The sequence below is a fragment of the Anastrepha obliqua genome, unplaced genomic scaffold (genome assembly GCF_027943255.1).
Source record: "Anastrepha obliqua isolate idAnaObli1 unplaced genomic scaffold, idAnaObli1_1.0 ptg000009l, whole genome shotgun sequence".
Taxonomy (NCBI): Eukaryota; Metazoa; Arthropoda; class Insecta; order Diptera; family Tephritidae; genus Anastrepha; species Anastrepha obliqua.
In genome coordinates, this window is record NW_026562178.1 from 4460432 (window position 1) to 4523064 (window position 62633).

A 62633-nucleotide genomic window follows, 5' to 3' on the forward strand; every position below is an offset into this window, starting at 1 on the left:
CATGCACAACAACAAATTCAAGATAGTTATTTTGGTGCGGCGATTATGGAGCAGTATACTTGTATACCATCAACCGCTTATAACAGTCGACATTTAACTGGATTGCAACAGCAACAACACAATAGGGACAGTAACGAAAATCAGCTATATAATCAACAAACACACGATAATGCATTGCGTCTACTCTCACAACAATCTATTGACGATGATCAAAAAAACGCAAAACTTGTATATGCAAATCAGTCGGCTACAACAATCGCATCAAATTCAGCTGCCAGTGCAATCGCTAGTTTATATTCGGAAACGCGTAAACGGCAATTCGATGTAGCATCACTTTTGGCTCCTGATCGTAAAGATTTTGCGCGTAAGATATCAACTACGGGTCGGCATACACCACCTTCATTCGAAGAAAGCACAGCGTTGCAGCCCATGTTTATAAAAAAAAACAGTCACGAAAATGTAAAAGAGTGTCATCAGCAGCAGCAAGATGCTCCAACACACGTACAAGCCCTTCGCAGTTCGTACTCTTGTTCAAACAGGCAAGCATTTTCGACGAATTCTGTTTCTCATCCACAAAGATTATTGACGCTTGACGAACAGGATCAAGATGAAATCGACGTTGTAGCAAATGATATTGAAGAGCAGAGTAAGAAGCCATATTCGAAGCTGGCCGACAAGGATGATGAGGATCCTTATGATGCGGTAGAGGAAGAAGAACGAAGAGTTGTGACCGATACTAAAAGCGATAGCAGCTCTGGTAGTACACAAGTATATGTTGATGGCGAAAATGAATGCATAATTGACGCCACAGTGCATAAAATACCTATTTCCAGACAGCAGCCATCGTCGCTGCCAGGCGCTGTTATAGAGTGGCATATGCTGCGACCACAGATAACATCTGAAGAGAAGAATTCTCAACAATTTTCAGCTTCATTCAATAAATCAACAATCAGCCAAAAAGATTATAAGGAATGCTACGCTACAAAAATAATTTCATCAACCACAGTAACGCCTATAGCAGCACCCAAAGTAGTTACCTCATCGACATCGGTTAATTGCAACTGGGATCCCAATAGTAGCATAAATCAAACTGAACTGTACTCACATGCACAAAATTCAATATTGCCAAATACTGTTATTCATCGGAATCAGCATGTAAGGCGGTTAATGCATCATTTACACCAGCAACACACACATCATGATGCACTTGAAGAATTAGCCGACGAAACAGCCCAAGCGTTTGGACATTATTATGGTACTTATATGGCGGCAGCGGCGCGACGTATAGGTACCATGCAATTGACGCAGATACAACATCAATTTCCTGTTAAACATCCACAATTACAGCAACAAGAAGCTTCACATCAAGACCCAAAAATTTGGCATTAGCATAAACAAAATATATTCATGTAGTTGAGAGCGAGAGTATAAAAATAAAAGTAATTTAATGTAATATATAAAAAGACCACCTCATATTTCATATGGTGTGGAAAAAAATTCCTTCATTGTAAAATTCAAAGTCCACCTATTTCTATGGTAATTGAATAATAAACTATTTTTTGAAAGAGTAAGATAAGTTCATTTCCTATTCTAAATGATTTCTAACCTATTTAAGTGTGAGTAATTGGACACGATGCATATTGTAGATTAGCTAATAACGATCTAAGGTACATACTTACTCAAAAGAACGGAACGAAAATATACCTGATTTCAGGAAATATACCGAGAGGAAATTAAATCCAAAATGTTTTTAAAATGTGTGATATAATTTGACAGTGCTCTCATAAGAAAGATACTACAATTCAAATTGAAAAAAAATTTACTCATTTTAATTCGCTTGTGTATATTTTCTGATATTATAGTCCCCATGATACAATCATTTAAAGGTAGTTTCTTCTTCTAGCTCCCCACTACCAGATTTTTTGACAAAAGTAAAAAGTGACTGGTTATTTCAAATAAAAAATAATTTAAAAAAAATTATTTCAGTCTTTTCAGGCAAACTGAATTTATATTTACTTTTATGAATTATTTTGATCACTATTCAGATTCAAAAAGTAGCTGCGAAAGAATTGGCTTCTAGTTTTTTCGTCTCCGGGCGGTATAAAATCATCTCTATGTTCTAAACAAAAATTAATAATAAAACAAACAAAAGCACGGTTTTTAATGAAAAAGAAAATCAAATCTAAATGACAATGAAACGAATAAATACATTTACTCTTACGAAAATAAAAAAGATTGTAATTTAATTTCGACTCGTCGCTTTTGGGAATTTGAGTCTCTACAGTACATGTGTAAAGATTTTCTGGTCTATTCAACCGCTCTTGTAATGTCATACTTCTTAAATATACTTCATCTCACTTGATTAAGGCTAAATATTTTGTATTTGTGTTTGCATCAAATTTATTTTCAGAGTCGTTAGAAAATCTTTCAATAATTTTTTTATGTTACAATATAAGAATATTGCTTGCTAAATAAATCTACTCTCTCGCTTGGTTGTGAACTACTTTTTGTTTTATTTAATAATGCCTACCAACACCATTCCTTACTTACTTAAAAATACTTAAAAAATGCAATGTGATAAGGAGTTATTAGGAGATTTAAGATAGTTTAAAGAAATCGGATACCAGTCTTCTTTAATCACACGGGTTAATGAAATTTAATCTTAAATTGTTTTCCATTCTTGTACACTTTTTATTTAATTTTCGCAAGTTGTTGTGGACTGAGTTGCTAGAATCTTATAAATGAAATTCATTTAGCTCATGAATGTATGTAAAGATTATTATAAAAAAATCGTTCATATGGTCCGATTTGGTTTATACTCGAAACATATATGTAGGATTGACAGACGAACGAAGGACTACTAGAAGTGGACATAACTTTTAGGCAATAATTTAAATGCACCTCTGCATGTTTAACGAACTTCATTAAAATGGACAAACAAACGTTTGACAAGATTCTTAAAAAGTACACTCACTTTTATTTGCACGGAAATTTAATTCCACAAATTGGAAACTCAACCAGGATATCGCTTTTTAATCGCGAGATTTTGTTCAAAACAATCAAATCAAAAATCAACTAAAAAGTGACTAAAATATTGGTTCGGTTGTAGTGGCATCGCAGCAGTAAGCAGTGACATATAATTTTAGTGTGCGTGTCGACCAAGTAGCAGTGTCTTCATTTATGCAAAAGCGTCAACTTATACATAAAAATTATTTGCAGGAATAAGGGACTAACTAGACTGTGCGCAGTAGCAGAACGCAGAAAACAGCGGTTAGCAGGAGCTGAAATGGTAAGTATGTGCGCAAAAGAGGCATAACGCATCGAAGTCAACGTCATAGCAAGCAGTCAACCAAAATTCAACATTCACGTTAGTTCGACGGAAGACAGCGAAACTTATAATATTACTAGCAAGTGTTAAAGCAAAGAATGTTAATGCAATGAGAAGGAGCAAATGTTAAATGAGCTTTTTTCGAGTATTAATTTGTAGATTCAAACTAAGGTAATTTCAAATTCAACTTTGCTCACGAGTGGGGAATTGCAGATATTTACCACGCGAGTGACGCGAGTGGAGGGTTTCTATATTTACTTACCACGCTAGGACAGGAATTCAGATATTTTCTGCGTTTACCAAACTACTGAGGAAGTTCATAAGATTTTTCGGCACACTACTAAGGAAATCGAAGCGAATAAATTTGCGATTAAGAAGGCCGCGCGGCAATTAATTTGTGGTGCAGAAGCTAAAGTCGGCGGAATTATTCGTTTTGTTTTTTGGCACGTATATAATTCAGGTTCAAGTCCTGAAGTCATATTTTTTTTCTTGCACATTTTTTTTTACAATTCAAACCAGAAAGTTTGGTAAAATTTTTTAGTTTATTTTAATTAAAATTTCTTTAAAATACTGTTTTTATTGTATTTTATAAATGGAAATTTCTTTTCGGTATAAAATAGTTCACACTGGATATGACCTGATTTTTATATAAATCAATCAAAACAGAAAACATGTACATATGTCTATAATCTATTTCATCAAATCCAAATTATATTGATGAGAAAATATCATTCTAATATCCGTCCAGAAAGCCAAACGCGCATACACACATACATATGCATATAATTACGCATACAAACTTTCAACTAACGCAGAATATGTGCATATAAAACTGCGAATCGAATAAATGAGTGATTTCGAAAAGTTCATTAGAAATTATAGTTTAGCGCAATCGCGAAAGACGCGACGTATATGCAGTACACCGTCCCATGTTCGACTCCGGTTCAAGTCATGTACACGGTTTTTTGTTCGATATTTTTATTTAATTTTTTATATTTGGTTTAATTAGAATTGATTTAAAATAGTGTATTCAGATTTTTCTAATACCTGTTATTTAGAAATTTATTTTCTATATAAGATTATTCATACTTCTTTTGAATTAATTTATATGTAAAACAGCCATAAAGGCAATCATATGAATATGCATTCCTATATTTAATCTTTTCAGTCAAATCTGAACTACTTACATACACATATTGATGAGAAAATATTCTAATATCCATGGATGCATCCAGAAAGCCAAACGCGCATACACGCATATGTATACAAATATATACAAACCCTTAACGAACGCAAAATGTATGCATACAAAAAACAACAACTGCGACCGTCTTCTTGTCCGTCAGTGAAAAGATGGGATATGTATACCCTATGAGCAAAAATAACCGGGAAGGTGATGTTGACTGTTTCCTTCGATTGCCAAGGCATAGTCCACCATGAGTACCTTCCATCGGGCCAGACAGTCAATAGAGAATATTATTTATCCGTTTTGAAACCTTAGAGAGATGCTGTGTGTTGCAAACCGCCGGAAATGTGAGCAAACAATTCTCAGATTTTGCATGATGATAACGCGCCATCGCACTGATCAAAGAGAATACAAATCGGCCTGCCGGGGGTGTTTGGAGGACTGGGTTAAACGTTGGCACATGTGTGTTGCTTCAGACGGGTCATATTTTGAAGGAGATAATATAAATTTGCCTTAAATTTAACTCTGTTTTGTTTAATTTAAACATTCCCGGTACTTTCTGATCATAAGTACATATATGCGGCTTTGCGGACAGCAATGTGTGATTCGCTGGAAGTCGCATTAACTCGCGACTGTCGCACAGTTAGAAGACATATTTACATACATAGAAGCGTGCATACATATATACGGAGCCGCGGCCACTCGACATCACAAAAATTCAAGATTTATCAAATATTGGCAAATAATTCCACGCGAAATATTCCAATATTGACTATTTTCGAATGGTCGCGAAAATTGGCATATAGGCGGTTCGTTTTATGAATGAAATTGAAATATGAGCTCGAACTTATGAATGAACTTTTTGTTTTTGTTCTAAATTTTTCAGCGCCGTCGCTGATAGAATCATGGCCGCTGCGACTGCGTCTACGACTGTATTTTGTTTTTGTAGTCGTTAGGCTTAGATTTTGGCTACATGCGCATGTGAGGTATGTGTTTTTGTTGTGTTCTAGAACATTTTAGAATGTGTGGTGGCAAAGCGGCCATCGCGTTACGCTTGCTGTTGCTTTTGCGTCTATCAAAGTATTGTGTTTTTGTAAGTACAATATTAGGAATATCGACTGGTGAAAGACAAAAGTACACGGAAGCAAGAAGGGAGCGCTGTGCTCGCGCATATACATATGCATGAATGTATGAACGTGCATGGATGTAGTAACATATGAATTCAATTATTTTGTAGGAAGTTTAGAAGGCAAGTAGGTATATATGTATGTACAATATATATGCTAGGACATAAAGTGGGTATATATACATACGTAGAGCAGAATTGTTTTTGCACTTGTTAGGAAGAAACTCGTTCACTAGTGCGTATGTGTATTTGATTTCTTGTAAGAATGTGATGTGCTGTGACATGTGCACATACATAAGTCAAGGTTATTGGGCATACATGTACATATGTATGAAAGGAAGATGATGTTCTTGCTCTTGTGCATTATTGATTTTCATATACAAATGTACATACATACATATGTATGTAAACAATATTGAATACATAAACTATAAATTGACATACAATATAAAACAAGTGTTGATTTATCTTAAACCGTTCTTTTTTTCTGAATGCAAATACCTCCTATTGATATGTACATACATACATATTATGTACATATGTGTTTAATGAAAAACTTCGTGAATTACTTTCAGAACTTTATTAAAATTTATTCGCGTCGCGCGCATGCACAAAACCTTTTGTTCACAACGCAGGCGCAGAAATAAACGCTCTGCGTATTTATCCTCCCCACGTGACTCGCCATCAATTCTCGGTGCAATTTTTTTTTTTTCGTTTTTAAATTTTTTTTTTAATGTAATCGTAAAAAAATTTGCAATAAATTTTATGTATCCGCTTATCATTTCAAAGTAATAAAATGGTAAAAAAATAAGCAGTCGAAGAAATAAACGCACCGCCTATTTTTCCTCGCCACATGTTAGACTCGAGTTCAATTCCCGGCGCAAACTTTTTTTACAATTTTTTTTTTTAAATCGTTTTTTTTAATGTAATTGACAAAAAAAAATATGTAATAAATTTTACGTATTCGCTTCTTATTTCAAAAATAAAGTAAAAATTTAATTGGTTTAATGTCGAGGTGAGAAATGTGTTGTGTGTTGAGGTGAAAGATGTGTGGTGTTTCTAATTTTTGTGTGGGCAAAAGTCTGTGAGGTGTCTATAAACTCGGTGTGCTAAATTACCTTACTTCAAATCTTTCAAATCTCAATTGTACTAAAAAAAGCTCACAGTAACATTTGCACCTTCTCATTGCATTAACATTCTCTGGTTAAAGGGCTAGCCAGTGTCAACCGGTTGTACTGAATTAATCAAGCAAGGTTCGATGGAGATCGGATCGAACAGGTTCCAAGGGCGAGACCGTGTCAACAGATCGCAGCTAATACATAAAAATAGGTTCGGCGGAGGTCGCTTTAAAGGGTGATCCAGTGTGAAGAAATTGCGGTCTATGCATTAAGGTCAGGAAGAAAAATGTCAGGTCAGCCATCCAAATACTATTCATTGAGATACTACAATAAATACAGACAAGTAGGCCTGAGTTTTTTGCAAAAACACAACTTAATATATTTATGATTCAAAATTTCAGTAACGCAGATATTACGACGGTTAGCTTGGAAGTGAGCGGAAGCAACATCTGCTTAACCTCGTTTTACTTTGGCGGAAACGAGACAGGTCCACTACCGTCCCCGTCCCCCACACTTGTTCCCAACTTGTAGAAGACTTCAAAGCACACAATCGTGAATTAGTCTTAGGCGATGACGCAAATGCTCACCATACCATATGGGGGAGCTCGGATACAAACGAACGTGGTCAGTCTCTCTTTAATTACATACATTATATGTAGTAAGCTTTTAGAGTGTAACAAAGGCAACAAACTCACATTTATTATACGTAATATATAGGAAGTTCTTGATATTACGCTAGCAAGTCAGTCCCTCTACGGCAAGATGACGCAGTGGAGAGTTCTGATCGAACACTCTTATTCCAAGCATCGCGATATAGAAATAAAATTTGAGGGAAGCAGCTCACGGGCCCCTCCTGCCAGCAGGAACATGAAAAAGACCAGTTGGCACGTATATAAACGATAACTTAAGGAAAGACTTCTTAATCCCCAAAATATCACTATTGAAAATAAAGAATCACTGAATGAGTACCTACAAGCCCTTACGGAGATTTGCAGAACTGCGCTAAATAAGGCTTGCCCTATAATTAAGTATAAGGAGAAGAAAAAAATGTCCTGGTGAGACCTGGCAACATTATGAAATGGCAGCAGAAGACAGTTTAATATAGCGAAAACGACACGAGAGTGCAGAGACTGGGACTGCTATTCAGTAAGCTAAGAATGTACAAAAAAGAAGTTAGGAAGGCGAAGAAGTCTGGTAGGAGCAATCGAAGGAACCACAGAGACTTCTAGACTGCGTAAGATCCTTTCAAAAAATCACTACTCCTCCGGATACCTCCAAAAACCGGATAAGAGTTGGACTATATCGCGTGATAAAACTTTGAAGTTGCTAGTGGACACACACTTTCCCAGACACGAATCACCTAATATATTAATCAACAATCGAAAGATCTATTTCTGACATTGAAGACATAATCACTGAAACTAAGATAACCTGGACACTAAACACCTTTAAGCACATTTAAAACACCGGGCACAGATGCAACATTCACTAAACTATATTATGGAGTGGTTAATGGCTATATTCAAGGTTGCTCTGAAACTTAAAGGGTTCCATTAGTATGGAAAGAAGTAAAAGTTGTCTTTATTCCCAAGGCAGGAAAAAGTTTACACACAACACCCCACGATTTTAGGCCAATTAGCCTGTCCTCCTTCTTGCTAAAAACATTAGAAAGAATAATAGAAGAGTATATTAAAGCTAACATCAAGCCTATACAGCTAAGCCTAACAAGCTTAGTATCTCAATTTTTTTTTTTTTTATTGCTTCCAAAAAATATTACACTTGTCTATATTAACAATAGGTAATTTGTTTAAAAGATATTTGGATAGTTAAGTGATACTATAAGGCCATTGCACTCCAGGATCATTTAGAAATATATAATTAATTTGTAAAATATTTACTATAATAATTTAGGTAATTACATAAACATATTTCTTATTATTATATTACAAGAGGTCAGTTGGAGTTTTTCGTTTTAGTCTCTTCTTATTGAATTTTTCTTCAGCAGGAAGCTTCCTGATAGTCGGATTTGTGTGCGTCAGAAGTCTGCTTATGTGCCTTCTGCTCGGAATTTGTGTTGCTTCGTCAACTGTTTCGATCTTTAAGTCGCGGTGAATGTCAGCGTTTGGTATATACCATGGTGCATTCGTTATTGTCCTAAGTATCTGGACAGGTTGCAGTATTGTCAAATTGGATTTACTTCCAAATTGGTGCAATTGTCGTTTTGTAAATTAAGGTTTTGTTTTGCAGCGAGCTCTGACTGAGGTCCTAGCAGCCAGGACAGTTGTCGAAAACGATTTTTAATTTCGTTTCTTTTTTTATTATATGGTTCTTCCAGTTTAGTTAAGAGTCAATTGTAATGCCTAAGTATTCAGCTTTCGTATCAGTAATCTCGTCAGAGTTTCCAATCTTTAATTAGTCAATGGGTACCTTTCTGTTCGTGTAATTGACTTGAATTGTTTTGTCGCCATTAATTTCTATGTTCCATTTCTTGAACCAGTCCAGTGTTTTGTTGAGGTCGTTTTGTAAATTTCTTTGTGCTATTTTCGGGTCTCTATAAGATGCCTTTAGTACAGTGTCATCTGCAAAAGTCGCAATCATGCTATTTCCTGAAGACGGTTCCGGTAAATCTGCGGTGTAGATAAGACACAGAGTGGGTCCTAATACACTGCCTTGGGGAATTTATGGGTTCATATGCTCTATGTAGAAACATTTGTCGTTATCTATATATATAAAACAAAGTCGGGTTTGTTACAACACTTATAACTCGAGATCTGCTGAACCAATTTTCATGGTTATTGATTCGTTGGATTTGTCTCCGCCCTGAATAGCAGATTACATCTTAAAAACAATGAAAAATCGATATGTGTAACGAATACTTAATCATAAAAATAATGAAAACTCGATATGTGTAATGAATACTTAATCATTTCAATAAATGCTCATTTGTTTATTACATGTCAAACATTTGTTGTCAAATCCTGTCAATAGTGTAAATGTCTTTTTGTAAATTGTCTTTATTGTCTATAATTTTTCTTGATAAGCTATTGTCTATGTCTCGAAAGTTCAGACGCTGTTATTATATTTGGTTGTTTTATGTGGTTTTGTGCGAGTGCATATTCAGTAATACCATTAATAACAATGCCACGTCGTAGAAGATCTAATCTTTCCCAACGGAGACCGTAATGCAATTAGGCAACGGAATATCACGAGTCAATTATCTGATGAAGAACGAGAAATTGCACGAGAAGAGCGCCGCGTTAGTATGGAGCAAAGAAGGGCCTTAATTCGTGCTTCTCAAACACAAGAGCAAAGGGAGGCAGCCAGTGAAACGGCTAGGTTAGAAACGAGAAATCGTCGAGCTAATCGTACAGATGAACAGAGGAATAATCTTCGAAGTGAAAGAAGAAATGGTTCAAGTATTGATTTGAATCGAGCAGCGTTTCTATATGATTGCACCATCGACTACAGCTTACATCGTTTAGTTTGCATTGGTCCAATGGACGTTGTTTGCCAGCATTGTGGCGCATTGAAGTTTGCTGGTGAAATGCCTGGTTTGTGCTGCCTAAGTGGTAAAGTGAAATTGCCATTATTGGTCCCGCCACCAGAGCCATTGTGTTCCTTGCTTTATGGCGAAGCACTAGAATCACGACATTTTCTAGCGAACACTCAAAAATACAATGTCTGTCTCCAAATGACTTCATTTGAGGCGAAAATTATCGAAGAATACGGATATAATCCGACATTTAAGGTAATTACGTTAAAAACTTTATTTTCTATGATTGTAAAAAAAATCTGGAATGTAGTTTGCTAGATTTCTGTATTTGTCTCTAAAATAAAAATGGCATGTTATTATTTGAAAAACAAGTGTTTGTAAATCTAACTATAACTATGGCTTTGACTTTACAGATTCAAGGCCAGATTTGCCATCGCATTGGATCATTGCAGCCTATTGAAGATGCACAGCATAAATTCTTGCAAATATACTTCATGAGCAATATGGACATTGATATACGGTTGCCGTACGGCTCACTCAGCGTTAAAATTGCCATTAAACCTTCAAACTACTGAACAACCGACATGTAACATTTCGAAACACTCCGCAATGGCCAAAGTTTTAGTAGCATCAAAAATCATCATATGGGACAAATGCACAATGGCGCACAAACGCGCATTGGAAGCATTAGACCGAACATTAAAAGATCTGCGCAATGGCTCGAGATGTTTTGGTGGTGCAATGATTTTATTATCTGGCGATTTCCGACAAACACTACCAGTCATTCCAAGATCTATTGCTGCCAACGAAATAAACGCTTGCCTCAAAGCATCAAATCTGTGGCGATATGTAAAGAAACTTCAACTGTCTGTAAATATGAGAGTTGCATTGTTGAACGATCTATCTGCTGATGATTTCTCGAAGCAATTGCTGACTATCGGTAATGGCCGTGTTCCTGTTGACGAATCGAGCGGTTTGATTTCATTTCCTCCAAATTTTTGCAATTTCGTCTCATCAAAAGACGAGCTTATCAACAAAGTATTCCCGGATATCATTGCTAACCACAAAAATACTAAATGGTTAAGTGAACGAGGAATTTTGGCGGCTAAAAATAAAGATGTAGATGACCTCAATTTTATAATTCAAAATCAAATCTTAGGTACTCTGTATTCATTCAAATCTATCGACTGTGTAACAAACGAAGAGAAGCCACTAATTATCCAACAGAATTTTTAAACTCCTTGGATGTGCCTGGTTTACCACCGCACAATTTACAACTGAAGGTTGGCTCGGTAGTCATCATACTTAGAAATTTTAACCAACCAAAACTGTGCAATGAAACGCATTTGGTAATAAGAAAACTGATGAGCAATGTGATTCACGCGTCGATACTTAAAGGAAAATTTAAAGATGAGGAAGTTCTTATTCCAAGGATTCCGATGATCCCAACGGATATGCCCTTTGAGTTTAAACGAATTCAATTCCCGATTCGTCTTGCCTTCGTCATGACGATGAACAAATCATAGGGCCAATCCTTGACTATTTGTGGCCTCAATCTAGAAAATTCATGTTTTTCTCATGGTCAATTGTTCGTGGCATGCTCACGTGTCGGCAAACCATCCGCTTTATTTGTTCTTTCGCCTGACCAAAAAACAAAGAATGTCGTTTACCACAAGGTGCTTGAATGAAAATCTGATTAATGAATTAATTCGAGTATATCCCAATCTGCACAACATAGTTTTCAATTAATTTTTTCTGACATGTGTTTGAAGTACTTAATTATTATTATTTTTTTAATTTTTATTCTCATTCATAATTTTTGTATTCATCATCATTCATCATTCATCATAATAAAATACTTTTATATTGTATTTCTACTATATTAATATTATTTTGTATCATTGTATTACGTTCATCAAAGCCTAAATTAGTTCAGCTAAAAGGTAACACGACATTCATTGACTGTTAGGCGGTACGAAGTTCGCCGGGTCAGCTAGTATTTAATATACAATTTTCTATGTTGGATGTAACTTTTTAGCATTAGAAAGCAGTCGTACGGCAACCAATATTAGAAATTGTGGAGCAATCCAGGATGCCATACTTTGTCAAAGGCTTTAGCTACGTCGCGCATACTTGTTTATTGATGAAGTCTTTATTAATTTTATGAGTGACTCTGTGCACTTGTTTGATTGTCCAATGTTTCTCCCTAAATCCGAACTGATGCTGGGGAATTAAATTTATTTTTTATTATAATGGGCTCTATACGATCAAAGAGTAGCTTCTCAAATATTTTTGATATTGTCGGCAGTAGACTTATTGGTCGGTACGACGATGCGTCTTTATTGGGCTTTGGGATCGGAATGATTTCGGCAATTTTCCATGTCTTTGCGAAGTATTTGAACTTGATAGCAGCAGAAATCGAGAAGTCAATTTGTAATAAGGAATACGCACTGGTAGCCTTCATTGATATCGAGGGAATACCATACCGTCATCACATGCCCATGAGCAGATTTGTGATCGCAACCGTAGGAGCCACGAAGATCAGGAAAAGAGTCAGTAGAGGAACACTTCAAGGCGGTGTGCTGTCCCCTCTCCTCTGAGTGCTGGCAATAAACTTCTTGCTAAAGAGCCTAGAGGAGGGAGGACAACATGTCGTAGCATATGCGTATGATGTTGCAGTAGTTATAATATAAGAGGGAAATTTCTCTATGCCCTTTATGAAATCATGCAAGATTTACTAAGCATGGTTGAAAACTGGTCAAAACCAAATTGTGATAAGCATCAACCCCAACAAAACTGAACTTATCTTATTTACCAGGAAACATAGAATTCCAAAAACAACTTCTCCGACTCAAAGTGGAACGGCACTGTCATTTAGTGATGAGGCCCGCTACTTAGATCTAATACTAGACAGAAAACTAAGATGGAAATTAAATGTCGAAGATAGAGTAAAAAAGCAACAATAGAACTCTACTCTTGTAAACAGCTAATAGGACTAAGTTTGGGTCTTTCCCCATCTATCGTATATTGGCTTTACACAGCATTTGTAAGACCCATCCTAACATATGGTGTACTTCATGGTGGCCCGCTTTAGATAAGTTATATATAAAAAAAAAAACATGGTATATGTTGAACGGCCAGCCTTTGCATCTGCAAACAGCTGCCAAGGCAGCTTTCAGATTAAAAGAAATCTGCCTTCTCAGAACAAACCAGAGAGGACACTCTTCAATTTTAGAAAAATCCTCCTGCATTCCTGGCACAACGGATTTATGTAAGACAAAGGATATCAATTACGATAAATCCTTCGTCACAGTATTTCCTTCCAAGGAGGAATGGGATAATGGACTTATTGTTGAGGTATAAATATCCATACAGATGGCTCAAAAGTAGACAACAGAGTAGGTGGAGGGGTTTACTCCGATAAGCTCGGAGTTAGCCAATCTCTTCGCCTACCTTATCATTGCAGTGTATTTCAGGCGGAAGTCACTGCCATAAAAGAGGGACTTACGGCATTAAAAAGGAGAGTATTATGTATGCACAAATGAGGTATTCATACACACGATAGTCAAGTAGCAAGAATAAAAAACCCACTCGTCAAAAACAGTCATAGAATGTTATAAACTACTAAATGACGTATCAAAGTACTACAAAGTACATTTTATTTGGGTGCCAGGTCACAGGAATATAGCAGAGAACTCACATTTCGTACTTATTCAATAAAATATAAAAATATCATTGAAAAACAAGTATGATAAATTCAATAGTGGCCTAGATAAGGCAAATCATAGAAAATTATGTCAAAGCATCTGTTAAAACTTTATTGAATTTCCTTCAAGCAAATCTAAACCTGTATAAAGAAATAATTCATTACCAGACACACCGGAATATGGCATAATTCATATACATATGCGGCTGCGCTCACGCGCCACAGCAAAAATGCTACGATTCGCTAAAAATTCTCAGGGAATCCAGAGCACATTCATAGGCACAGTATTGTGGCAAAAATAATGAATTATGCAGCGTCAACAAAATTGTTTCACAATTTACTCATACAACTTTTCAGGCCCTTACTATGAAGTAGTTCATAGTTATCACATTGACCAAAAATTTTAGTTTAACAATTTGCGGCTTGGTCTCTATTGTTATGAATAAAACTGTGGGTGAACACAGCTCAAAGAAGCTTCAGTGATTTCTTCAATATTAAACGTTCGGCCCTTTCGGCTTCATCCAAAGGCTTAATGTGTGCATAGTAATCTCAAAATAAGTTGCACTCTGGTTTCAGAGCAAGTTTCTACCTTCACCTATATACATATGCTTTTGAGCACTTTTTATCAATTGGAGAACCACATACGTAAAGTAACATACTAATTAATTATTTACTTTACGCTCCTGCGCGCACTTGACGCACAGCAACTGCGGCTGTCGAGCATTTAGAATACATATTTGCATATATATACTAGGGTGGTCCAAAAATGCATGGGAAAAAATTTATATTAAAATGTTTATGCTGCCGCCCCCCATAATGGTAAAGAATAAAAAATAAAAAGACCCGTATTTTTTTTTTTTTTAATCAGACCATATTTAATGGTGCCGCCGGGGCTTTGAAATATCCCATGTATTTTGCATGGGAAAAAAATACTTTTTCGTAGATTTCATGTAAAAACCTGGAAAATGAATATATTTTAACCGGATACCTCAGTTTCTCTTCATAATTGGTCAGGGAATAACAACCAATTATGAAATAATTAATTTTTTTGTAATGGGGTTGGCGTCTGGGGACTGGGAAGGCCAGTCCAATGCTGGGACGCCATTTTTTTGTTTTATTGTTTCTCAATATGTTTTTCTGAGAGCAGTGGTTTTGATGATGTCGGATGGTAGGATATGTTCGCCTCCTTCAGTTGACGTTCGATGGTGTTGATACTCACATCTATTCCCTTTTTAGCAAGAACTGATCGTGGTTGGCGTAATCACAAAGAAGGGTCCCGCTTAAAAAGTTGGACGATGACTTTATCGTGCTTTTTTGTCGTCACTCGTTTCAAGGCGCGCTCGGAAAAGTCATCAACACTTTTGTACACCTTATATCGCTGATTCCACATCACAACACATTTTTTTTGGTGTTTTAATCGCTTTTGCAGCCGCGGCGTAAGATAATTTCGGCCCTTTCGAATGCGTGCAAAAAAATTCAGTCTCAAAGAGCTTCGCGTACTTCTCAGTCATTTTTGACTTGTGAGTTTATAAAATTAATTAGTTTAATTATTAGTACTGTGACATTTGGCAAACTTAATCTTTTCGTACACAAATTTTCCTGATGAATTATGTAGTGGTTAACGAATATTCTCCTTGATTATCCTTAATGTCTTGAAATATTTTATTTTTTTATTTTTTTTAATGACATACCTTCCTCTTTATATTTATATTTACATTTATATGAAAAAATATCATTTATCTTTGAATGTAAAAATAACACTTCTTATTAAAAACCCCTATATATGCACTCGATCATTTGGGTATTTACCCCTTAATTGTTGCATGTAGATATGATAAGGCGAAGCGTCGTGAGGTACGTTAGATATATACGAGGGGTGCCTTTTATATGTCGGGATTAGAGAACAAAAACAAATTTTAATAATCGAAAATGACTTTATTGTTTTTCAAAATATTCTCCATGAAGATCTAAACACTTTTGCATGCGGTTGAACCAATTGTCGAAGCACTTTTGCCACTCTGAATGAGGTACCTCCAAAACATGCATTCTGAATGCCGCAACCGCTTCTTCAGGTGTCGAAAAACGTTGACCTTTCAGTTTGTTTTTTATGCACGCGAATAAAAAGAAGTCATTCGGTGCCAAGTCAGGACTATACGGCGGATGACCCATTAATTCGATGTTTTGGGTGCTCAAAAATGCAGTTGTTTGAGCCGATGTGTGAGAGCTCGCATTGTCCTGGTGAAGAGTGATCCGTCTTTGGCGATTGGTTTTCCTAATTTCTTGGAAGACAACTGGCAAACAAATGGCTGTGTACTACTCAGAATTTACTATTCTGCTTTGTTCTAGTGGTACGGTTGCGACATATCCAGTTTTTCCGAAAAAACAGGCGACCATTTGCTTGGAAGTGCTTCGTGCGCGAACAACTTTTGTTGGATTTGGCTCATCTTGAAACACCTATACAGTCGACTGCTGTTTACTTTCGCGCTCATACGCGTAAATCCATGATTCATCACCTGTCACGATGTCATAGACGTGTTTCGAAGCCCCGCGATCGTATTTTTTGAGCATTTCCTTCGACAAATCGACACGAGCCTTTTTTTGAGCGATTGACAAATTGTGTGGGATCCAACGCGAACAAACTTTTTTGACAGTCAAATGTTTATGCAATATTGAATGTGTGCTGGTCCCACTAATGCCTAAGATTGTCTCAATCTCACGATAGGTCACATGACGATCTTGCAATATCAGTTCGCGCACAGCATCAATGGTTTTCGGAACAACAACTGATTTTGGACGACCTTCACGAAATTTGTCTTGGAGTGAACTACGACCACGATTGAATTCACCATACCATCCATAAACACCGGTTCTTGATGGAGTTTCATCGCCAAAAATTGAATTAAGTTCATCCATGCAATGTTGCTGAGTTAATCCACGTCGAAAGTTGTAAAAAATAGTCGCATGAAAATGTTCACGATTTAATTCCATTTTTGGACCGAGATGAATCTTTTAAGTTACTGTAAACAACACAAATAGCGCTGGTATTTCAAAACGTTCTGAGTACATAAAAGCCAAAAATGTCAAACTTTGCGATACAGCTGTCAGTTGCCAGATTGCAACAGCAGGGTTGCCAAATCCAGAAATATAAAAGGCACCCCTCGTATAACACTATAAAAATTAAAGATGCAATTGAAATTTTGTACAAACATAACTAACATAATACATATATATACACATCAATATCCCAAAATGCATTCGGCGGCCGCCGTAGCCGAATGGGTTGGTGCGTGATTACCATACGGAATTCACAGAGAGAACATTAGTTCGAATCTCGGTGAAACACCAAAATTAAGAAAAACATTTTTCTGATAGCGGTCCCCTCTCGGCAGGCAATGGCAAACCTTCGAGTGTATTTCTGCCATGAAAAAGCTCCTCATAAAAATATATCTGCCGTTCGGAGTCGGCTTGAAACTTTAGGTCCCTCCATTTGTGGAACAACATCAATTCGCACACCACAAATAGGAGGAGGAGAATATACATATATATATTTATATATATTATATAAGAAAAGGACTTTCAGTCCAATACACTTAAAAAAATTAAAGGGCCAACTTGCCCTGCAAATCAAACACTAAAGGATGAAAGTTACAATTAGAAAGTTTATTAACTATACAGATAAACGTTACAACTAGAGTTAGTGTCCACTACGCAACTGCCTCTTGATGTGCGCTGCAGGCCTTTATAGGTGTTGGTCATTCTGCTGTCTTCAGGTGCGCCGCGTCTTGGTACGCTGGCTCCGCCCCTTGGCCTTGACTTAGGGTGTTGGGTTGTACTGTAGAATAACAGCGATTATGCTGATGCAGCGGCCCGTGTATCGGTAGGGTGTGGGTATGCAATATGTTGGGTGCCGCAGCGTGTTAACTTATATATAATATATTGGTTTCAACACAAAAAATAGGATAAATGTTCATCAAATTTGTATAAAGTTTTAAATTTATTATTGTAAAACTCATGTACAAAGTTGGGAGGTCGTTTTGCAATGTATTTTGCTTCTGTTGTAATATTCTTTTTGAAATTATGCAGAGAATATTAAAGTTACTTGGATTTTAAATATTGGTGCTTATAATTCAAATATATGTATCTTTGAATGTGCATTTAGGTTTTTTGAATATATAAATTGAATAATATTTCGAATTGAAAAAAAAGATAGAAATAAATTCATTCAAACGCTTTGAAAAAGGCCGTCGGCTATTCGTCAGTTTGATTAACTACAGAAGCCAAAAACTGTGCAAAGCCAAGAGAAAATTCACTGTAATCAGCTCTGCTAAAAATTTCCGCACACCAAGACGGCGGTTAAACTTAATTTTAAAGAATTCACACTATTCGTAGCCTGTGATACTTCTCAATATATAATATAATATTAACGTTCTCTTGGCGAACTGTTGCAACAAGTTCTAGAGGCGAGAAACGATGTCTTTGCTCGTAAGTAAAAACGGACCCCAGACCATAGCGCCATAAACTACAACTATTGGTGTCATAACCATAAGCAGCTGAAATTTACGCATGCTATCACATTTGAGCATTTCGAAGTGCAGAAATTAAGGAAAATATAACATCTACCTATACCACAATGCAGCAACCCACAACGCAACTGGTTAGGATTACGGCGAAAAACCAAAATTCAATTGGTCTCCATGGTTATGGTTATGATTACGGTTTTATGGCATGTCACCTCTAATCGATTACAGTGTTGCCCATATGTTTTATTCGTATGTTTAGATTCCACGAAAATGTTTATTGCTAAAATTATGCCCCAAAGTATGAAAATATACAAAATTGGGTTGGTGCGTGACTACCATTCGGAATTCACAGAGAGCCTACGTTCTTCTCGAATCTCGGTGAAACACCAAAATTAAGAAAAACATTTTTCTAATAGAGGTCGCCCCTCGGCATGCAATGGCAAAACTCCGAGTGTATTTCTGTCATGAAAACTGTAGGTCCCTCCATTTGTGGAACAACATCAAGACGCACCCCACAAATAGTAGGAGGAGCTCGGCCAAACACCCAAAAAGGGGGTACGCGCTAATTATATATATATATATATATACAGGGCCCGCCATCTATCGTTACGGATTTGAAGTAGGTATTATTTGAAGAATGGTAACACCTAGCTGTCATCTGATTTGACAGAAAATTAGTTTTATTCTTCCGCTGAACGAAAATGGTTGTGCATACGCTCAAAGAACGCTGGGAAATATTGCGACATTAATTTGAAAATCATGCGTATGTCCGTTACTTTGCGAAAAAAGTACGAGAAACTGGGTTGCTTATTGACAAACCAACGCGTGACCGACCAAAAACCGTGCGTACACCCGAAAATATTGCTGCTGTGGCCGAGAGCACCACCAGCAACAATTGATGCACTGAAGACCAACATACGCGATGTCAAAGCTGAAATACAGCCGCATACAATCGAAAATGTGTTGAAAAATTCAACCGATCGTATGGGATGGTGCATGGCTAGCCGCGCAGCCATATGAATGAAGTTGTATTCCATCATTAACCGGAAGGATTGTACTTCAAAATAAAAAAACAGTTTGGAAAAATATTGAGTAGTTTCTTTTTTATAGCATTTTTAATTCCGTAAAGTAATATGGCGGACTCTTTATATAAGTGTACATATTTCACGGTTTCGAATGTTGGTCAAGGTGCTAAAACACCTCCAGCGACAACATTGACCAGTTTCTTTGCATTCCCATGGCAGCCCGTTCTACGTTACCCGAATGACTCAGGCTGTGCCCGACCAAGGGCTGTCGCCTCAGTAAACTAGCCCTGTAAAGTGAACAATATCACCCCACCTCTTACATCACATGAGCAAATCCAGCCTCAGGGCTGGTATCAAATCCAACCCTGAGCCAGAGGTATTCTATTGCTGCGCGGTTAGGTGCAATAAGTGTAACGGGTGGGGCACCTAAAGACCAGTTCAGGCCTTAGGTCACACAGGGAGTGGTCCACAAAGTATGTGGCCACGTGTTGTTCCCGCCAGCAGGCGCCCGATGCCTCAGCGGCTACTACCCCTCAGATAGGCCGGCACTTCCAACCGCCACCACAATCCATACCTGCAAGGTAAGGAGCCTATCGGTGCAACATAAGTTCCCCCCTCCTGCTCCAACCCCAGATCGGGGACAAACCAGCAACTCTTGGTCCCCCGCACAGTCTGTTCCGTGTGTCAGACCAGAATACCTCGGAACCTGGCATCAGTGAAATGCAATTTTTGCAAAGGCTGGTGCCACTTTTGTAGATGCTCCGGCCTGTGCACCACCCGCGAGTGGACAACTGAATACGTTGCCTCCTGCTGAAGAGCCCTGCACCCTTGGCTTGGCTAAGGTCTATGAAGTTGGAATTAGCTGAGCATAAGACCTCCAGCCAAGAAACAGTTGAGGGCAAAGCTGTGGGCCATAGCACGCCAACAACTATAAATCAACTAACAACATCCGCTAAAGCCATGGGGCAAAAGCGTGGTAATAAAGGTCCCTCGAGGTATAAACTTTACCAGAGGTCTCTCGCTATCCGAGGCAGGATTCGAAAAAACGAGACCGAAGGTAAAGTTCATCCCAAAGATGAGACCGACAAGGCAAGATGTCAAAAGGTGGTTGATGAATACTTGGCATTCCAAGCCGCCAACAGGACAGATGCCAAAAAACGAAACCGCTCGCATGACAAAACTGGGAAGGTAACAAAGTAGCAGAAGATATCGGATAAGGGTGCAGTTGCCTCCAAACCTATCAAGCGATTTAGTGAGGTGGCACGGGACCATCTCCAAATGGCATTGGTACACGAAACCTCTAACCGCGGAAAACCAGTGCTTGACAAATGGTCAGAGATTGAGGCACGGTTGTCTCGCATAGTCGTTGACCATGTCATGGCGAACCCGGAGGGCCAAACACCAGGTTTCGACTCGGTGGAGGTAGTCCGCGGTTACCATGTCATTAAGTGCGATGACCAATTCTCACTGCATTTTCTGACAAACGTGATTGGTAAAATCCAGAACAGCTGAGAAAGCTTGAAACTCAAGCTATTTCCGGCTAGCGAGATTCCACGAAGGCCGCGGGCTCGCATCTGGGTACCAAACATGGAGTTTGAAGCCAATCAACTAATCCCCTACCTTCAGGCGCATAATCGCTCGTTACCAATGACCTATTGGTCGATCATCAAAGCGGAGGCTTCGCAAAGGCACAGCAGGTCTTTCCTCCTTCCAATTACAGAAGAGAGTCTGGAACCACTAGAGAAAGTGGGAAACAAACTTCAGTTTGGGATCAGGAAGACCCAGCTGAAGATATTCCGTTCTGCTAACCCGGAAGAGCAGCAGGATGAGGTCGATGGTGCCAAATGCTGACTGGCGTGCAGCTAGATGACACTGAGTCCAAAAAAGGAAACCAATAAACAGTGGGTTTAAAGGTTGTCCTGCAGCATTCACAGTCTGTAACGGACAACCTAACCGTTCTCCTGGCGAAGAAGGACGTGGACATCGCACTAATTCAGGAACCCTGGGTCCGGAGCACCGAGGTGAAAGGTTTCACTGAGAAAACCTACAATATCTACTATAAACGGAACATGTATTGTAGCTAAAAAACACTTAAACACATTTTTAATTCCAATATATAGTTCACAGGATGTGACGGCTGTTGAGGTGACAGCCACTGACGGAGTCAAAATAACGCTTGCCTCTATATATATATATATATATACATGGCACACGAAAGACCAGCACCGCCTGAGGCGGCCCGTAAACTTGTGCAGGAAAACCCGAGCAAAACCCTGCTTCTCGGATGCGATGCCAATGCAAGGCATGCTCTATGGGGAAGCTCCAAAACAAACGACCGAGGCGAGTCTCTTTATGATTTCATAATTAACACTAACTTGCTGGTATGTAACAGGGGTAACACTCCCATTTTCACCTTTCCAAGTACGGAATACTTCAGGGGATGGGAGGAAGTGATCGATGTTACCCTAATGTCTGAAAACAGCTCAGTAAGGTTAGACAATTGGAGGGTCTCTGATAAAAGGTCTTTTTCGATCACAGCTGGATCCTGCACGATCTGGATCTTAATGTCGATCCGCCCTTACCGTATAGAAATCCACTAAGAACCAACGGGAAAAGGTTCAGAAACATAGTCAATAAAAGGATAGGAGAGATTCCCATCCACAAAATCACTCTCACCGAAAACCTTGAGAGTAGAGTCACATCAGTGGAGAAGGCATTTAGTAGGGCCTACAAAACGTCCTGCTCCATAAAATTTAGCAAAAAATCCCATCCTCCTTGGTGGAGCAGTGAGCTCTCAAAACTAAGGGAAAAATCCAGATCAACGTTTAACCTCAGCTACTCGACAGGAAATTGGCAATTGTACAAAGAGGGTCGAAGACAGTACAAGAAGGCAATTAGGGCTGCCAAGAAAGAGAGCTGGAGCGAATTTTGTTCGTCAATCGAGTCCACCAGGGATTCTGCTAGGCTTAGCCGTGTTTTGTCCAAAGATCATTCAATGGCTTCTTGGGTCAAGAAGGACAGGTACCTGGTACCTGGACAGCTACTACAAAAGAATCGCTAGAACTTCTGCTAAACACGCATTTCCCGGGGTGCAGCGTCCACGGAAGTGGGAGGGGAAGTATCAGGCGGAGCCAATATAATCCACAGCACCTTGCAAAAGAAATAATTACAAAGGAGAAAGTTGCATGGGCAATTAAATCTTTTTCACCTTTTAAATCTCCGGGGCCAGATGGGATCATCCCAAAGATGTTACAGGAAACCTTGTACTGTATTCTACCATGGCTAGAGGAAATTTTCAAAGCGTGTTTAAACCTAGGTGATATTCCAGATAATTGGAAACTAGTCAAGGCTGTCTTCATTCCAAAAATAGGCAGGAGGGGACATGAATCAGCGAAGGACTATAGGCCAATCAGTCTTTCGTCTTTCCTGTTAAAAACCTTTGAAAGACTTTTAGATATATGTATATCTTAGAAGCTCTTTGGAGAGCTATGGTATATCTACTGCACAACATGCGGCAAATCTACGGTGACAGCGCTTCACGAGGTAATCCGAACAATAGAGGGCTCTCTAGAGAACAAACATTATACCATGACGGCATTCTTGGATATAGAAGGCGCCTTTAACAATGTTAGTACAGAGACGATCCAACGGGCGTTGATAGTCTTAGAGGTGGACAATTGCATTGGGTCATCTCTATGCCAGAAACCAGGATCATCAAAGCTAATATGGGTACTATCAGTATAACCAAGAAGGTCCACAGAGGCACCCCACAGGGGGGAGTATTGTCTCCACTTCTCTGGTTATGCGTTATTAGCAAAGTCTTAACCCTAGAACACTCACCCAGAAAATACCACGTAAACACACACCCGGGATACGTTTGTACCCGGGACCTTATTTTGCGGTTTTTAATGCTTATTCAACCGATTTCTATGATTTTTTTTTTGAAATGTATATTTTAATATATAACAAGTATTTTGTCTTTTGTTTCATTCGAATATTCCTACTGGTTCCAGCGATATGGGCAAATAAAGTCAGGACATGCAACAGTGGATTTTTGTTTTTGTTGTTGTCCTGATAAATGTAAAACAAAATAATATAATTTATAATAATATACTTGTAGAGTAACAACGAATACACATTTTGGTTTTTATTTCATTGAAATATTCTACCTGGTTCAAAAGATATGTGCAAAAAGGTCGCGCAAGGTATGGGTACGTAGGTAGCAAATACACTGGTATAACTGGTTTTTGTATTTTATATGCAGCTGCAAGGGTTGTTTTCACATGAGGTGTTGTTATAAATGCTGCCTGTTGATATTTTCATTATTGTTTTGGTGCTCAAAAGTGTAAGAAGTGAAAATATAAGTGAAAATAAATATAACTGAAACTATAAATAACTGGATACGAAATGACTTCAAGAAGAAACCAATATTTATCAAGTGCAGCATATAGCAGGTAAGAAATTTAAAATAAGCAACAATGTAAACATATACTAATTTTTTTGTTATGCAGGCTAACTGAGGAACAGCGAGAATCATATATACAATCTTTATTTGATGAAATTTGTGACGATGACGCTCCCTATGACTTTGACTCAGAAGATGAAGAAGAAATTCAATTCAATGACATTGAAATTGCTGATGACGATGCTGAAGTTTCGCAAAGTGCCGCAGAAGTATTACCTGATTATGCGGACTATGAGGATGAGGAAGAAGACGATGAAGAAGAAGAAGTAGAAGAAAATAATGAATTACCTGCTAGTGGCGAAAAATTTGTTGCACGTGATGGTACTGAGTGGATGAAAGAACCAAATGTAAGTCGTCAGGTACTCAGACAAAATATTATAAGAGAACGTTCTGGACCAGCTAGATGCACTGAAATGTTGTCCATAGAGCAAACATTCAAATGTTTCATGAACGTTAAAATGGCTGATATAATTATACGCCACACAAATAAGTTAGCAAAAGAAACTTATAATGCTTACAACAATGCGCATCCAAACACAACTCCTAAGTCATGGACGCCTATGTCAATAACAGAGCTGCATGCATTTTTTGGCATACTTATTATGACTGGTGGGAACCATAGCAATGGAGAACATGTTCGAGATTTATGGAGCGTCAAAAACTATCCTTTATATCGCGCCACAATGGGAGTCAACCGTTTCTGTTCGATAATGCGGGTCCTAAGATTTGACGATAAAAACACTCGTGCAACACGCTTACTAACTGATAAAGCAGCACCGATCAGTGAGTTGTGGACGATGATGAACAATAATCTTTCTGCACATTACAAGCCGGCTGTCGTCTTTCGCTGAAGACAAAGGTATTCTATCCACTTACCAGTTTGGCTTCAGAAAATCCCGCTCAACAGTGGATGCTATCAAATGCGTGGTAGATTTAGCAACAGAAGCCATTGAAGGCAAGAGATGGCGCGGCGGGAAAAAAGAATACTGCGCTGTGGTAACTCTGGACGTTAGAAATGCTTTTAACACAGCTAGTTGGCAGCGTATACTAGAAACCCTCGCAAAAATAGGGTCGCCTAGTTATATAATCAAAATAATTGAGAGCTATTTCAGGGACCGTAAACTGAGGTATAGAAGTGACAAAGGCGTTGAGGAGTATATCGTATCAGCAGGGGTTCTTCAAGGATCAGTTCTGGGCCCACTGCTATGGAACCTAATGTACGACGGGGTTCTAAGACTGAATATGCCCCCCAGAACTAAAGTCATTGGATTCGCGGATGACATCGCGGTGGTAATGGTAGCAAAACATATCCACGAAATTGAGAGGATCGCAAGCGAATCAGTAAGCAGGATCAAGACTTGGCTAAGGTCTATGAAGCTGGAATTAGCTGAGCATAAGACCGATGTAGTTCTAATAAGCAGCAGGAAGATAGTAGAAACTATAAGTGTAAATGTTGGGTCTGTAACCATTACTTCAAAACCTGCTATAAAATACCTAGGAGTGATGGTTGACAGCCGTTTAAACTTCAAAACACACCTGGAGTACGCTGTAAAGAAGGCATCGAGTGTGCAGGCCTGCCTGTCGCGAATCATGCCAAACAATGGCGGACCTAGCCACAGCAAAAGAATGCTATATAGCAGGGTAGTCAGCTCGGTTCTTTTGTATGCCGCACCGATCTGGGCTGATGCACTGAACTTAAATAGCTTCACAAAAAAACTGACAGCCGTCTATCGGCTAAGCGCTTTGCGAACTATCTGCGGCTTCCGTACAATTTCGGATGATGCTTCCTTCGTTATAGCAGGGCTAGTCCCCGTGGACATCTTGGCGAAAGAAATGCAGAGAGTGTACATAAGGCTATCTGAACACGACAGTAGAGCAAGTCGTAAAACTATTGCAGAGGAAGAAAGACGTCGTTCGATCGCCCACTGGCAAGACCGGTGGAACAGATCACCGAAAGGTAGATGGACGCATGGGCTAATACCCATCCTTACGACGTGGTTAGAAAGGAAGCATGGGGAAACAAACTTCCACCTAACCCAATTTCTTTCAGGGCACGGAGTATTTCGAAAATACCTCCATAGATTCGGCCATGACAGTTCCCCAAACTGCCCAATCTGCACGGATAGGGAAGAAGACGCTGATCACGTCTTGTTCCAATGCCCACGCTATGCTCCCGAAACTTGTGGTATTTTAAACGGAGAAAATATTATAGATTTTATGCTAAAATCGAGCGATAACTGGAAGCGAATCTGCGCGCATGCAAAATATATCCACAATGATCTAAGACGCGCGGAGGTTCGTAGACGAAGTAACTAGCAGCCTATGAGCTAACCAGCCCCGTGAGGTAATTCCTTCCTGGTCAGTTCCGCGGGGAGAGTGTTTAGTACGTAGGTGTAGCTGTGAGGCTACAAGTCGTGCATACTGCTATGCCGGTATAGCAGTACTCATGAGAGTTTCCTCTTCATGGGCGTCATCCCGAAAAAAAAAAAAAAACATTACAAGCCCAGCTCATGCTTGACGATAGATGAACAATTATTTCCTTACCGTGGACGCACACGGTTTACGCAGTACATACCGTCAAAACCTGCTAAATATGGTGTCAAGGTTTGGTGGATTTGCGATGCCACAAATGCATATCCACTACATGGACAAATATATACTGGCCAAGCAGAAACTGGTAGGGAAACAAACCAAGGCGAACGAGTGGTGAAGGATTTGTCTGCCAAATACCAAGGAAGTGGCCGAAACATTACAATGGACAATTTTTTTACAACCTTGCCAGTTGCAGAACTGCTTCTCACCTGGAAACTCACGATCGTTGGAACTTTGCGCAAAAACAAATCATATATTCCTCAAGAAATGAAGCAGAACAAAAACAGGACAATTGGTTCAACAACATTTGGCTTCAAAAATAATGTGACAATGTGCTTTTATGTTCCCAAAAAAATAAAGCAGTAGTGGGAAACCTGAAATAATTGAATGTTATAATCATACCAAATGTGGTGTTGATCGAATGGGCCAAATGTTTGCGGAATATCCAACACAAAGACAAACAAAACGATGGCCACTAGCGATGTTCTTCAACATGTTGGACATTACAGCTCTTGCAGCCTACATTGTCTACGATTTGAATAACCCTATGTTGCCTTGGAGAACAAACAACAAGCGTAAGCAGATCCTGCGCAGCTTGGCTGAAGCATTGTGTATGCCCATTATTGAAGCCAGAGCCATAAATCGTCAAGTGACGCGAAATTTTTCGACTAAAATTGCTATTGAAGCATATTTCAACCGACCGCTGGAATCAATGGTGTCAACAGCAGCATCAACATCTGCCGCAGTGCGCACGCCAAAACCTGTGTCCGGATCTTTCTATTTATGTTACGCACAAGAGGAAAATCGCCATAGAAAAACCAGAAAGCTGTGCGCCAAATGTAAGAAGCCGATGTGTCTTGAACATTCGGTCACATCAACAAATTGCTCTATTTGCCATGATTTTCCTTAGATATAAGATGCATTTTTATAATTTTTATAATAAAAGTCAATAATATAATGTGTGAAATGAATATTTTTAATTTTTCAAATAAAAAAATCATATAAAAAAGGTTTTTTTTTTGATTATTATGAGGATTTTCACTATTGGGGTACAAACGTATCCCGGGTGTGTGTTTACGTATATAATGTGTTTGGAAGGCTGTAGCTCCTGAACCAATGGTCCGATCTGGTTCAAAGTTCGAATTTGAACTCAAAACTAAATAATCTTCCTAGATCCGAAGTTAGCGGTATAGAGGTATAGCGGTTCAAAAGTTACAACACTTCAAAGTTGAAGTGGATACATTTGTACCCGGGTGTGTGTTCTAGGGTTAACAAAACTTAATAGAGGTGCGGTAAAAGCGGTGGCGTACGCTGATGATGTGGTGTTAATGGCGTCAGGACTGTGTCCTAATACGATTAGTGGGATCATCCAAAGGGCGTTAGGCGAGCTTAACTCTTGGGTCACAGGCTGTGGCCTAGGTTTAAACCCACGTAAAACAGAACTTATGCTTTTGACCACCAGATATAAGGTTTAAACTTTTACCCTACCAAATATTAACGGACAAACTCTCTCACTATCACCCAGCGCAAAGTACTTAGGAGTAATTCTGGACTCCAAACTAAGCTGGAAATTAAATGTTGAAGAACGGGTAAGGAAGGCAGAAAATGGTTTATATCCCTGTAAACGTATGCTTGGAAGAAGATGGGGTCTTCAACCTAAGCATACATTATGGCTGTATAAGACAGTTATACGACCTATTTTATCGTATGGTTCGGTAGTTTGGTGAAAGGCTCTAGGGAGAGAGTACAATACCAAACTACTCGGCAGAATACAAAGATCAGCCTGTGCAATAACGGTCGGTGCAATCAGATCATGTCCTAGAGAGGCTCTCAATGCACTGACACACGTTATTCCAATAGGCCTACATATTAAGAAGACGGCAACCATGAGTGCATTTAGGTTAAATGAAGCGGGTCGCTGGAGAGAAAAAAAACGTATGGTCATGTCAGTCTATTGTTGCGACAAACTCAGTTAATCTCGGTGAGAACTGACTACATCGTCCCGACGGTAACTTTCAATAGGAATTTTGTCACTCTCTTTCCATCTAAGGAAGAATGAAATAAGGGATTCTCTCTAAAGAACTTCGACACTACAGTCTATACGGATGGAAGTAAAATGGGCTGCGGTGTTGGAGCTGGTATGTATTCTCACAGACTTAAAATTGAGAAATCTGTGCGTCTTCCAAATACCAGCAGTGTCTTCCAGGCGGAAATACTGGCAATTTGGGAAGCCTGTAGGCTACTAATCGCAGATTTCTCTTTTAAGGGTAATATCGCTATTCTCTCGGATAGCTAATCTGAAATCCAGGCACTGGGTTCGGCAACAACAACCTCTAAAGTGGTGGAACAAAGTAGGAATAGCTTCACCATCTTGAGTGAGAACCATGAAGTTACCTTAATCTGGGTCCCGGGACATCGGAACATTGAAGGTAACGAAAAAGCAGATGAACTGGCAAGAGGGGGATCCGCCATGAATAACGCTTTTGCAGAATCGGTATTCACCCCATTAGGTGCAGTCAAGAGTACAATTTCCCAAAAATACGTCCGAATCGCGGACTGTAGGTGGAAAGTCCAGACGAAATGCAAAATTAGTAGAACGTTATGGCCCACCTACAACCTCAAGCAATCGTCGGCATTAATAAGAATGGAACGACGGGACGCCTGGAGACTAACGGCAGTCATAACTGGCTTTTGGTCTGTGGGAGAACAAGCAGCCAAAATGGGTATCCCTCACAATACATACTGTCACAGTTGCAAACAACCGGAGAAAAAGGTGACAATCTTCCATTTCCTCTGTGAATGCCCTGCCCTATGGAAGGACAGAATGTTAGCCCTGGGCCAACCGCTGTTCGAGAATCTCGAACAATTATCTGGCTTAGACGTTAACAACCTAATAAGGTTCCTTAACCGCACAGACTGGATATAGTTATGCTGTAAATAACCGTTAAACAAGTTGGTAACGAGGATGTGGCAACAAAATGGCAGAAGATAAAAGGCGTTATTCGATCGTCCACTGGCAAGACCGGTGGAACAGGTCACCGAAAGGTAGATGGGCGCATGGACTAATACCCTTTTTTACGACTTGGTTAGAAAATAACCTTGGGGAAACAAACTTCCATCTAACCCATTTCCTTTCAGGGCACGGGGTGTTTCGAAAATACCTCCATAGATTCGGCCAGGATAGTTCACTAAACTGCCCAATCTGCAAGGAGAGGAAGAAGACGCTGATCCCGTCTTGTTTCAATGTCCACAATATGCTCCCGAAACTTGTAGCATATCAAACGGAGAGAATATTATACGCGCGGAGATTCGAAATAACTAGCAGCGTATGAGCTAATCAGCCCATTGAGGTAAAGCGTCGTGCCACCAGATGGCTGCACAACATGACGAACGACAGCGCGCCACTTACTTTCTCCAGCTATGAGGTTCAGGGGGCCATCAATACATCCAAATCATCAAAAGCCTTTGGCCCTGACGAACTGAACATACTGATGCTGAAACACTTGGGACCTTTGAGAAGGGGTTTCTCACAAGGGTTTTCAATCTATTATTTCTCACTCTCATCATCCCTGACAAGTGGAAAGCAGGGAGACTGGTCCCACTACTGAATCCTGGGAAACCCGCCAACCGAAGGGGATTCTTATCGCCCGATAACTCTGCTTTCCCCAGTAGTGAAGACACTTGAAGCCCTCCTACTCCCACTTTTCACGAAACAGCTGGCCCCAACCCCACATCACCACAGCTTCCGACGAGTGCACAGCTTAACCAAAACTACCCCTGCAAGAGGACCGTCCTAGTAGCGTTGGATTTGAAGAAGGCTTTCAACACTGTCAGTAATTCCACGCTAAAAGATTATATTTAGCAGTCGACACTCCCACCAGGGCTGAAGAGGTGGCCCGCCAACTATCCAAACGGTAGTCACTCGTCAGTGATTTTTCGAGATCAAACATCAAAGCAGAGGAAGATCAAGCAAGTTGTTCCCCAGGGTGGGGTCCTCTTACCCTTGCTGTTCAACTTCAATACCTCGAAACTCACCCAGCCACCAGAGGGAGTCTCCCTGGTCTCATATGCTGACGACTGCACGATAATGGCGTCGGGCAATGACATTGATGGCCTGTGCTCCAAAGTGACATATACCTCACCGATCTTTCCCGCTTTTTCACTGCGAGGAATCTCTAAATTTCCCCCACTAAGTCCACGGCAACCCTTTTTACTATCTGGACAAAGGAGGTCAAACAGGCTCTCAAGGTAAAAGTCGACGACACACCAATTCCGACGGTAAGCAACCGCAAAATTTTTAGTGTAACCTTTGACAGTTTGCTCTCCTTCTCAGCGCACACAACCGCAATTGCCACTAAAGTCCAAAACTGCAACAAGGTCCTCAAATCGCTTGCCGGCAGCACTTGGGGCAAAGGCAGAGGACTGTTGCTATCGACATTTAAGGCAATCGGTCGGCCGGTTCTAAACTATGCAGCGCCTGTCTGGTCGCCTGGAACCAGTGACACGCAGTGGATAAAGCTCCAGACATACCAAATCATTGCAATTCGGACATCGACGGGTTGCCTCCCGATGTCCCCAATACAACACCTTCACGAAGAGGCCAATATACTACCTGATAAGGAGCATAGCAAACTGCTCAGCAAGCAGTTCCTGTTAGGGTGCTACCGCAGGTTTCACCCTTGCAGGCATCTGCTTGAGCCAGATCCGCCTCCTAGGCACGTCAGGAGACACCTACTACATTATGCCGACGATATCTAAGACAAAACAAACCGACGTCTACTGAACCAGACACTGTTTAGACAGGCATTAAATGACATTCACCGTTAGAGTGTTACCACCTTCATAAGCTCCCGTCCAGAGAATGCCGGAGTCCAACCACCACCCATAGCAGATGAAGAGCTCCAGCTTCCCCGCGAGACCCGCCTAAACTCCTACTTATCCAGAATTGACCCCGACATACCAAAAATACCTGTATGTCCGACACCAACCACTCTCCCTCTGGACCCAACCTGTCGAAACAGCATGTTTCCTGGGCATACCTTTAGCTGAGCTAGACGAAGGCGACCGGTGATATACCTTACTTGAGATGAATGAGGACATTCAAAATCGGGCTTTACTCTTGATCGAATATATGTGTTGCCTCATGTCCGGTAGTTTATTACTAGCGCCAAATCGTGGAATGAATGACGCATTTAATCGAGAATTGCAACGGGAACGCCAATATGATCACCAGGAGCTAGATTTAGTAGTTCAAACGAATCTACCCCTTTTGAATTCCCAACAAAAGGGAAGTTTATTATACATTAATGAAGGCATTTGACGGTGGAAATGGTGGTTCATATTTCCTGGATGCCCCTAGTGGAACTGGTAAAACATTCCTCATGTTAGTAGTTGTAGCCATTGTTCGAGCGAGATCCAATAATTCGGATGCAGTTGCTTCTTCTGGAATAACAGCCACGATTCATTCAGCATTAAAATTAGTCAAATAGTCAAAGTTTTATCAGCATCGAAAATCATCATCCGGGACGAATGCGCAATGGTGTATACAAGTGTATTAGAAGCACTTAACCGAATATTGAAAGATATTCGCAATGACTCGAGATGTTCTGGAGACTCAGTGGTTTTACTATCTGTCGATTGCCGCTAAACACTGCCAGTAATTCCAAGATCAACGGCTGCCGACGAAATAATCGCTCAAATCATCGAATCTATGGCGCTATGTGAAGATACTTTAGCTGAAAACAAACATGAGAGGTACAATACTTTACGATACATCTACTGAAGATTTCTCTGAGCAGTTTCTGACTATCAGTAATGGCTCGACCATGGCTCGAAATGTCGTCGAACCAAACGGATTGATTTCATTTCCTCAGAACTTTTGTAACATTGTCTCATCGAAAGACGAACTTATCAACAAAGTATTCACAAACATCATTAATAACTACAAAACTAATGAATGGTGGAGTGAGCGAGCAATTTTAGCGGATAAGAATAAATATGTAGATGACTTAAACAAATCTATTGACTATGTAACAAATGAAGATAAGCCACCAACTATCCAATTAAATTTTAAAACTCCTTGGATGTGCCTCATTTACACCCGCACAATGTACGCCTAAAGGTTGGCTCCGTAGTAATCATGTTTCGAAACATAAACGAACCAAAACTGTGCAACGGTACATGTTTGGTTGTAAGTAATGGGTGAACAATGTGACATACGCGACGATACTGAAAGAAAAATTCTAAGGTGAGGAAGTTCTCATTCCAAGGATCACAATGATCCCAACCTATATGCCGTTTGAGTTTAAAAGACTTCAATTTCAGATCCATCTTGCATTCGCCATGGCCATTAACAAATCACAAGGCGAAACCTTGAAAGTTTGCGGTCCGAATCTGAAAAATCCATGTTTTTCCCATGTGACATGTGAGGGTCGAAAGACCATCTGCGTTATTTGTTCTTGCGTCTGATAATAAAACAAAAAATGTCTTGTATCAGAAGGTATCATATATTACTTAACTGGAGAGTACAACCTATGCACCAGAATACATGGGCAATAAAGAATCATTAAAATACTTGAGTTTTTTAATTTACATTTCCTAGTCAGCTAGTTTTATATAAAGTACAATTATATCATTTTTTGAAGAAACTTAAATTAAGAAATGCCCATTAAGTCTCTGAGTCAATTTTCAGTCAAATCGGTCCAGCCGTTCTTGAGTTATGAAAAGTGTAACTAACACGAGACCTTCTTTTAAATATATAGATTATTGCCGGTAAACAAATCGGCTAGCACCCTGGACACTTTTGGTTTCAAAGGATTTTTTTATTTTTGGGTACCTTGGAAGCTTTTGGTTTTTAAAGATTTATATTTTTTATTATTGCCGGTAAACATATCGCCGTGTACCTTGAAAGCCTTTGGTTTCAAAGAATTCTTTATGTTTGTGGTTCGAAAAGATTTTTAGTCTTTTATTATTGCTAGAGGCCCTTTGTTCCACCTAGGAACCACGGGAAAATATATATATATATATATATTTTTGCTGGTAAACATATCGGCGGGTACCTTGGAAACTTTTGGTTCCAAAGGATTATTATTATTTTATTATTGCCGGTAAATATATCAGTGGGTACCTTGGAAACTTTTGGTTCCAAAGGATTATTATTATTTTATTATTGCCGGTAAACATATCAGCAGGTACCTTGGAAACTTTTGATTCCAAAGGATTCGTTATTTTTGGGTACCTTGGAAGCTTTTGGTTCCTAAGGATTTATATTATTGCCGCTAAACATATCAACGGGTACCTGGGGAACTTTTGGTTCCAAATAGTGTTTTTATTTTTGCTTAGCTTGGAAACTTATGCTTCGTAAGAATTTTTATTGTTTTATTATTGCCGGTAAATATATCGGCGGGTACCTTTTAAGCTTTTGGTTCCAAAGGATTTTTTATTTTTGGTAACTTCAAAACTTTTGGCTCAAAATAATTTTTTTATCTTTGGGTCGTGTGGAAATTTTGGTTCCAAATGATTTTTATTATTTTATTATTGCCGGTAAACATATCGGCGAGTATTTTCGGTGTTGCTTCTAGATCAAATCTTGTCTCTTGTGAAATCTCGACATGAGACCATAATCTGCCTGTTTCCTGCCTAAGGCCTATATTAGCGTTAGCGATTAATCGTATTATTAAATCAACTGTCAAGTCACTGTTAGCCATTTCCACCTTGTGTTTCTCACACTTTTTTTTTAACATATATGTATATATATACACCGGCACCAACTCGCCACAACAAAAATATCACCATTCGCCAAATTCGCGACAATTCTATATTGCGAAGTTAGCAATACATACTTGTATGTACGTACGTATGTATTTGTATGTGGTCCACATAGACACACGGACAAAATTATTCACACAACTACTAATTTATCATTCGATAGGCTGTATCTTGAAAAAAGTTGATGTGATTGAAAATGTTATTCTAAGAAAGATACACAAACATATTGTTTACTTAAACATAATATAAACTTAACAAAACTTTACTCCATGAATGAAAAATTATTAAAAAATGTAAAATTCTTCATATTTTTAAGGGACACAATTTTTCACACAACTCAATTTCATAAATAAAATATCTTTTCGTTTTGCCCGATGACTTCATTAAGTCTATTAGGCATAGAGTTAACTAGGTTGTTAGTCACATTTGGACTTAAATTTCCCCGTTCCTGTTGAAGTACCTCCTTTAGTTGGGTTTTGCTAGCTATGATAATTTAGCGACACAGCTACCGAGTTCATCCCACAAATGTTCGATGGGATTCAAGTCAGGAGACTATGATGGTGTTGGAAGAATGTGAGGCACATAATGTATGATCCATATACGAGCATCGGAGGTAATATGCTTGGAATTAATATCTTGCTGAAAATAAAAGTTATTTCGAACACACAGCTTTTGCGCACTTGTAAGTTTTCTTTTAAAATATTCAGCCCTATCATAGAATCCGTCGTAGACTGTTTTTCGTAGAAACTAAGAAATTGTAATCATACAATTCGAATAGCTCCGAACGCACATTCGAAATTCGTAGAGAAGCATTCACTGAATACACTCGTAACGTCAAATCTTACAGTTTCGTACAATTTTTCTACGACAACGTTAGACTAACAGACAAAAATTAGAAGAAGTAATAAAAAGAAAATTTAAAAGGAAACAAATAAGAAATCTGTAAAATGTAAGTCCCATATTAACGAAACTATAAACAAAATGGAATTTTTTAAGTATATTTACTTTTATTTGATTTTTACAGGTACAAAGTTGTAACAACACGTCAGCAGTATGCCAGTTTGTTGGAGCTAATAAAGGAGAAGCTAGAAATTGCTCAGGGGTTCTCCAAATGCTCGAAGGAAGAGGTAGCCGAGTTTTGGGAAAATGTTGCGAAGGAGCTTAACGGTATAGGCCCACCAACCAAAGATGTATCAAGCTGGAAAAAGGTAATAAAGGGCTGTATATAACTACATTAACCGTTTGCACAACATATTTTTATTTCAGGTGTGGTTAGATTGGAAGGCTTATATAAAGCGAAAATTGTCCGAAAACAAGAGGGAGCAAACAATCGGTGGCCGATATAAGCAGCACCACCTTAATGAGATGGAAGAAGAAGTCATCAGTCTGACCGCTTTAGAGACCAGCATGCACGATATCACAGGCACAGTAAGTGTGGCACTACCTGCTACTGTCGAAGCAGAGAATAGTGGACCCGATCCGGACGTATCCATGCTGTCGGATAACTGCAGTCCTTCTTTCACGAGACGTGCCCCAACTGTCCAAAAGCGAGTCGATACAAGTACTGCAGATCTTATTAAAGAGCAGCTAGCACTTCAAAAGGACTTCCAAGCAAAGAGTCTGCAGCAATCTCGCTTCGACTATGCAGCGAATGTGTTCAGCACTGGAAACTGGCGACCTAAAAGCAGCCGACCTGGAAGAAACGCGTAGGCACCATAGAAACATGGAGTGCTCGAATGCGGCCAAAAATCAAATAAAACAACAAACGTTAGAAGTAGAAAATAAGAGTCTCGAAGCGTTGTAAAAAAAAAAAAAATTAATACACATATTTTATTGAAAACTACAAATGTTTACTGTGCCTTACTTGTGTGTGTATATATGTATACTTATATATCGTATTTACTAGGTATGGCTAGACTGGAAGGCGTATATGAAAAGGAAGCTAGCGGAAAACAAAAAAGAACAGACATACATATAATACATAAAACATATAAGTCTTGCTATTTTTTAATTGAATATTATAGTCGTGTTAATGTTGAAGATATAGATTCCCTTATCCGAATAGCTGCATCAGTATATGTGGAAGGAGAAGGTTCATACGTTTGATTAAAATGGTTTTCTTCACCATTTTCTGAAAAATCATCAACCCCGCGATAATGGATACAAATATTGTGCAATGCTGCGGCAACGTTCACTATTTGGCAAACCTTCATGGGTTCATAATAAAGCTCACGAGCACCCAGAAGGCATCTGAATCGGTTCTTAAATACACCTATGGTCCTTTCTATAGTATTTCTTGCTTTTGCATGTATTTTATTGTATTTTTTTTCGGCGCTTCCTGTTGTAGGTGAACGAAAAGGTGTCATTAACCATGGCTCTAGAGCATATCCAGCGTCTCCTGTGAAATAAATAAAATCATTTCAGCAAAAAATTATTCAAACGGTCTATATGTGTATGCACATACCCAAAAGCCAAGTGTTTCGTTCGCCGTTTAGGTGTTTATTTTCAAAAAATTTCGCGCGCTGCTTACGTTCCAAATACGAGCATCGTGGTTGCTGCCAGGATACTGCGCATTCACGTAACGAATTCTCATTTTATTATCGCATATCTGCAATAAATAATAAATTAGACAGATATTTTAAATATCAGTTTTTGCAAGACTTACAATCAGCATTGATGCTATACTACCCTTTACGATTAAAATACAGGAATTTGTCTTTAGCTGGCGCAACAATTTTAATGTGTGTTCCGTCTACACATAAAATCGCACCAGGAAATCCATATTTTTGATAAAAGTCCATCTTTGCTTGTCTTTGTTTTTCGTTGCTTAAATCAAGATTCCCCCACTGAGGACATAGGAGACATTGAAGAGTGTATAACACGTCTTTTAATACGCCACAAAATGTGGATTGAGCCATGGGAATGTCAAAATCCTTTCCCACTCCATGCTGGTACCCACCCTCCGCAAAAAAACGTAATACGGAAGACAAACGCTGGAGCGAAGAGAGGGAGCACGATCTCGTTGAGCGTGCATTTCCATCTAGGGCACTTAAGACGTACAAAAACGCCGCCTTATTCAAACGGTAATTTTTAGTAAATTTGTTTCATAAAATAAAGTTAACCTATGAAGTTATTCCTATACTTACATTGTGTCCTCGACATCGAGCGGATTACTTGCGTCCCTTAATATTTTTCGTTGAATTTTCATATTCGATCTACTTCTTTCACCTTCCGCCTCCACCAACATTATAGAAAATACCAACGAAGAATCCATAACACTTAAAAGCTTTGTTTTTCCAATAAATATTTCAGTCTTATTAAATTTATTTACGGTGGTCTTTATTTAAAATTCAATTTATTGCAAAACATCTGATTTCGAAACGGCAAAATTTAAAATATGCGTACGGCAACAACTTTTTCGAATTCACATGGGTTGCATGATAAAAAATTCCTGGTTGGTTGGTTTAAGTGGTGATTCTTCCAGAATCCAACTAGCGCTTCCGCACCTTTTTCATGCCACATCCTCGTTACCAACTTGTTTACCAGTTATTTACAGCATGACTTTATCCAGTCTGTGCGGTTCAGGAACCTTATCAGGTTGTTGACATCTAAGCCAGACAGCTGTTCCAGGCTCTCGAACAGCGGTTGGCCCAGGGTTGACATTCTGTCCTTCCATAGGGCAGGATATTCGCAGAGAAAATGAAAGATTGTTTCCTTTTTCTCCGGTTGTTTACAACTGTGACAGTATGTGTTGTGAGGGCTGCCCATTTTGGCTGCTTGTTCTCCCACAGAAAGAAAGCCAGTTATGACTGCCGTTAGTCTCCAGGCGTCCCGTCGTTTCATGTTGATCAATGTTGACGATTACTTCTGATTGTAGGTGGGCCATAACGTTCTGCTAATTTTGCATTTTGTCTGGTCTCTCCATCTACAATCTGCGATTCGGAGGTATCTTAGGGCAATTGCACTCTTGATTCACACCACTAATACCGATTCTGCAAGGGCGGTATTCATGGCAAATCCCCGTCTTGCCAGTTCGTCCGCTTTTTCATTACCTTCGATGCTCCGATGTGCCGGGACCCAGATTAAGGTAACTTTATGGTTCTCGCTCAAGGTGGTGAGGCTCTTCCTACTTTGCTCCACTACTTTAGAGGTTGTTGTAACTGAACCCAGTACCTGGATTGCAGCTTGGCTATCTGAAAGAATATCGATATTGGCCGGATCTGCGATTAGTAGCCTACAAGCTTCCCCAAATGCCAGTACTTCCGCCTGAAAGACAATGCAAGCATTAGGGAGACGCACAGATCTTTCAATTTTAAGTCTATGAGAATATATACCAGCTAGTGGGGGTAATGCGTCGGAACCGACGCGTAAGGCAGTGACCAAGGGAAACACCGAGGGAAAATCGGAACCGACTTTCAGCATTGATCCGGGGGTCTCAGGTGGGAATCCAACTTTTATAGGTAGCGGATCACAGATGGAACCGTCTGCGATTCCTAGAGTAGTGGCGTTGGAAGGGGAAGCCAGCACCAACAGAGGGCTTTCCCCTAGTTTTCCGGGCACTTCGGTGGTATCTCTTCGAATACCCTCCACTAGGCTCAAACGGCAGGCAGGGAAGAGCAAACGGTCCTTCTCTGATCTTCGTATGGCTACCAAGATCCTGGAGCGCTACGGTTGCCAGAATGACTCTCAGTTATCTGAGAAGCATCCCCAGACGCTCGAGTGGGCCAGGGAGGTTATCAGGGGAGCAGAGGAGGGCAGAGGAAAGGGAGTGAAAGCGAATTTGCCCCAATTGGACTCGGGAGTAAAAAGGCAACGCTCCCAGGAGGAGAATATCTTCCAAGAAAAGAGGCCTAGGATTGGTGGTGGCCCGCCAAAATCGTTTAGCGGAGTCGCTAAGCAGGCAGGCTCTATCATTCACGGAGTGATGAGAAGCGGTAGAGAAGACGGGACTATCTCTAGGAAGGAATGGAAGAGGGTAGCGTCCGCAATCTCTGCAGTTTTTATGATGGTAGTGAGGAAAACCCTGCTAAGAAGGATTCTTGGAGAAGCTTCTGCGAGAGCGTAGACGACTGCTATGAGTCCTCTAGGTTAAGACGAGTACTCACGAAGAGTTCCGCTCCATAGGGTTACCTAGACGAATTGGGACGTTGGGCGATGAGCGGCAGGCTTAACTCTTGATCGAAGACATGTGTTGCCTCATGACCGGTAGTTTCTTAGTCAGTTAGGAATACTAGCGCCAAATCGAGAATTGCAACGGGAACGCCAATATGATCACCAGGAGCTAGATTTAGTAGTTCAAACGAATCTACCCCTGTTGAATTCCCAACCAAAGGAAGTTTATTATACAATAATGAAGGTAGAATGGTGGATGGTGGAAATGGTTGATGGTGGAAATGGTGGTTTATATATCCTGGATGCCTCCTGGTGGAACTGGTAAGCCATTCCTCATGTTAGTAGTTGTAGCCATTGCTTGAGCGAGATCCAATATTTCGGATGCAGTTGCCCCTTCTGGAATAACAGCCACGACTCATCCAGAATTAAAATTGCCGGTAAATCTTCAAACTATTGAAGAACCAACTTGTAATATTGCAAAAAACTCCGCAATAGTCAAAGTGTTATCAGCATCGAAAATCATCATCCGGGACGAATGCGCAATGGTGCATAAATGTATATTAGAAGCACTTAACCGAATATTGAAAGATATTCGCAATGACTCGAGATGTTCTGGAGACTCAGTGATTTTACTATCTGTCGATTGCCGCTAAACACTGCCAGTAATTCCAAGATCAACGGCTGCCGACGAAATAATCGCTCAAATCATCGAATCTATGGCGCTATGTGAAGAAACTTTAGCTGAAAACAAACATGAGAGGTACATTACTTTATGATACATCTGCTGAAGATTTCTCTGAGCAGTTTCTGACTATCAGTAATGGCTCGACCATGGCTCGAAATGTCGTCGAACCAAACGGATTGATTTCATTTCCTCAGAATTTTTGTAACTTTGTCTCATCGAAAGACGAACTTATCAACAAAGTATTCACAAACATCATTAATAACTACAAAACTAATGAATGGTGGAGTGAGCGAGCAATTTTAGCGGATAAGAATAAATATGTAGATGACTTAAACAAATCTATTGACTATGTAACAAATGAAGATGAAGCCACCAACTATCCAATTAAATTTTAAAACTCCTTGGATGTGCCTCATTTACACCCGCACAATGTACGCCTAAAGGTTGGCTCCGTAGTAATCATGCTTCGAAACATAAACGAATCAAAACTGTGCAACGGTACATGTTTGGTTGTAAGTAATGGGTGAACAATGTGACATACGCGACGATACTGAAAGAAAAATTCTAAGGTGAGGAAGTTCTCATTCCGAGGATCACAATGATCCCAACCTATATGCCGTTTGAGTTTAAAAGACTTCAATTTCAGATCCATCTTGCATTCGCCATGGCCATTAACAAATCACAAGGCGAATCCTTGAAAGTTTGCGGTCCGAATCTGAAAAATCCATGTTTTTCCCATGTGACATGTGAGGGTCGAAAGACCATCTGCGTTATTTGCTCTTGCGTCTGATAATAAAACAAAAAATGTCTTGTATCAGAAGGTATCATACTTAACTGGAGAGTACAACCTATGCACCAGAATACATGGGCAATAAAGAATCATTAAAATACTTGAGTTTTTTAATTTACATTTCCTAATAAAAAAATTAATTTTGCTCAAAGGCGGAACAAATTTCGCCGGGTCAGCTAGTTTTATATAAAGTACAATTATATCATTTTTTGAAGAAACTTAAATTAAGAAATGCCCATTAAGTCTCTGAGTCAATTTTCAGTCAAATCGGTCCAGCCGTTCTTGAGTTATGAAAAGTGTAACTAACACGAGACCTTCTTTTAAATATATAGATTATTGCCGGTAAACAAATCGGCTAGCACCCTGGGCACTTTTGGTTTCAAAGGATTTTTTTATTTTTGGGTACCTTGGAAGCTTTTGGTTTTTAAAGATTTATATTTTTTATTATTGCCGGTAAACATATCGCCGTGTACCTTGAAAGCCTTTGGTTTCAAAGAATTCTTTATGTTTGTGGTTCGAAAAGATTTTTAGTCTTTTATTATTGCTAGAGGCCCTTTGTTCCACCTAGGAACCACGGGAAAATATATATATATATATATTTTTGCTGGTAAATATATCAGTATAAACTTTTGGTTCCAAAGGATTATTATTATTTTATTATTGCCGGTAAACATATCAGCAGGTACCTTGGAAACTTTTGATTCCAAAGGATTCGTTATTTTTGGGTACCTTGGAAGTTTTTGGTTCCTAAGGATTTATATTATTGCCGCTAAACATATCGGCGGGTACCTTGGAAACTTTTGGTCCCAAAGAATTTTTTATGCTTAGGTACCTTGGAAATTTCTGGTTCCGAAAGATTTTTATTATTTTATTATTGCCGGTAAACATATCAACGGGTACCTGGGGAACTTTTGGTTCCAAATAGTGTTTTTATTTTTGCTTAGCTTGGAAACTTATGCTTCGTAAGAATTTTTATTGTTTTATTATTGCCGGTAAATATATCGCCGGGTACCTTTTAAGCTTTTGGTTCCAAAGGATTTTTTATTTTTGGTAACTTCAAAACCTTTGGCTCAAAATAATTTTTTTATCTTTGGGTCGTGTGGAAATTTTGGTTCCAAATGATTTTTATTATTTTATTATTGCCGGTAAACATATCGGCGAGTATTTTCGGTGTTGCTTCTAGATCAAATCTTGTCTCTTGTGAAATCTCGACATGAGACCATAATCTGCCTGTTTCCTGCCTAAGGCCTATATTAGCGTTAGCGATTAATCGTATTATTAAATCAACTGTCAAGTCACTGTTAGCCATTTCCACCTTGTGTTTCTCACACTTTTTTTTTAACATATATGTATATATATACACCGGCACCAACTCGCCACAACAAAAATATCACCATTCGCCAAATTCGCGACAATTCTATATTGCGAAGTTAGCAATACATACTTGTATGTACGTACGTATGTATTTGTATGTGGTCCACATAGACACACGGACAAAATTATTCACACAACTACTAATTTATCATTCGATAGGCTGTATCTTGAAAAAAGTTGATGTGATTGAAAATGTTATTCTAAGAAAGATACACAAACATATTGTTTACTTAAACATAATATAAACTTAACAAAACTTTACTCCATGAATGAAAAATTATTAAAAAATGTAAAATTCTTCATATTTTTAAGGGACAAAATTTTTCACACAACTCAATTTCATAAATAAAATATCTTTTCGTTTTGCCCGATGACTTCATTAAGTCTATTAGGCATAGAGTTAACTAGGTTGTTAGTCACATTTGGACTTAAATTTCCCCGTTCCTGTTGAAGTACCTCCTTTAGTTGGGTTTTGCTAGTTATGATAATTTAGCGACACAGCTACCGAGTTCATCCCACAAATGTTCGATGGGATTCAAGTCAGGACACTATGATGGTGTTGGAAGAATGTGAGGCACATAATGTATGATCCATATACGAACATCGGAGGTAATATGCTTGGAATTAATATCTTGCTGAAAATAAAAGTTATTTCGAACACACAGCTTTTGCGCACTTGTAAGTTTTCTTTTAAAATATTCAGCCCTATCATAGAATCCGTCGTAGACTGTTTTTCGTAGAAACTAAGAAATTGTAATCATACAATTCGAATAGCTCCGAACGCACATTCGAAATTCGTAGAGAAGCATTCACTGAATACACTCGTAACGTCAAATCTTACAGTTTCGTACAATTTTTCTACGACAACGTTAGACTAACAGACAAAAATTAGAAGAAGTAATAAAAAGAAAATTTAAAAGGAAACAAATAAGAAATCTGTAAAATGTAAGTCCCATATTAACGAAACTATAAACAAAATGGAATTTTTTAAGTATATTTACTTTTATTTGATTTTTACAGGTACAAAGTTGTAACAACACGTCAGCAGTATGCCAGTTTGTTGGAGCTAATAAAGGAGAAGCTAGAAATTGCTCAGGGGTTCTCCAAATGCTCGAAGGAAGAGGTAGCCGAGTTTTGGGAAAATGTTGCGAAGGAGCTTAACGGTATAGGCCCACCAACCAAAGATGTATCAAGCTGGAAAAAGGTAATAAAGGGCTGTATATAACTACATTAACCGTTTGCACAACATATTTTTATTTCAGGTGTGGTTAGATTGGAAGGCTTATATAAAGCGAAAATTGTCCGAAAACAAGAGGGAGCAAACAATCGGTGGCCGATATAAGCAGCACCACCTTAATGAGATGGAAGAAGAAGTCATCAGTCTGACCGCTTTAGAGACCAGCATGCACGATATCACAGGCACAGTAAGTGTGGCACTACCTGCTACTGTCGAAGCAGAGAATAGTGGACCCGATCCGGACGTATCCATGCTGTCGGATAACTGCAGTCCTTCTTTCACGAGACGTGCCCCAACTGTCCAAAAGCGAGTCGATACAAGTACTGCAGATCTTATTAAAGAGCAGCTAGCACTTCAAAAGGACTTCCAAGCAAAGAGTCTGCAGCAATCTCGCTTCGACTATGCAGCGAATGTGTTCAGCACTGGAAACTGGCGACCTAAAAGCAGCCGACCTGGAAGAAACGCGTAGGCACCATAGAAACATGGAGTGCTCGAATGCGGCCAAAAATCAAATAAAACAACAAACGTTAGAAGTAGAAAATAAGAGTCTCGAAGCGTTGTCAAAAAAAAAAAAATTAATACACATATTTTATTGAAAACTACAAATGTTTACTGTGCCTTACTTGTGTGTATATATGTATACTTATATATCGTATTTACTAGGTATGGCTAGACTGGAAGGCGTATATGAAAAGGAAGCTAGCGGAAAACAAAAAAGAACAGACATACATATAATACATAAAACATATAAGTCTTGCTATTTTTTAATTGAATATTATAGTCGTGTTAATGTTGAAGATATAGATTCCCTTATCCGAATAGCTGCATCAGTATATGTGGAAGGAGAAGGTTCATACGTTTGATTAAAATGGTTTTCTTCAACATTTTCTGAAAAATCATCAACCCCGCGATAATGGATACAAATATTGTGCAATGCTGCGGCAACGTTCACTATTTGGCAAACCTTCATGGGTTCATAATAAAGCTCACGAGCACCCAGAAGGCATCTGAATCGGTTCTTAAATACACCTATGGTCCTTTCTATAGTATTTCTTGCTTTTGCATGTATTTTATTGTAGTTTTTTTCGGCGCTTCCTGTTGTAGGTGAACGAAAAGGTGTCATTAACCATGGCTCTAGAGCATATCCAGCGTCTCCTGTGAAATAAATAAAATCATTTCAGCAAAAAATTATTCAAACGGTCTATATGTGTATGCACATACCCAAAAGCCAAGTGTTTCGTTCGCCGTTTAGGTGTTTATTTTCAAAAAATTTCGCGCGCTGCTTACGTTCCAAATACGAGCATCGTGGTTGCTGCCAGGATACTGCGCATTCACGTAACGAATTCTCATTTTATTATCGCATATCTGCAATAAATAATAAATTAGACAGATATTTGAAATATCAGTTTTTGCAAGACTTACAATCAGCATTGATGCTATACTACCCTTTACGATTAAAATACAGGAATTTGTCTTAGCTGGCGCAACAATTTTAATGTGTGTTCCGTCTACACATAAAATCGCACCAGGAAATCCATATTTTTGATAAAAGTCCATCTTTGCTTGTCTTTGTTTTTCGTTGCTTAAATCAAGATTCCCCCACTGAGGACATAGGAGACATTGAAGAGTGTATAACACGTCTTTTAATACGCCACAAAATGTGGATTGAGCCATGGGAATGTCAAAATCCTTTCCCACTCCATGCTGGTACCCACCCTCCGCAAAAAAACGTAATACGGAAGACAAACGCTGGAGCGAAGAGAGGGAGCCCGATCTCGTTGAGCGTGCATTTCCATCTAGGGCACTTAAGACGTACAAAAACGCCGCCTTATTCAAACGGTAATTTTTAGTAAATTTGCTTCATAAAATAAAGTTAACCTATAAAGTTATTCCTATACTTACATTGTGTCCTCGACATCGAGCGGATTACTTGCGTCCCTTAATATTTTTCGTTGAATTTTCATATTCGATCTACTTCTTTCACCTTCCGCCTCCACCAACATTATAGAAAATACCAACGAAGAATCCATAACACTTAAAAGCTTTGTTTTTCCAATAAATATTTCAGTCTTATTAAATTTATTTACGGTGGTCTTTATTTAAAATTCAATTTATTGCAAAACATCTGATTTCGAAACGGCAAAATTTAAAATATGCGTACGGCAACAAGTGGTGATTCTTCCAGAATCCAACTAGCGCTTCCGCACCTTTTTCATGCCACATCCTCGTTACCAACTTGTTTACCAGTTATTTACAGCATGACTTTATCCAGTCTGTGCGGTTCAGGAACCTTATCAGGTTGTTGACATCTAAGCCAGACAGCTGTTCCAGGCTCTCGAACAGCGGTTGGCCCAGGGTTGACATTCTGTCCTTCCATAGGGCAGGACATTCGCAGAGAAAATGAAAGATTGTTTCCTTTTTCTCCGGTTGTTTACAACTGTGACAGTATGTGTTGTGAGGGCTGCCCATTTTGGCTGCTTGTTCTCCCACAGAAAGAAAGCCAGTTATGACTGCCGTTAGTCTCCAGGCGTCCCGTCGTTTCATGTTGATCAATGTTGACGATTACTTCTGATTGTAGGTGGGCCATAACGTTCTGCTAATTTTGCATTTTGTCTGGTCTCTCCATCTACAATCTGCGATTCGGAGGTATCTTAGGGCAATTGCACTCTTGATTCACACCACTAATACCGATTCTGCAAGGGCGATATTCATGGCAGATCCCCGTCTTGCCAGTTCGTCCGCTTTTTCATTACCTTCGATGCTCCGATGTGCCGGGACCCAGATTAAGGTAACTTTATGGTTCTCGCTCAAGGTGGTGAGGCTATTCCTACTTTGCTCCACTACTTTAGAGGTTGTTGTAACTGAACCCAGTACCTGGATTGCAGCTTGGCTACCTGAAAGAATATCGATATTGCCCGGATCTGCGATTAGTAGCCTACAAGCTTCCCCAAATGCCAGTACTTCCGCCTGAAAGACAATGCAAGCATTAGGGAGACGCACAGTTCTTTCAATTTTAAGTCTATGAGAATATATACCAGCTAGTGGGGGTAATGCGTCGGAACCGACGCGTAAGGCAGTGACCAAGGGAAACACCGAGGGAAAATCGGAACCGACTTTCAGCATTGATCCGGGGGTCTCAGGTGGGAATCCAACTTTTATAGGTAGCGGATCACAGATGGAACCGTCTGCGATTCCTAGAGTAGTGGCGTTGGAAGGGGAAGCCAGCACCAACAGAGGGCTTTCCCCTAGTTTTCCGGGCACTTCGGTGGTATCTCTTCGAATACCCTCCACTAGGCTCAAACGGCAGGCAGGGCAGAGCAAACGGTCCTTCTCTGATCTTCGTATGGCTACCAAGATCCTGGAGCGCTACGGTTGCCAGAATGACTCTCAGTTATCTGAGAAGCATCCTCAGACGCTCGAGTGGGCCAGGGAGGTTATCAGGGGAGCAGAGGAGGGCAGAGGAAAGGGAGTGAAAGCGAATTCGCCCCAATTGGACTCGGGAGTAAAAAGGCAACGCTCCCAGGAGGAGAATATCTTCCAAGAAAAGAGGCCTAGGATTGGTGGTGGCCCGCCAAAATCGTTTAGCGGAGTCGCTAAGCAGGCAGGCTCTATCATTCACGGAGTGATGAGAAGCGGTAGAGAAGACGGGACTATCTCTAGGAAGGAATGGAAGAGGGTAGCGTCCGCAATCTCTGCAGTTTTTATGATGGTAGTGAGGAAAACCCTGCTAAGAAGGATTCTTGGAGAAGCTTCTGCGAGAGCGTAGACGACTGCTATGAGTCCTCTAGGTTAAGACGAGTACTCACGAAGAGTTCCGCTCCCTAGGGTTACCTAGACGAATTGGGACGTTGGGCGATGAGCGGCAGGCTTAACTCTTGATCGAAGACATGTGTTGCCTCATGACCGGTAGTTTCTTTGTCAGTTAGGAATACTAGCGCCAAATCGAGAATTGCAACGGGAACGCCAATATGATCACCAGGAGCTAGATTTAGTAGTTCAAACGAATCTACCCCTGTTGAATTCCCAACCAAAGGAAGTTTATTATACAATAATGAAGGTAGAATGGTGGATGGTGGAAATGGTTGATGGTGGAAATGGTGGTTTATATATCCTGGATGCCTCCTGGTGGAACTGGTAAGCCATTCCTCATGTTAGTAGTTGTAGCCATTGCTCGAGCGAGATCCAATATTTCGGATGCAGTTGCCCCTTCTGGAATAACAGCCACGACTCATCCAGAATTAAAATTGCCGGTAAATCTTCAAACTATTGAAGAACCAACTTGTAATATTGCAAAAAACTCCGCAATAGTCAAAGTGTTATCAGCATCGAAAATCATCATCCGGGACGAATGCGCAATGGTGCATAAATGTATATTAGAAGCACTTAACCGAATATTGAAAGATATTCGCAATGACTCGAGATGTTCTGGAGACTCAGTGATTTTACTATCTGTCGATTGCCGCTAAACACTGCCAGTAATTCCAAGATCAACGGCTGCCGACGAAATAATCGCTCAAATCATCGAATCTATGGCGCTATGTGAAGAAACTTTAGCTGAAAACAAACATGAGAGGTACATTACTTTATGATACATCTGCTGAAGATTTCTCTGAGCAGTTTCTGACTATCAGTAATGGCTCGACCATGGCTCGAAATGTCGTCGAACCAAACGGATTGATTTCATTTCCTCAGAATTTTTGTAACTTTGTCTCATCGAAAGACGAACTTATCAACAAAGTATTCACAAACATCATTAATAACTACAAAACTAATGAATGGTGGAGTGAGCGAGCAATTTTAGCAGATAAGAATAAATATGTAGATGACTTAAACAAATCTATTGACTATGTAACAAATGAAGATGAAGCCACCAACTATCCAATTAAATTTTAAAACTCCTTGGATGTGCCTCATTTACACCCGCACAATGTACGCCTAAAGGTTGGCTCCGTAGTAATCATGCTTCGAAACATAAACGAATCAAAACTGTGCAACGGTACATGTTTGGTTGTAAGTAATGGGTGAACAATGTGACATACGCGACGATACTGAAAGAAAAATTCTAAGGTGAGGAAGTTCTCATTCCGAGGATCACAATGATCCCAACCTATATGCCGTTTTAGTTTAAAAGACTTCAATTTCAGATCCATCTTGCATTCGCCATGGCCATTAACAAATCACAAGGCGAATCCTTGAAAGTTTGCGGTCCGAATCTGAAAAATCCATGTTTTTCCCATGTGACATGTGAGGGTCGAAAGACCATCTGCGTTATTTGCTCTTGCGTCTGATAATAAAACAAAAAATGTCTTGTATCAGAAGGTATCATACTTAACTGGAGAGTACAACCTATGCACCAGAATACATGGGCAATAAAGAATCATTAAAATACTTGAGTTTTTTAATTTACATTTCCTAATAAAAAAATTAATTTTGCTCAAAGGCGGAACAAATTTCGCCGGGTCAGCTAGTTTTATATAAAGTACAATTATATCATTTTTTGAAGAAACTTAAATTAAGAAATGCCCATTAAGTCTCTGAGTCAATTTTCAGTCAAATCGGTCCAGCCGTTCTTGAGTTATGAAAACTGTAACTAACACGAGACCTTCTTTTAAATATATAGATTATTGCCGGTAAACAAATCGGCTAGCACCCTGGACACTTTTGGTTTCAAAGGATTTTTTTATTTTTGGGTACCTTGGAAGCTTTTGGTTTTTAAAGATTTATATTTTTTATTATTGCCGGTAAACATATCGCCGTGTACCTTGAAAGCCTTTGGTTATGTTTGTGGTTCGAAAAGATTTTTAGTCTTTTATTATTGCTAGAGGCCCTTTGTTCCACCTAGGAACCACGGGAAAATATATATATATATATATTTTTGCTGGTAAATATATCAGTGGGTACCTTGGAAACTTTTGGTTCCAAAGGATTATTATTATTTTATTATTGCCGGTAAACATATCAGCAGGTACCTTGGAAACTTTTGATTCCAAAGGATTCGTTATTTTTGGGTACCTTGGAAGCTTTTGGTTCCTAAGGATTTATATTATTGCCGCTAAACATATCGGCGGGTACCTTGGAAACTTTTGGTCCCAAAGAATTTTTTATGCTTAGGTACCTTGGAAATTTGTGGTTCCGAAAGATTTTTATTATTTTATTATTGCCGGTAAACATATCAACGGGTACCTGGGGAACTTTTGGTTCCAAATAGTGTTTTTATTTTTGCTTAGCTTGGAAACTTATGCTTCGTAAGAATTTTTATTGTTTTATTATTGCCGGTAAATATATCGGCGGGTACCTTTTAAGCTTTTGGTTCCAAAGGATTTTTTATTTTTGGTAACTTCAAAACTTTTGGCTCAAAATAATTTTTTCATCTTTGGGTCGTGTGGAAATTTTGGTTCCAAATGATTTTTATTATTTTATTATTGCCGGTAAACATATCGGCGAGTATTTTCGGTGTTGCTTCTAGATCAAATCTTGTCTCTTGTGAAATCTCGACATGAGACCATAATCTGCCTGTTTTCTGCCTAAGGCCTATATTAGCGTTAGCGATTAATCGTATTATTAAATCAACTGTCAAGTCACTGTTAGCCATTTCCACCTTGTGTTTCTCACACTTTTTTTTTAACATATATGTATATATATACACCGGCACCAACTCGCCACAACAAAAATATCACCATTCGCCAAATTCGCGACAATTCTATATTGCGAAGTTAGCAATACATACTTGTATGTACGTACGTATGTATTTGTATGTGGTCCACATAGACACACGGACAAAATTATTCACACAACTACTAATTTATCATTCGATAGGCTGTATCTTGAAAAAAGTTGATGTGATTGAAAATGTTATTCTAAGAAAGATACACAAACTTATTGTTTACTTAAACATAATATAAACTTAACAAAACTTTACTCCATGAATGAAAAATTATTAAAAAATGTAAAATTCTTCATATTTTTAAGGGACAAAATTTTTCACACAACTCAATTTCATAAATAAAATATCTTTTCGTTTTGCCCGATGACTTCATTAAGTCTATTAGGCATAGAGTTAACTAGGTTGTTAGTCACATTTGGACTTAAATTTCCCCGTTCCTGTTGAAGTACCTCCTTTAGTTGGGTTTTGCTAGTTATGATAATTTAGCGACACAGCTACCGAGTTCATCCCACAAATGTTCGATGGGATTCAAGTCAGGAGACTATGATGGTGTTGGAAGAATGTGAGGCACATAATGTATGATCCATATACGAACATCGGAGGTAATATGCTTGGAATTAATATCTTGCTGAAAATAAAAGTTATTTCGAACACACAGCTTTTGCGCACTTGTAAGTTTTCTTTTAAAATATTCAGCCCTATCATAGAATCCGTCGTAGACTGTTTTTCGTAGAAACTAAGAAATTGTAATCATACAATTCGAATAGCTCCGAACGCACATTCGAAATTCGTAGAGAAGCATTCACTGAATACACTCGTAACGTCAAATCTTACAGTTTCGTACAATTTTTCTACGACAACGTTAGACTAACAGACAAAAATTAGAAGAAGTAATAAAAAGAAAATTTAAAAGGAAACAAATAAGAAATCTGTAAAATGTAAGTCCCATATTAACGAAACTATAAACAAAATGGAATTTTTTAAGTATATTTACTTTTATTTGATTTTTACAGGTACAAAGTTGTAACAACACGTCAGCAGTATGCCAGTTTGTTGGAGCTAATAAAGGAGAAGCTAGAAATTGCTCAGGGGTTCTCCAAATGCTCGAAGGAAGAGGTAGCCGAGTTTTGGGAAAATGTTGCGAAGGAGCTTAACGGTATAGGCCCACCAACCAAAGATGTATCAAGCTGGAAAAAGGTAATAAAGGGCTGTATATAACTACATTAACCGTTTGCACAACATATTTTTATTTCAGGTGTGGTTAGATTGGAAGGCTTATATAAAGCGAAAATTGTCCGAAAACAAGAGGGAGCAAACAATCGGTGGCCGATATAAGCAGCACCACCTTAATGAGATGGAAGAAGAAGTCATCAGTCTGACCGCTTTAGAGACCAGCATGCACGATATCACAGGCACAGTAAGTGTGGCACTACCTGCTACTGTCGAAGCAGAGAATAGTGGACCCGATCCGGACGTATCCATGCTGTCGGATAACTGCAGTCCTTCTACCACGAGACGTGCCCCAACTGTCCAAAAGCGAGTCGATACAAGTACTGCAGATCTTATTAAAGAGCAGCTAGCACTTCAAAAGGACTTCCAAGCAAAGAGTCTGCAGCAATCTCGCTTCGACTATGCAGCGAATGTGTTCAGCACTGGAAACTGGCGACCTAAAAGCAGCCGACCTGGAAGAAACGCGTAGGCACCATAGAAACATGGAGTGCTGGAATGCGGCCAAAAATCAAATAAAACAACAAACGTTAGAAGTAGAAAATAAGAGTCTCGAAGCGTTGTCAAAAAAAAAAAATTAATACACATATTTTATTGAAAACTACAAATGTTTACTGTGCCTTACTTGTGTGTATATATGTATACTTATATATCGTATTTACTAGGTATGGCTAGACTGGAAGGCGTATATGAAAAGGAAGCTAGCGGAAAACAAAAAAGAACAGACATACATATAATACATAAAACATATAAGTCTTGCTATTTTTTAATTGAATATTATAGTCGTGTTAATGTTGAAGATATAGATTCCCTTATCCGAATAGCTGCATCAGTATATGTTGAAGGAGAAGGTTCATACGTTTGATTAAAATGGTTTTCTTCAACATTTTCTGAAAAATCATCAACCCCGCGATAATGGATACAAATATTGTGCAATGCTGCGGCAACGTTCACTATTTGGCAAACCTTCATGGGTTCATAATAAAGCTCACGAGCACCCAGAAGGCATCTGAATCGGTTCTTAAATACACCTATGGTCCTTTCTATAGTATTTCTTGCTTTTGCATGTATTTTATTGTAGTTTTTTTCGGCGCTTCCTGTTGTAGGTGAACGAAAAGGTGTCATTAACCATGGCTCTAGAGCATATCCAGCGTCTCCTGTGAAATAAATAAAATCATTTCAGCAAAAAATTATTCAAACGGTCTATATGTGTATGCACATACCCAAAAGCCAAGTGTTTCGTTCGCCGTTTAGGTGTTTATTTTCAAAAAATTTCGCGCGCTGCTTACGTTCCAAATACGAGCATCGTGGTTGCTGCCAGGATACTGCGCATTCACGTAACGAATTCTCATTTTATTATCGCATATCTGCAATAAATAATAAATTAGACAGATATTTGAAATATCAGTTTTTGCAAGACTTACAATCAGCATTGATGCTATACTACCCTTTACGATTAAAATACAGGAATTTGTCTTAGCTGGCGCAACAATTTTAATGTGTGTTCCGTCTACACATAAAATCGCACCAGGAAATCCATATTTTTGATAAAAGTCCATCTTTGCTTGTCTTTGTTTTTCGTTGCTTAAATCAAGATTCCCCCACTGAGGACATAGGAGACATTGAAGAGTGTATAACACGTCTTTTAATACGCCACAAAATGTGGATTGAGCCATGGGAATGTCAAAATCCTTTCCCACTCCATGCTGGTACCCACCCTCCGCAAAAAAACGTAATACGGAAGACAAACGCTGGAGCGAAGAGAGGGAGCATGATCTCGTTGAGCGTGCATTTCCATCTAGGGCACTTAAGACGTACAAAAACGCCGCCTTATTCAAACGGTAATTTTTAGTAAATTTGTTTCATAAAATAAAGTTAACCTATGAAGTTATTCCTATACTTACATTGTGTCCTCGACATCGAGCGGATTACTTGCGTCCCTTAATATTTTTCGTTAAATTTTCATATTCGATCTACTTCTTTCACCTTCCGCCTCCACCAACATTATAGAAAATACCAACGAAGAATCCATAACACTTAAAAGCTTTGTTTTTCCAATAAATATTTCAGTCTTATTAAATTTATTTACGGTGGTCTTTATTTAAAATTCAATTTATTGCAAAACATCTGATTTCGAAACGGCAAAATTTAAAATATGCGTACGGCAACAAGTGGTGATTCTTCCAGAATCCAACTAGCTCTTTCGCACCTTTTTCATGCCACATCCTCGTTACCAACTTGTTTACCAGTTATTTACAGCATGACTTTATCCAGTCTGTGCGGTTCAGGAACCTTATCAGGTTGTTGACATCTAAGCCAGACAGCTGTTCCAGGCTCTCGAACAGCGGTTGGCCCAGGGTTGACATTCTGTCCTTCCATAGGGCAGGACATTCGCAGAGAAAATGAAAGATTGTTTCCTTTTTCTCCGGTTGTTTACAACTGTGACAGTATGTGTTGTGAGGGCTGCCCATTTTGGCTGCTTGTTCTCCCACAGAAAGAAAGCCAGTTATGACTGCCGTTAGTCTCCAGGCGTCCCGTCGTTTCATGTTGATCAATGTTGACGATTACTTCTGATTGTAGGTGGGCCATAACGTTCTGCTAATTTTGCATTTTGTCTGGTCTCTCCATCTACAATCTGCGATTCGGAGGTATCTTAGGGCAATTGCACTCTTGATTCACACCACTAATACCGATTCTGCAAGGGCGATATTCATGGCAGATCCCCGTCTTGCCAGTTCGTCCGCTTTTTCATTACCTTCGATGCTCCGATGTGCCGGGACCCAGATTAAGGTAACTTTATGGTTCTCGCTCAAGGTGGTGAGGCTATTCCTACTTTGCTCCACTAATTTAGAGGTTATTGTAACTGAACCCAGTACCTGGATTGCAGCTTGGCTACCTGAAAGAATATCGATATTGCCCGGATCTGCGATTAGTAGCCTATAAGCTTCCCCAAATGCCAGTACTTCCGCCTGAAAGACAATGCAAGCATTAGGGAGACGCACAGTTCTTTCAATTTTAAGTCTATGAGAATATATACCAGCTAGTGGGGGTAATGCGTCGGAACCGACGCGTAAGGCAGTGACCAAGGGAAACACCGAGGGAAAATCGGAACCGACTTTCAGCATTGATCCGGGGGTCTCAGGTGGGAATCCAACTTTTATAGGTAGCGGATCACAGATGGAACCGTCTGCGATTCCTAGAGTAGTGGCGTTGGAAGGGGAAGCCAGCACCAACAGAGGGCTTTCCCCTAGTTTTCCGGGCACTTCGGTGGTATCTCTTCGAATACCCTCCACTAGGCTCAAACGGCAGGCAGGGCAGAGCAAACGGTCCTTCTCTGATCTTCGTATGGCTACCAAGATCCTGGAGCGCTACGGTTGCCAGAATGACTCTCAGTTATCTGAGAAGCATCCTCAGACGCTCGAGTGGGCCAGGGAGGTTATCAGGGGAGCAGAGGAGGGCAGAGGAAAGGGAGTGAAAGCGAATTCGCCCCAATTGGACTCGGGAGTAAAAAGGCAACGCTCCCAGGAGGAGAATATCTTCCAAGAAAAGAGGCCTAGGATTGGTGGTGGCCCGCCAAAATCGTTTAGCGGAGTCGCTAAGCAGGCAGGCTCTATCATTCACGGAGTGATGAGAAGCGGTAGAGAAGACGGGACTATCTCTAGGAAGGAATGGAAGAGGGTAGCGTCCGCAATCTCTGCAGTTTTTATGATGGTAGTGAGGAAAACCCTGCTAAGAAGGATTCTTGGAGAAGCTTCTGCGAGAGCGTAGACGACTGCTATGAGTCCTCTAGGTTAAGACGAGTACTCACGAAGAGTTCCGCTCCCTAGGGTTACCTAGACGAATTGGGACGTTGGGCGATGAGCGGCAGGCTTAACTCTTGATCGAAGACATGTGTTGCCTCATGACCGGTAGTTTCTTTGTCAGTTAGGAATACTAGCGCCAAATCGAGAATTGCAACGGGAACGCCAATATGATCACCAGGAGCTAGATTTAGTAGTTCAAACGAATCTACCCCTGTTGAATTCCCAACCAAAGGAAGTTTATTATACAATAATGAAGGTAGAATGGTGGATGGTGGAAATGGTTGATGGTGGAAATGGTGGTTTATATATCCTGGATGCCTCCTGGTGGAACTGGTAAGCCATTCCTCATGTTAGTAGTTGTAGCCATTGCTCGAGCGAGATCCAATATTTCGGATGCAGTTGCCCCTTCTGGAATAACAGCCACGACTCATCCAGAATTAAAATTGCCGGTAAATCTTCAAACTATTGAAGAACCAACTTGTAATATTGCAAAAAACTCCGCAATAGTCAAAGTGTTATCAGCATCGAAAATCATCATCCGGGACGAATGCGCAATGGTGCATAAATGTATATTAGAAGCACTTAACCGAATATTGAAAGATATTCGCAATGACTCGAGATGTTCTGGAGACTCAGTGATTTTACTATCTGTCGATTGCCGCTAAACACTGCCAGTAATTCCAAGATCAACGGCTGCCGACGAAATAATCGCTCAAATCATCGAATCTATGGCGCTATGTGAAGAAACTTTAGCTGAAAACAAACATGAGAGGTACATTACTTTATGATACATCTGCTGAAGATTTCTCTGAGCAGTTTCTGACTATCAGTAATGGCTCGACCATGGCTCGAAATGTCGTCGAACCAAACGGATTGATTTCATTTCCTCAGAATTTTTGTAACTTTGTCTCATCGAAAGACGAACTTATCAACAAAGTATTCACAAACATCATTAATAACTACAAAACTAATGAATGGTGGAGTGAGCGAGCAATTTTAGCAGATAAGAATAAATATGTAGATGACTTAAACAAATCTATTGACTATGTAACAAATGAAGATGAAGCCACCAACTATCCAATTAAATTTTAAAACTCCTTGGATGTGCCTCATTTACACCCGCACAATGTACGCCTAAAGGTTGGCTCCGTAGTAATCATGCTTCGAAACATAAACGAATCAAAACTGTGCAACGGTACATGTTTGGTTGTAAGTAATGGGTGAACAATGTGACATACGCGACGATACTGAAAGAAAAATTCTAAGGTGAGGAAGTTCTCATTCCGAGGATCACAATGATCCCAACCTATATGCCGTTTTAGTTTAAAAGACTTCAATTTCAGATCCATCTTGCATTCGCCATGGCCATTAACAAATCACAAGGCGAATCCTTGAAAGTTTGCGGTCCGAATCTGAAAAATCCATGTTTTTCCCATGTGACATGTGAGGGTCGAAAGACCATCTGCGTTATTTGCTCTTGCGTCTGATAATAAAACAAAAAATGTCTTGTATCAGAAGGTATCATACTTAACTGGAGAGTACAACCTATGCACCAGAATACATGGGCAATAAAGAATCATTAAAATACTTGAGTTTTTTAATTTACATTTCCTAATAAAAAAATTAATTTTGCTCAAAGGCGGAACAAATTTCGCCGGGTCAGCTAGTTTTATATAAAGTACAATTATATCATTTTTTGAAGAAACTTAAATTAAGAAATGCCCATTAAGTCTCTGAGTCAATTTTCAGTCAAATCGGTCCAGCCGTTCTTGAGTTATGAAAACTGTAACTAACACGAGACCTTCTTTTAAATATATAGATTATTGCCGGTAAACAAATCGGCTAGCACCCTGGACACTTTTGGTTTCAAAGGATTTTTTTATTTTTGGGTACCTTGGAAGCTTTTGGTTTTTAAAGATTTATATTTTTTATTATTGCCGGTAAACATATCGCCGTGTACCTTGAAAGCCTTTGGTTATGTTTGTGGTTCCACCTAGGAACCACGGGAAAATATATATATATATATATTTTTGCTGGTAAATATATCAGTGGGTACCTTGGAAACTTTTGGTTCCAAAGGATTATTATTATTTTATTATTGCCGGTAAACATATCAGCAGGTACCTTGGAAACTTTTGATTCCAAAGGATTCGTTATTTTTGGGTACCTTGGAAGCTTTTGGTTCCTAAGGATTTATATTATTGCCGCTAAACATATCGGCGGGTACCTTGGAAACTTTTGGTCCCAAAGAATTTTTTATGCTTAGGTACCTTGGAAATTTGTGGTTCCGAAAGATTTTTATTATTTTATTATTGCCGGTAAACATATCAACGGGTACCTGGGGAACTTTTGGTTCCAAATAGTGTTTTTATTTTTGCTTAGCTTGGAAACTTATGCTTCGTAAGAATTTTTATTGTTTTATTATTGCCGGTAAATATATCGGCGGGTACCTTTTAAGCTTTTGGTTCCAAAGGATTTTTTATTTTTGGTAACTTCAAAACTTTTGGCTCAAAATAATTTTTTTATCTTTGGGTCGTGTGGAAATTTTGGTTCCAAATGATTTTTATTATTTTATTATTGCCGGTAAACATATCGGCGAGTATTTTCGGTGTTGCTTCTAGATCAAATCTTGTCTCTTGTGAAATCTCGACATGAGACCATAATCTGCCTGTTTTCTGCCTAAGGCCTATATTAGCGTTAGCGATTAATCGTATTATTAAATCAACTGTCAAGTCACTGTTAGCCATTTCCACCTTGTGTTTCTCACACTTTTTTTTTAACATATATGTATATATATACACCGGCACCAACTCGCCACAACAAAAATATCACCATTCGCCAAATTCGCGACAATTCTATATTGCGAAGTTAGCAATACATACTTGTATGTACGTACGTATGTATTTGTATGTGGTCCACATAGACACACGGACAAAATTATTCACACAACTACTAATTTATCATTCGATAGGCTGTATCTTGAAAAAAGTTGATGTGATTGAAAATGTTATTCTAAGAAAGATACACAAACTTATTGTTTACTTAAACATAATATAAACTTAACAAAACTTTACTCCATGAATGAAAAATTATTAAAAAATGTAAAATTCTTCATATTTTTAAGGGACAAAATTTTTCACACAACTCAATTTCATAAATAAAATATCTTTTCGTTTTGCCCGATGACTTCATTAAGTCTATTAGGCATAGAGTTAACTAGGTTGTTAGTCACATTTGGACTTAAATTTCCCCGTTCCTGTTGAAGTACCTCCTTTAGTTGGGTTTTGCTAGTTATGATAATTTAGCGACACAGCTACCGAGTTCATCCCACAAATGTTCGATGGGATTCAAGTCAGGAGACTATGATGGTGTTGGAAGAATGTGAGGCACATAATGTATGATCCATATACGAACATCGGAGGTAATATGCTTGGAATTAATATCTTGCTGAAAATAAAAGTTATTTCGAACACACAGCTTTTGCGCACTTGTAAGTTTTCTTTTAAAATATTCAGCCCTATCATAGAATCCGTCGTAGACTGTTTTTCGTAGAAACTAAGAAATTGTAATCATACAATTCGAATAGCTCCGAACGCACATTCGAAATTCGTAGAGAAGCATTCACTGAATACACTCGTAACGTCAAATCTTACAGTTTCGTACAATTTTTCTACGACAACGTTAGACTAACAGACAAAAATTAGAAGAAGTAATAAAAAGAAAATTTAAAAGGAAACAAATAAGAAATCTGTAAAATGTAAGTCCCATATTAACGAAACTATAAACAAAATGGAATTTTTTAAGTATATTTACTTTTATTTGATTTTTACAGGTACAAAGTTGTAACAACACGTCAGCAGTATGCCAGTTTGTTGGAGCTAATAAAGGAGAAGCTAGAAATTGCTCAGGGGTTCTCCAAATGCTCGAAGGAAGAGGTAGCCGAGTTTTGGGAAAATGTTGCGAAGGAGCTTAACGGTATAGGCCCACCAACCAAAGATGTATCAAGCTGGAAAAAGGTAATAAAGGGCTGTATATAACTACATTAACCGTTTGCACAACATATTTTTATTTCAGGTGTGGTTAGATTGGAAGGCTTATATAAAGCGAAAATTGTCCGAAAACAAGAGGGAGCAAACAATCGGTGGCCGATATAAGCAGCACCACCTTAATGAGATGGAAGAAGAAGTCATCAGTCTGACCGCTTTAGAGACCAGCATGCACGATATCATAGGCACAGTAAGTGTGGCACTACCTGCTACTGTCGAAGCAGAGAATAGTGGACCCGATCCGGACGTATCCATGCTGTCGGATAACTGCAGTCCTTCTACCACGAGACGTGCCCCAACTGTCCAAAAGCGAGTCGATACAAGTACTGCAGATCTTATTAAAGAGCAGCTAGCACTTCAAAAGGACTTCCAAGCAAAGAGTCTGCAGCAATCTCGCTTCGACTATGCAGCGAATGTGTTCAGCACTGGAAACTGGCGACCTAAAAGCAGCCGACCTGGAAGAAACGCGTAGGCACCATAGAAACATGGAGTGCTGGAATGCGGCCAAAAATCAAATAAAACAACAAACGTTAGAAGTAGAAAATAAGAGTCTCGAAGCGTTGTCAAAAAAAAAAAAATTAATACACATATTTTATTGAAAACTACAAATGTTTACTGTGCCTTACTTGTGTGTATATATGTATACTTATATATCGTATTTACTAGGTATGGCTAGACTGGAAGGCGTATATGAAAAGGAAGCTAGCGGAAAACAAAAAAGAACAGACATACATATAATACATAAAACATATAAGTCTTGCTATTTTTTAATTGAATATTATAGTCGTGTTAATGTTGAAGATATAGATTCCCTTATCCGAATAGCTGCATCAGTATATGTTGAAGGAGAAGGTTCATACGTTTGATTAAAATGGTTTTCTTCAACATTTTCTGAAAAATCATCAACCCCGCGATAATGGATACAAATATTGTGCAATGCTGCGGCAACGTTCACTATTTGGCAAACCTTCATGGGTTCATAATAAAGCTCACGAGCACCCAGAAGGCATCTGAATCGGTTCTTAAATACACCTATGGTCCTTTCTATAGTATTTCTTGCTTTTGCATGTATTTTATTGTAGTTTTTTTCGGCGCTTCCTGTTGTAGGTGAACGAAAAGGTGTCATTAACCATGGCTCTAGAGCATATCCAGCGTCTCCTGTGAAATAAATAAAATCATTTCAGCAAAAAATTATTCAAACGGTCTATATGTGTATGCACATACCCAAAAGCCAAGTGTTTCGTTCGCCGTTTAGGTGTTTATTTTCAAAAAATTTCGCGCGCTGCTTACGTTCCAAATACGAGCATCGTGGTTGCTGCCAGGATACTGCGCATTCACGTAACGAATTCTCATTTTATTATCGCATATCTGCAATAAATAATAAATTAGACAGATATTTGAAATATCAGTTTTTGCAAGACTTACAATCAGCATTGATGCTATACTACCCTTTACGATTAAAATACAGGAATTTGTCTTAGCTGGCGCAACAATTTTAATGTGTGTTCCGTCTACACATAAAATCGCACCAGGAAATCCATATTTTTGATAAAAGTCCATCTTTGCTTGTCTTTGTTTTTCGTTGCTTAAATCAAGATTCCCCCACTGAGGACATAGGAGATATTGAAGAGTGTATAACACGTCTTCTAATACGCCACAAAATGTGGATTGAGCCATGGGAATGTCAAAATCCTTTCCCACTCCATGCTGGTACCCACCCTCCGCAAAAAAACGTAATACGGAAGACAAACGCTGGAGCGAAGAGAGGGAGCACGATCTCGTTGAGCGTGCATTTCCATCTAGGGCACTTAAGACGTACAAAAACGCCGCCTTATTCAAACGGTAATTTTTAGTAAATTTGTTTCATAAAATAAAGTTAACCTATGAAGTTATTCCTATACTTACATTGTGTCCTCGACATCGAGCGGATTACTTGCGTCCCTTAATATTTTTCGTTAAATTTTCATATTCGATCTACTTCTTTCACCTTCCGCCTCCACCAACATTATAGAAAATACCAACGAAGAATCCATAACACTTAAAAGCTTTGTTTTTCCAATAAATATTTCAGTCTTATTAAATTTATTTACGGTGGTCTTTATTTAAAATTCAATTTATTGCAAAACATCTGATTTCGAAACGGCAAAATTTAAAATATGCGTACGGCAACAAGTGGTGATTCTTCCAGAATCCAACTAGCTCTTTCGCACCTTTTTCATGCCACATCCTCGTTACCAACTTGTTTACCAGTTATTTACAGCATGACTTTATCCAGTCTGTGCGGTTCAGGAACCTTATCAGGTTGTTGACATCTAAGCCAGACAGCTGTTCCAGGCTCTCGAACAGCGGTTGGCCCAGGGTTGACATTCTGTCCTTCCATAGGGCAGGACATTCGCAGAGAAAATGAAAGATTGTTTCCTTTTTCTCCGGTTGTTTACAACTGTGACAGTATGTGTTGTGAGGGCTGCCCATTTTGGCTGCTTGTTCTCCCACAGAAAGAAAGCCAGTTATGACTGCCGTTAGTCTCCAGGCGTCCCGTCGTTTCATGTTGATCAATGTTGACGATTACTTCTGATTGTAGGTGGGCCATAACGTTCTGCTAATTTTGCATTTTGTCTGGTCTCTCCATCTACAATCTGCGATTCGGAGGTATCTTAGGGCAATTGCACTCTTGATTCACACCACTAATACCGATTCTGCAAGGGCGATATTCATGGCAGATCCCCGTCTTGCCAGTTCGTCCGCTTTTTCATTACCTTCGATGCTCCGATGTGCCGGGACCCAGATTAAGGTAACTTTATGGTTCTCGCTCAAGGTGGTGAGGCTATTCCTACTTTGCTCCACTAATTTAGAGGTTATTGTAACTGAACCCAGTGCCTGGATTGCAGCTTGGCTACCTGAAAGAATATCGATATTGCCCGGATCTGCGATTAGTAGCCTATAAGCTTCCCCAAATGCCAGTACTTCCGCCTGAAAGACAATGCAAGCATTAGGGAGACGCACAGTTCTTTCAATTTTAAGTCTATGAGAATATATACCAGCTAGTGGGGGTAATGCGTCGGAACCGACGCGTAAGGCAGTGACCAAGGGAAACACCGAGGGAAAATCGGAACCGACTTTCAGCATTGATCCGGGGGTCTCAGGTGGGAATCCAACTTTTATAGGTAGCGGATCACAGATGGAACCGTCTGCGATTCCTAGAGTAGTGGCGTTGGAAGGGGAAGCCAGCACCAACAGAGGGCTTTCCCCTAGTTTTCCGGGCACTTCGGTGGTATCTCTTCGAATACCCTCCACTAGGCTCAAACGGCAGGCAGGGCAGAGCAAACGGTCCTTCTCTGATCTTCGTATGGCTACCAAGATCCTGGAGCG

The 62633-nt window shown here is 39.3% G+C and overlaps 4 pseudogenes; all 4 read left to right on the plus strand.

Annotated features, from left to right (window-relative positions):
- The first annotated feature begins 20348 nt into the window (after window positions 1–20348).
- Window positions 20349–36130, plus strand: LOC129251204 (uncharacterized; annotated as a pseudogene).
- A 3546-nt stretch (window positions 36131–39676) lies between these two features.
- On the plus strand, window positions 39677–44197 carry LOC129251206 (uncharacterized; annotated as a pseudogene).
- Window positions 44198–47575: 3378 nt separating this feature from the next.
- Window positions 47576–51996, plus strand: LOC129251207 (uncharacterized; annotated as a pseudogene).
- Window positions 51997–55468: 3472 nt separating this feature from the next.
- Window positions 55469–60057, plus strand: LOC129251208 (uncharacterized; annotated as a pseudogene).
- The last annotated feature ends 2576 nt before the right edge of the window (window positions 60058–62633 follow it).